This window comes from Sminthopsis crassicaudata, chromosome 2 (assembly GCF_048593235.1).
Source record: "Sminthopsis crassicaudata isolate SCR6 chromosome 2, ASM4859323v1, whole genome shotgun sequence".
Lineage (NCBI taxonomy): Eukaryota > Metazoa > Chordata > Mammalia > Dasyuromorphia > Dasyuridae > Sminthopsis > Sminthopsis crassicaudata.
In genome coordinates, this window is record NC_133618.1 from 136,113,225 (window position 1) to 136,185,313 (window position 72,089).

At 36.5% G+C, this 72,089-nt stretch overlaps 2 protein-coding genes across 5 annotated transcripts; both read left to right on the forward strand.

Annotated features, from left to right (window-relative positions):
- Positions 1-9,320: 9,320 nt before the first annotated feature.
- GOLGA7 (golgin A7) lies at positions 9,321-27,704 on the forward strand. 3 transcript variants are annotated; one of them, XM_074287331.1, is made up of 6 exons: positions 9,321-9,516; positions 9,763-9,903; positions 16,773-16,925; positions 22,380-22,481; positions 23,832-23,894; positions 26,244-27,704. In XM_074287331.1, the coding sequence occupies exons 2-5, from the start codon at positions 9,793-9,795 to the stop codon at positions 23,877-23,879; spliced, it is 414 nt and encodes a 137-aa protein (XP_074143432.1). In that variant the 5' UTR covers positions 9,321-9,516; positions 9,763-9,792; the 3' UTR covers positions 23,880-23,894; positions 26,244-27,704. The 3 variants fall into 3 exon arrangements, with proteins under 3 accessions (XP_074143432.1, XP_074143434.1, XP_074143433.1); XM_074287333.1 differs by lacking the exon at positions 26,244-27,704 and adding an exon at positions 24,153-24,226 and having other exon boundaries at positions 9,428-9,516; XM_074287332.1 differs by lacking the exon at positions 9,321-9,516 and having other exon boundaries at positions 9,675-9,903.
- A 23,533-nt stretch (positions 27,705-51,237) lies between these two features.
- On the forward strand, positions 51,238-60,637 carry GINS4 (GINS complex subunit 4). Of its 2 annotated transcripts, none has more exons than XM_074287334.1 (8): positions 51,238-51,368; positions 52,723-52,828; positions 54,990-55,076; positions 55,620-55,733; positions 56,382-56,479; positions 57,242-57,330; positions 58,470-58,560; positions 58,659-60,637. In XM_074287334.1, exons 2-8 carry the CDS (start codon positions 52,733-52,735, stop codon positions 58,753-58,755), a joined length of 672 nt encoding a protein of 223 aa, XP_074143435.1. In that variant the 5' UTR covers positions 51,238-51,368; positions 52,723-52,732; the 3' UTR covers positions 58,756-60,637. The 2 variants fall into 2 exon arrangements, with proteins under 2 accessions (XP_074143435.1, XP_074143436.1); XM_074287335.1 differs by lacking the exon at positions 51,238-51,368 and adding an exon at positions 51,663-51,787.
- Positions 60,638-72,089: the final 11,452 nt, after the last annotated feature.

The following is a 72,089-nucleotide window of genomic DNA, read 5'->3' on the forward strand; positions in this document are numbered from 1 at the left end:
GACTTAATCCAGACATAAAATAAATGACACTTCATCCCTTCGGTGTACTCCTAGAACCTTAAGGGAAAGATGTAAAAACCTAACTGGTATTGTAAACCTGGACTGTCTTTGTATACATCTGACAATATGTCATATTTGAAAGATTATACATGGTTCTCCTAACTTTGCAATTTTAACTTTGAAAAGTGAGTAAAACAAATTTCTTAACAACTAGGATCTACTGGTGGTCAATCAACGAGAATCAGATTCGTTTTGGTTTAAGGCATACTTCTTAAGAAATAAATCTAGCCAGTAAACCCCAAGAAATCTTGAGAGGGTTCAGAGATACAAAAGAAAAGAAAAAAATATTTTAAGAGCATCTGAAAGTATGATACGTATGTGATCAGAGGGAGGAAGGAGAAGGGAAGAAAGGAAGGATGGAAGAAGAAAGGAAAGAAAGAAGGAAAGAAGAAAGGAAGGAAGGGACGGAGGGAGGGATGGAAGGAGGGAGGGGGGAGGGAAGAGCAATTCCAGTCTGTGGGCCAGCTTTATTCACAGAGGTTATTATTTGTCCTTCCTTCTTGAAAAGGTTCATGACATCAGGGAGACCCATACCTTAAACCAAAACTAATCTGATTCTAATTGATTGGCCATCAATAAGTCCTAGGCCAGTTTTGTTTTGTCCAAAAACCCTGAGAGTCTTCCTCTCCTAGATTTATTATGTATTTAGGGTATTTGTGATTGGGGGGGGGGGTTTGGACTATATAAAAGAGGATATTCTTTGCCTCAATTTCTACTTCCCCTTAATCACTGAATGGGTGCAGCCTCAGTCAAATTGAGACCTGTTGAAGACCTTAGCTTAAAAAGGCCAAGGTCTCCCATTGCATCCAGGGCCATCTCTAGTCATCTTGATCTATATCTTGCCACTGGACCCAGATGGCTCTGGAGGGGGAAGTGAAGCAAGTGACCTTGCACAGCCCTCCCTCACTTAAATTCAATTCACAACTCTCATAGAGTTATTGTGAAGATCAAATGAAATAATGCTTACAAAGTGCTTTGTAAGTCTTTGAAATATATAAATGTCAGTTATTATTATGTGTTATTATTGGACATCATTCTTCTTACTTCAAATCTTAGAAGTCTATTTTTAACAGCCCCATATGATTCTCTTTATTTGGACAGCCAACTGGAAGAATCTGGAAAGGCCTTATGAAGGAAATGATACTTAAGCTAAGTCTTGAAGAAGGCAATAGGCTCCAAAAAGCAGAGGTTTAGAGGAAGAAAGGGGACAGAGGTGAAATATAGAATGTGGTATAGAGAATGGAAAGTAAGTGAATGGACTAGATTGTAGGGTGCATGAGGAGATTCATTTATATTAGACCTAGAAAGATAGCTTGGAGCCCAATTGTAAAGGACTTTAAATGCCAAACAAGATTTAGTATTACCCTAAAAGCAACAGGAAGTCATAGAAGTTTCTTTGGTGGAGAAGGGGGAGTGACAGGGTCAGACCTGTACTTTTGAAATATCAATTTGGCAGATAGATTAGAGAAGAAAAAGACTGGATGCAAGGAGACCAATTAGAAAGCAATTGAAAAAGTCCAGGCAAGAGGTGATAAGAGACTGGATTAGGATAGTTGTAGTGTGAATAGAAAGAAGGTGATAGATGTGAGATCTTGGGGAGGCAGAATAGACAAGACTTGGCAACTGATTAGATAGGTGGTGCAAGGGAGCCTGAAGAGTTACAGATGACTCCTAGGTCATGATGCTAGGCAACTGAAAGAATGGCAATTGCCTTAGCAGAACTCGGAAATTAGGAGGAGGGTGGATTAATAGGGGAAAAGATAAAGAATTCCTTTTGGGACATATTGACTTTGAAATGCCTATGGGACCTCCAGATGGAGATGTTAAAAAAGCAACTAAGACTAGAAATAAGTTTGGGAAAGTAATGAGGGGATAGTATCTGTAAAAATCTGATTGTCTTCTACCTAGAGATGAGAATTGAATACATACAAAATAATGAGAAAGATTGTTTTATCTTCTATATCACCAAGCTGCTCACAGGTTTAGATAGAGCATATTGCTCAGACATATATCCCTAAGAAGAGATTACCATTGTCCAGTGTCAATGATATTATAATAACAGTGATAGCTCTTGTTTGGTTCTATCAGACGTTTTGTGACCCCATTTGGGATTTTCTTGGCAAAGATACTAAAGTGATTTGCCATTTCCTTCTCCAGTTCATTTTACAGATGAGGAACCTAAGGCAAACAGCATTAAGTGACTTAACCTGGATCATTCAGCTAGTAATTGAGACCATTTTTGTGATCACAAAAATGACTTTTCCTAACTCCAGGACTAGTGCTTTATGCAGTGCACCACCTTTCTTCCCCCCAGTGAAGTTAGAAAGAAATACAAAAGCTAGGAAATTGATGCTTGTCATCCAGGTTTAGTCCCTGAGTTGAAGAGGGAGTAATCTTGGAACAAAATATTTTAAGTTGAGCAAGGAATTTCCAATCTTGCCTATAGATAGTGGTGCATATGGGCTATCCTCCAGTTAACCCATCAATCACTATATTACTGGCCCTCTTCACAATACCAATATTACTACCCTCCTAGAGTAGTTGAAAAGATCAGAAAAAATATTGTCTGTGAAATGGCTTCCTAAATCTTAAAACATTAAGAGGAAGAGCCAATAGTAATACTAACTGCAAGTTGTGCCAGGACACCCACACATACTTAGCCCCCAAATTATGCATATTTTTGGTCACAGTAGTGACTCATCTGAAATATATTTATCTGAAAATAAATAGAATTCCATGTATAAGTCAAGTGGGTAGACTGAATAGAAGCTATTTCAGCTTCAGAAGTAATAAGGGACCTACCTATCTGATGAGTAGAGAAGTTGACTTACGGCTTATATAATGCCATTTAAGAGCTATCAATTTATTCTAGTCTATGTTGTAGATTTTTAGACACAGGCATTTAGTATACCCTTCTGTTTCCTGTCTTATCAAGAAAACTGGCTTTTTTTTCATGAGTTCTTCTTTCAGCAGCATTGTCAAGACTTATTTTACTCTCAAAGATTGATCTCTGGACCCTGACTTCTGCCTACATTAACACACAAGCTTACAATCTTCCAACAGTGATTAAGGAACTCAATTTCTTCTCCTACATTCCCATTTGAGTAAGCCAAAATAAATGTAAGCATCTTCAATTATGTGACAATAAAAAAAGATGAGGAAGCATTGCATTCACTAATAAATTTTGGCATCTTGCCTTGCACACAGAAACTTGGTAATATTATTATGCTTATTATCTCCCTTGCCTGGAATTTTCTCCCTCATCATCTTGGTCTTCTGTGTTACTGGTTTCCTTCAAATACCAGCTAAAATTCTACTTTTCCAAGATGTTTTTCCCAATCCCACTTAATTCTAGTGCCTTCTACTGTTGGTTATCTTTATTTTATCCTTTCTATATTTTGTTGTACATCATTGCTTACATATTATTTCCCTCCATCAGAATATGAGCTCCTTAATAGCAGGAACTAATTTTTTTTCCATTCTTTTTATGCCCAAGGATAATTATAGTAACAGGAAACTTGAGAAGGAAAAGAATAATAACAACTAAAAGGATTACAAAGGGCTTCACAGAGGAGCTGGCTCCTGAGTTGAGCCTCATAGGAAGACAAGATTTATAAATGGTGGAAATGAGGAGTGGGTTCAATCCAGACATGGAGGATACTTTTGGTGAATATGTAAAGAGAGAGTATCAAATGAGAAAAACAGATTGACTGACATGTAGAATTTGGGAAGGGGAAGTAGCATGAAATAAATTTGGTGATTAAGATGTGGCAACTTACTTAACAAAGAAAAAGACAAAATGGTCTTGCATCTTGCTGTTTCAACAAGGACATTAGCAGATTGAAGGAGAGGGCACTAAGAATAGCCCTTTTTTAGATCATCTATTAACTTTAACTTGGCATTTGATACTATACATCTGAGGGATCCATGTCCAATGAATTGAACATACTGCTGGATTAACTGAATTGGCTTGATTTTAAAATTAATTGAATAAATAAAACAAAAAGAAAAAAGTAAGCTGGTAGACCAGCTGCTAGGGGCTTTTACTCACACATCTCAGAGATATGGCCTCTGTTTGACCAAAGAGATGTGGTCAGTGTTTTGAAAGAGACTGGAAACTATCTTCTTTATAACCAACAGAGGGAATGAATCTTCCTGATTGGTTCACAATACTCTAGGGGCTAGATAAGATTGCATATATTCTTTAGCAAGATCTCGAGAAGGAACCTACCGATAAAGCCAAAGAGGGTTTGGTTAGCTTCATGGGTGGCAGTCTTGTCCAGCAGGTCATAGACCTAATTAGCCCATAACATAACTAATGGAAGGATGACTCACAGATACTCCTTGGAGAGGGAAAGGAGTTGGCAGCTAGTTTTATTGGACGCCCAAGGGCAATAAGAAACAATATTCATGGGATATTTGGTCATCTATCACAATAGTCACAAAATTTGCACAATAGTGCAAAAAGACCACCAAGAAAATAATTTATCATATGCAATAACATTGGTTATAGAACATTCAATAGAGAAATTCTATTCCATAAGATTCTTGAAATTATATCAATATAGATTTTATAACTGGTACAAATGGTTAGAAATACACTGTACAAGATAAATCAGGAAGAAGGGATGAGAAAGACCAAAGATTTGCAGACCACAGTGCACAATGCAGCACAGAATAGGTGCTTATTAAATGTTTATTGATTGATATTCATCATTAATATTTCTTTGGTTAAAGAATTAGAGAGTACTTGGCATAGCAAGTATCAAATAACATAAAAAATTAACAACTAAAAATTATCTTTGATAAGAGTTTCATGAGGTTCACAAATCTAATGTCTTTATACTAACCATCAACTTAGAAAAAGATCAACTTTAGTAAAAAAAAAAAAAAAAACTAGAAAATTAATTTTAAAAGATCAACCAAATAAAAAAGATTAATTAAAATCAACATTAGTAAAAAACTAAAAGAAAGATGAAAAATGAAAAAAAAAGCATTCTAGATAGGAGAATGAGAGATGTATTTAGAAATGAAAGTGATTATCCCATTAAGATTTCAGCTTAGCTAAAAGGATCTTTAGAACAGAAAGGGAAAATTCCTTTCCAAGAGCTTTCCTTTAGGAAACACTCCAAGGTCTGAAGCTTTAACCTTGAATGAAGAGTCAGCAGAAACTTGCCCTAAAGGAACAGACTGCCTTTCTGCATAGAATTCAACCCAATTCTAAGAAGTGTAACTTGGGTGGTCGTGGTAAGTAAAGGTGAAGTTCTACACTGAGAGAAACCACCTCTGAATCAGGAAAATTGTTGAACAGAAGCTGGATCTCTCCCACCAACCAGCTTCCAGAGAGTCAAGCTCAAAATAGAGGACTGTTGCTGTTCAGTCATGTCTGGATCTTCATGACCCTATTTGGAGGTTTTCTTGGCAGAGATCCTAGAGTGGTTGTGTTGAAGTTCAGAAGGGAGACCCCAAAAAGTTGAGGATTGTAGACCGGAGTCACGAGATGTCTCAAAAGAATTTGCAGGCTTGAACTGTCTCCAATTCAAGGGGCAAAATTTATTGTAATTATAATGCCAATTGAAGCAGGCTAAGTTCCAAAAGAATTTAGCAAAGAACCAGGAGCAAGAAGATAAATTTATAGGAAAAAGATAGAGAGATCTGGTGCCTTATGTCACCGATATGCTCATTTCATGGCTTAGAGATAGAACTGAGGAGTGGTCTTGGAGGGGGAGTTGAAGAGTAGTTTGATATGCACCTCATTATTTAATCTTAGAAATTTTTGTTATTACTGACCAACAATTTGTTATCTGATATGCAGCATTATTTGTGGAACTACAATACTCCCAAGGCCAGGTAGCCTTAGAGTTGCTGCTATATGTCCCCTAGAAGCTGCATCCTATCAGTTGGCCAGTTCCTTCTCCAACCCATTTTACAGATGAGGAAACTGAGGCAAATAGGGTTAAGTGACTTGCCCAGGATCACCCTGAGGCTGGATTTGAACTCCCTAAATCCAGCACACTACCTACTGGGCCAAGTAGCTGCCCTATCTGACTAGAGTCCAGAGCAAGAGTGAGACAAAGGGGAGAGGTATCTGGCAATTCTAAAATAAGGGATTTTGCCCTGCTTGAATAAGCACACAGCATTCTATCTGACAAGAAAGCAACATTCCCATGAAAGAAAATTCAGTAAGAGCTAGCTGAGCCAAGGGTTAAAGAGGGAGAAACCGCAGCTTCCCACCAAAGAGCAAGTTTAGAGAGTCCAACAGATCGACCTATCCAGCCAAAACACCAGCCTGAGAAAAGTCTGGTGGGTGAATCATCTATCTACAGCAGTTACTTAACTACAGGCCTGGGTAGTCACTGCTCAGTGTCCAAGCAACCTGCTTTGCCTCCAGCCTAGCTACTGCTCAATGACCTTCCTAGTCAAGCCCTGCAGCAACTGATAAAGATAAGGAGCCCTTACAACAATCCAGTGGTATATTTATTCTTATACCCTAGACGGTCTTGACTTAAAAGGATCCAGATATCTTGGAGCTCTAGAATGGTGAGTTACACCACTGCTATTGTGCTTTAAATTCATATCATTATCATGGAAACAATCAAATGTAGTGCTCTCAAGTTAAGTATAAAGCAATTAGTTTATCAGTAAATTGAGAACACAATAACTTTCAGTTTAGAAAGTGTCTCTCAACCTCTACATCCAGGCTTGTGCTGGTAAATGTTTGATAACTGGCTCTCTTGGGAGGAAGTGGAAGTGGGGAATGGATGTATAGCATACTTATCAAGTTTAATCTACTTATCAACATTTTCTCCATCACTTTCTTAGATCTACAGTCAGTCAACTAAATGATAAAGTAAACCTGCTTTGTGGTATTCCAGATTTCCAGATTGCTTACAGTGAAAAATTTAACCATCAACTGTCACTGATCTGGTTCCAGCACACCCCACTTGTAGATATAGTCTTTCCGTAGGCTAGGATTCTACTTGTACAAGAATGTGTCTGATAAGGCTGAATTTGGAAGGTAATATTTGGGTGAAAACTAGAAGATTCCAGGGTTTCCTCTCTACTCAAAATATTTGAGCAAACATTATAAAACAAATTTGTATTAAATGTCAAGTGCTTGCTATTGTTTTAACTACTAGGGAAATACACCTTTAAATTAGACTTTATGAAGCTTCCAATCTAATGGAGGGGTAAGACACCAACAGAAATGTAAGAAACAGTTATGAAAGGAAAATAACTCTTTCCTCTACCACAGATCTGAAGTGCTTTTGGAATATGAGGGTGATAGACTTCCAGGCTGGGCAACCATAAGGGAGCAAAACTGACAGCAGAAGGATGTTTCTAGAAGAGATCCATGACATAAAGGAAAGCTGGATTTAAGTGAGGATGGGATATGCAAAGTCACTAAACTCACTTTAGCAGCTAATAAGATGCATACCAGTGAACTCCTGGGCCAAGCTATAGGATAGTGTAGGTGACAAAAAGTAGCAGTGCAGTTGGGAAATGAGGTAATTGACAACAAATGCCAGACCACAGGACCACAGTCCTCAGACAGAAATAATGAATTGGAACTGGAATGGGGCTGGGATCAGAATGCTATTTCTACAATTTCATTGTAAGTTTTGTTTAGAGTCAAATGCTCTGATTATTTGTGATTTTCTTTCTCTTTTTATTATGAACTTCAAGAACTAGTGTGATGTGATAGAAAGCCAAAGTAAGTCATGAGGAAGACATGAGTTCAAATCCTTTCTATTAGCTATACTGGTCATGTGACATAGAGCACAGCACAATCTCTCAGTGCCTGAGTCTTAAGGTTTCAAACTCAAAAACAAATGGAGTCATTAAAATGCCAGTCACACAATTGTTCCATTCATAGTGTGTCCCTTTCCCTGTCCTAATCAAGTCTTTTCGTCCGTTAAACAAAAAAGGTTCATTGATGCTGGAAGGTGGGGGTTGTCTATCACTAACCTATAAATGCAGGAGTCCATCAAAAACAAATAAGTGAAGTTTTAGGATTTGTGTTTCATTAAGATTTATTTTTTTAAAGACATTTCTTCAGTGTGCATGTATTTCAACCACTGAAGATACAAAGGTCAGACCCAAGAGCTAGAAAGGACTTAAAAATTCTATATCTGTGACAAATGTGGAAAAATGTTTGGAAGAATTGTACATGTTTAATCTATATCAGATTGCTTATTGTCTTGGAGAAAGTGGAGAGAGAAGAAAAAATGGGAATACAAGGTTTTGAAAGGTAAATATTGAAAACTCTATTTGCATTTATTTGGAAAAATAAAATACTATTTTAAAAAGAAATCAAAGCAGTTCTTGCTGACAAGTGTCATGTAATTTATAGGTACAAAATTATTCAGGCAAATAAATGCAAAATATAATTTAAAAAAAATTTCATGCCTGGAATGCTCTTGATCTTCATCGCTGCCTCCTGCCTTTCTTCTAAAATTCTGTTTTCTACCAAGTCTTTGTCAGTCCTCCTTAATGCTAATACCTTCCCTCTCTTGATTACCTATAACTTACCACTATGTAGCTTGTTTGTACCTGGCTCCTTTTCCCATTAGAATTCCCCACAGAGCGGTTTCTAGGATGATGTTGGCTGCACTTCATACATACTTATTTACAGACTATGCAGATAGATAAACGAAGGGCTCAGAGTGAAGACAGAGTCATTTTTGAAGGTGCAGGAATTGTTTTTGCATGGCTATACCTTCTTGTAAAACGGGGAGGGGGAAATTTCTCACTTCTCCGTGAAAGACTGGGAAGAATAGTATGAAAAAAGGACAGAGGAACGTCCTCATTTGAAAATAAAATTATTTGGAAAAAATTAAAATTCAGTTTATAAAATACACTCCCCCCACACATACGCACATAAAATCATTTGGAAAAACCCTCCAGTTTTACACATGAGGATACCAAGATTTAGAGTTGCTTAATTATATTTTCAATTCAATAAACACTTATTATGTGCTAAACGCTGGGGATACAAAGAGAGGAGAAAGACCATCCCTTCCTCCAAGGAGCTTTCAAGGCAGAATCCGAACTCGGAGCTTCGCAATGCGTATGCAGCGTCTCAGCCTTTGGGACTGGCGCTCAGAACATGGGAAAATACCAGGAAGTAACAAACTTCTTAACCCGCTCCAGTGACGCGAAGCCAAGTCCCTCCCACGACGGTTCAGCTCCTCCCCCTTCCCATGCCGGCACACCTCGCCCCTCTCAGGAACCTGCGCCCCAGAAGGGCGGGGCCATTCGCGGAAAGCACCGCCCAGCCGGTTCTCGCACGATCGCGGCCGTTTCACTTTACGGCCGCCTGGGGTGGGTGGGGCAGGGGACGTCAGCGAAGGGAGAAGATTTTAGGGTGGGGAGGAGAGAAGAGGCTTGTTTGCAGCAGGTCGTAAGTGAGGACGAGGCCGCGCGACAGCCGCTGGAGGGCCACGGAGGAGGCGGGTCGGTGTTTCCCTGGCCAGGGAGGGGGGTGGCGAGGGTGGGCTGGGCCGGTCCGGGGGTGGTCGGGGCGCGGGCCCGGTGGAAGAACGCTGGGCGGCCGCGTGGGGAGGGGTCGGCTGAGCTGGGCGGCATGGGGCGGGCGGGGTCTCCGGGGCCGCTGTCACGGGCCGGCTCCCCGGCCCGGCCTCTCCGGGCGCGGCCGGCGCCGGGGACCTGAGGAGAACCGTGTTGTCGTGTCCCCCGCAGCGCAGCGCGGCCCGGCCCCGCCCGCCCGCCATGAGGCCACAGCAGGCGCCCGTGTCCGGCAAGGTCTTCATCCAGCGGGACTACAGCAGCGGTACCCGGTGCCAGTTCCAGACCAAGTTCCCCGCCGAGTTGGAGAACCGGGTACGGAGCCCCGAGGGACCCGCGCCGCCCCCTGACAGCTTCCTTCCCGAGTCGAGGAAGGGGTGAGGGGATGGGGAACGACCTCTTCTCTAGGACTTGCAGATGGGGAAACTGAGGCAGAGATGGGGGAGGGGTCCCAGGGATGAATGCTGCGGGGAAACAGGCTGGTTGCTCGGGCCGCCCGAGTGCAGCAGTAGCAGCTTTCTGGGCTGTGTTGGCTGGGTGAGAGCGGAAGGGTGCCTGCTTCAAAAAGTCTTACGGGATGCATCGTAGTGGGCAAAAGTAAAATCCCCTGTTGTCCTGAGCTCTTTGCTAAACCGACGCCCCGCTGCTCTGTTTTATTAACTAACATAGGTAACAGACCTGGTGTAGCGTGTATATTACACTCAGGCACAGTGCTATCTATAATATAATGCTAAATAGTGTAACAGTGCTATATATAGTATACTACATGAAATACACATATATGCACATTAGTATAGTAGTTATAGCACATCGTGTATGTATAGTATGCAAAAGTAATACTACATATAATGTTATATAGTAGACAGTGCTATATGTAGTACACTATGCAAAGTATTTAATATGTATATTAAATATATAGCATATTGTATATGTGTACATATATGCAATTCTACATATAATGCGATATATAGTAACAATCTGTATTATAATATGCCATATAAAGTATGTATAGTAGTATATGTAGTATTACATATATAGTATGTATATCAAATGTATGTGTATTATATATACACACAAGGCTATATATAGTATACAATGTATGTATAGGATAGTAGTGTTATATACCATAGAGTATAGTATGTATATTACATATAGTATATTATGTACGTATAGCACGTATACACAATGCTATATAAAGTATAAATACTACTACAACAATATTGATATAGAAGCCATGGACAAAGTGTGGTTTAGTGACAGAGGTTGTGTGTGCACGCGTGTGCATGTGTGCTCACAGTATGTACAGAGGCAAACTATTTCTCATGCTAAGGTTAATTAGAGGTTAAATGGGAGCAGGTTTAGTTGGTTGTTTTTTGTTTTCCTCTTGACAGTTTACTCTGAGGTGATTAAGCAGGTGGTGGATGTGGGGTGAGGAATGTTGGTCATGGAATCAGTGGGTGTAGATGAGCCTGCACTTGAGAATTTCCTTTCATAGTAATATAAAGCCATCATGGAATCTGTGGAGTTGTCCTACCTGATAATGAGCTTTTCAGAATAGAAATAGCGAATCTACTGTATCCTACTGTGATATTGGCCCTTCCCTTATTTTCCTTTAAGGCAGATCAGCACTTCAGTTTTCTTATTGTGAAAATGAAGATCAAGCCACTTTATCAAGATGTTGTGTGGATTAACCCACAAATGCCAAGTAAATATTGAGGTTAGTTATTAATCCTGAAACTGTGAGTCAGCAAAATATCAGTCATCAGTGAAAAAAATAGTACCTCAGCTAGGCACAACTGGTTGGCATTTCTGTCAACCTTTCCCAAAGCACCTGCTTTGAAATCACTTCACTGGCCTTTTGGAGAAACTTATTTAAGTAAATAAAAAAGTTGGCTGTTGTCACAGGAATTTTTTTAAAATAACATAGCATATTTTAAATATTAAAATCTATATGAATTAGATGAAATTAATTAGCTTTTAAACCTCCAACAGAAGGGAATTAGAAACAATCTGATTTCCATCTTTGGTTGGAACTTTACTGAAAATGCCCTTTCTGAGGTCATCATTGCCTTTTCTCTGTTTTCATTGTCTTTGGCTTCTTTGCTGTTTTTATTATACTTTCCCTAAAATTCTCTCCTTGGCTTGTGTACTTTTGTGGTTCTTTTCCCCTTCACTGATCCTTCTCTGGGTCCTTGAGCTTCTCTCCCTCCTAAATAAAGCTATTCCTCAATTCTGTGACTGACTACCCTGGTCCTTTTTTCTTGCTGCGCTTCTCATGACTTATCCATTTGACTGCAGTTAACTCTCAGACCAGGTCCAATCCTTGACTTTTCTTCATAGTCCAGAACCCAAGTCTGGCTGACATCACATCTGGACCCTCTGCTAGCAGTTTCTCTCTAGCACACCCAAAACTATATTCATGTTTTTCACAAACTTTTTCTTCAGAGATTTCTTGAATGGAAAATTGTGTGATAGAGAGAAAAGTGCTTACTTTGAAGTCAAATGATCTGGGTTCAAATTTAGCTTTCTCTGGTTTTGGGACCCTTGATAAGTTACTTCACTTCTCTGTGCTTCAGGTCATCATCTGTAAAGTAAGGCATTTGGACCAGATGACCTCGAAGTTCCTTTTGAACTATGATCCTATAATTATGTCAATGACATCATTTAAGGCTTCCTTTCATCTAGGCTCAAAATGGGCTTAGAAGATACCATTGCCTCTTTATTTCTGCCAACTGGTCAACATTAAGTCAGTGTGGCCAGAATTTCATCAGAGATGATTTCTTCTTGGTGATACGGTACTATCACTGGATTCTTGCTTTTGTTTTTAGTTTTGATTTTAGTTACTCTTTTCAGATATCCATTGAGTTCATAAGGTCCCCGATTTACAAAAATCTTGTATAGAAGATTTCAGTTGACCTCTCATTGCCACTCATCAATACTACTATAATAATCTTATGTTTGGCTTCTTAAACTCTTAATATTTTTCCCAAGCTATACTATCTAGTGCTGCCAGATTAATCCCAAATCACAATTCCAATTTTGTTTCTTCCCCATTTAAAACATGCAGCAAATCTTTCTTTCATATAAAAATTAAGTTCAAACTCAGTTTTTCAGTGTATATTTTTAACCTACTTTTCCGTCTTTGTTTCCTCCTTCCATTTCATATACACTATCCTCTTACAAAATTGGGCTATTTTCAATTTCCCAAGTATGTTCATTTTCTTATGCTCTCATTCTTGCTAGACTGTTCTCCATATTTGGCACCTGTGGAAAATTTATTTTTTCAATGTAATCACTTAAGCAAGATCTTTCTTGAGCCCTTGTATTTGTCCTTATCTTCCAAAATGAATGCAATCTCCCCTGAACCTTCCTATGACAATTTGTACCTTTAAAATATGACAGTTTTTTATTTTAAGTATGTATACTTTTTATTATCCCTTTCTGTGAATGACTTGAGGGCATAGACTTGTTTTGCTGTATCCTCTATCCATGTCAGGACTACTATTCATTGAGTGGAAACAACTTTTGGGATTGCATATTATGTGCTTTCAGTTCATATTATCAAACCTAAATGTAATGGAGAGTTTCTCCTTTTTCACTGCCACTTCAGATATGACAAGACTTGTTTTCAGGTTTTAAAAACCAAATTCTTTGCCATAGTAGCTCTCTTGCCAAATGTACACATGCCGAGTCTAAGTCTCTGTGTGTGGCAGAACCTTCACTCCCTGATTACAGCAACAAAATTTACTAAACTCTCTGCTCATTCATAAAGGAAATTGATGTTTTAAAATTTTGAAATCCTTTGTATTAGTGAACACTCTAGGGAATACATATGATACTGTATAATGTGGCTTTGGGGGGAATAAAAACACCAGCTTATACTTTAAACAGCCATTTTTGAAAGCTTTGATTGTGGGGATTAAATTTAAATTATAGGGTTGAATTTTCCTTGCTTTGTTTGCTGACATTTTGAAAGACTTCTTAGTTGTTGGTTGTTGTTCCCTTACCCTAGAAATTTTGTTTATTGCTTTGCAGTAGGCATTGATTGTCCTTTATTAACAGCATAAAGTTGGCAAGCTAATACAGAGAAAACTGATAGTTTGTAGTACTTCTAAACATGGTATAAATTCCATTTTATAAAATATTTGCATTATTTTAGTTTTTGACTAGAATTCTATTGATATAAATTGATTTTCCCCAGTGTCTCCTTAATAAACTTAATAGTTTATTAAGTTTAATAATAGTTTAATAACTCCTTAAAACTTAATAGTTTAATTTTATTTGACTTTGTTGTTTAAAAAAAAAGATTTTTGTAATTTAGTCAAAATAAATTTTTAGACTCAATTATAAGAGAAGTATGAAGAGAATTATTTTGTATTTGAAGTAGGTAAACTACAAATTAAAAAAAATTTTTTTTTTCTTTATCTGGTCTACTTAGTTTGCCACAGTAAACTGCTTAGACTTTAGGCCTCTGCTTTTTTATCATATTTTTCATCAAAAATGTACACAACTTGTTTCCTATTTTTCTTTCCTTTCTCAGCCTAACTTTCTTCAGATATCTGTTACTTCTTCCTTGTACATTGTGATATCATCCACCTAGGTGCCAAAGTAGGACATTGATAGTTCTCTTTTTATCTTTACACATTTGGGAGAGAACTAAGATTGAAATTCCTAGGTATGTTCCCTAGAGTCCTTTCTTACTGCATATGCTATCTGCATTTGCTTCTGGTGGTCACTTTTTTATCTATTACTACTTTTTAAAAACTTAAAAACTAATTCTTTAGCACTTGCTTTAAAAAAAAAAAAATCAGTTCATTTTCTTTCATATGTCACATAGTGGCCTCCCTTTGCACACCCTGCTGTGTGTGGAATCATTTTGCTGAATGATTCTGATCATATAGGAACAAAGTGTTTTGGAGATTTTGTAGCTGAGCAGTTTTGGTTCTACAGCTGAGCAGTTTTCAGTTCAGTTATCTTTTTGGCTATATTATAACTTTGTAGACACATTTTGGAATTGACTATATTTACCTTATTATTTTATGGATTTGATAGACAAGATTCAGTAGGAAGTGATAATCATAGCTATCATTTATGTAACCAATCTAAGATTCTGTGATTTCCATGTCAGAGAAGACTTTATACAGGAAAGAAAGAGATTTCGGCTCTTCAGATGTTGCTAGTGCTTTAGGATAGGTAAGATTACAGCTCTCCAATAAGAAGAATGTGGTTTAATGCAACATCTTGAATTACAGGAAACAATTGGAAGAGAAAAGAGGTAATCATGTTGTCAGGTGACCAAGATGAGTTTTGTAGCTGGAATCTACTGATTTAAGGAAGTAATGGTATTAACCTAGATATAACTTATCAAGCCATTTGAAATTCAGTCATTTTAGTCATTCCCAAATAATCCCATTTGAGGTTTTCTTGGCAAAGATACTGAAGTGGTTTGTCATGTCCTCCTGTTCATTTTACAGATGAGGAAACTGAGGTGTGCATGGGTAACTCACCTAGGGTCACACAGTTATAAGAGTCTGAGATAGGATTTGAGCTTGGGTCTTCCTGACTCCCAGCCTAGCACCCTATCCACCTCACCACCTCATTATTCTAAGAAAAATTAGTTTGATAGAAATGTGTAGGATGGACAAGATCTATGTAAAGTGAGATGTGAAACAGGGAGATTGGTTTCGGAGCAGTTGCAATAATCTAAGCAAGAGTTAATAATGGCTTGAACTGTGCTATGGGAGAGGAGTCACATAAGAGATGCTGAAAGGTAAAAATGCCAAGATCTGACAAATGATTAAATTTGTCAGGTAAGATTGAGGGTAAGGCCAGGGTTATAAACCTGGGAGACTAGAAGCAAAGTAGTGCCTTAAACAAAAAGAAGGAAATGAGGAGTTGGGGAAAGTGGAGGGAATAATGAACTCAGTTTTAGACCCATTGAGTTTAAGATGTCATCAAGACATCCAGTTTAAAATGCCCAAAAAACAATTGGTGATGTTAGACTAAAGCTCAAAGGAAAAACTGGGACTGATCATATAGACCTAGGGGTCATCCTCACAGAGATTCTAGATGGAAGTATATAAAGTTACCAAGAGAATATGGAAAAGAGAATCCAGATCTGAATTTAAGGGGGCCTGATATAAAGAAAGAATGCAAAAAGGCTTTAAAAAATTGAAATTCATAGTTTTATATTGAATCCTTTTTTTTATGTTGTTCTGTGTATGTGGAAATATTCTCCTTTTTTGTCTTTTTGTATTTAAATTCAAAATGAATAAAAATAGGGGGAACCCAACAACAAAAAGGAGACTGAAGGGCTAGTAAGACAGGTAGAAGGTAAAATAGGAGAAAGGATCATCATGAAATTCCAAAGAGAAAAAGTATTAAGGAAGAGAAAGTCAAATGCAAGAGGAGATTAAGAAAGATTAGGACTGAGAACAGACTAACACATTTGGTAGTGAAGAGGTCTTTGGTAATTTTGTGAAGAGGATCTGCAATTGAATGAGGTCAAATGGGGTCAGAAACCAGATTACAAAAGGTTAAGGAATGAAAGAGGAAAGAGGAATTAAGTAGTAACTCCTTTATCAATGTATTTGAGAAAAGGAAGAGATATTTATATTTGTAATAAATAGTATGAAGTAATATGTACTTGACTAAGTTTTAGTCATTGAAATATAGACTAGAGTAGCAGATGTTGGTGATGAGTTGTCTGTTAGGAGCAGGAAACAGTGAAGGATTGAAAATAATTCTGAAATAGTATGCATGGAAGACAGATAAGGAAATCCTAAGAAACTCAGAAATTGATCAGGAAAAACAATTGGAAGGTTTTAGAGGTAAGAATTATACCAGTATTATTTAATTAAATCTACGTGTTCAGTTTGAGATGTTATACACTGAGATATTTTAAAAGAAATACACTAGTAGACAAAGGGAAAGCCATGGATCTATATACTCATTAACATGTTAGTAGATTAAGTCACCTAGAAATTAGGGTTTTTAAAAAAAAAAGACAAGGTAACATTGAATTTTACAAATGTTTAATGTCAGTGGGAGAAGTGGAGCTAATTGTTTAATTTTCATTAATAGTTATGACTGGCCAGCAAATAATAATTTCTTAAAATTTGAAGTAGAATATTGATTACACGTTTCTCAAAAACATGTCTTTTTCATTTTTGCTTTTCCTATAGATTGACCGGCAGCAATTTGAGGAAACAGTTCGTACTCTAAATAACCTTTATGCCGAAGCAGAAAAGCTTGGGGGCCAGTCTTACCTTGAAGGCTGTTTAGCCTGTTTGACAGCATATACTATCTTTTTGTGCATGGAAACACATTATGAGAAGGTAAAGTTGTGTGGGACTGTGTAAAACTTATGACCTTTGCCTTCTTGCCTTTGTTAAAATCTTTCTCTGGTGCCTCTTCTTAAGTGTAGTAGTAACCCTAGGTTGTTAAAAACTTATGTCTGTGGAGCACATCTTCTGAGGGACTCTCTTATGCTAAAAAGTTTTCAAGTATATGCCTAACAATGGGATTTGTCATTTAAGGATTGGTCTAAGTTGAGAGAGGCTGGTTACCAAGTGACAAATTTCTGCCTTGTTTACCTTCTAGGCAAAAAGTTTATTTTAAAATATGAAGATAATTAGATGTAGGCAATATACTTGCTTCCCAAATTCTGTTTATTTTTGACCTAAGAACTTGTTTTATTTATTAACAGAGAGATCATGGCCTTTTATTCTTATATCACATGATACCAAAAAATATTAAATGGTTCATATCTGCTTTTGGGTGTAGCATCTCCCTTTCTGATCATATATTGTATGATGTTTCCATATTCCTTTTAGTAAGTGACAGGTCATTGAATGTATTTATAGGTAATTTTGTTGGAGATTGGTTTTTAAAACCCAATTATCTAATATTTCTAAATTGAAGTAAAAGCACATTACCAAAAAATTTCTTATTTATGTTTAATGGTGTATATAAATAAGTTTTTTTCTACCTTTCAGCCTTGGTGACAAACTTTTTCAGATTGTAATAGATTTCCTTTATTATTTATATGGGTTTCTGATGAAATTCCACTGTGGAGAATATATGCTGACATCAACAATAAATATTATTGTTATTTGAAAATGAAAGACATTTAGTTAACTATGTTATAAATTGTAGTTTTAAAAGATATTAGTGATGCCAGTAGATTTTAATTTTAAAAAATCATAACATTTTCAGCTCCTTTGCAATTTATCTTAGTACATTTGAACCTCTTTTAAATTTTAGAAATAATCTTCAAGTTGAAATATTGATGCAGAGTTGAAGGCACTTCACAGAAAAGCATTATAGATTTTAATTTGTTTTTGTTATGTTTTATAAGGTGATTGGGATTAAGTGACTTGGCAGGGTCACACAACAGGGAGTGTTAAGTATCTGAGGCCAGATTTAAACTCAGGTCCTCATGAACCAGGGCCAGTGTTCTTTCCACTTCACCTTCTAGCTATATAGATTTTAATGTGAAACTTTAAAAAGTAGTTTGTGGTATTAAACACAAAGGAAATTTTGATCCTGTAGATATTTTTCTTCTTAGGCTTCTACTGGTAGTACTTATGGTTCTCCTTAAACAAGTGTCTGTGCTTATATTATTTGGTGTACTAAATAAATTTGATCCACAACAAAGACACAGCTACATGTAGAAAAAAAGATGTGGGTAACTAACCAAAGGAAAGAAACTAGATCAATTAAAATTTCATTATTGAGTGACTTTTTTAAAAAATTTTTATAAATATACATTTATTATTATATTTAGAAAAGTAAAAAATAAAACTTATCCCTTAGAATTATGTAATTTATTCATAATAACAGGGTAATAGATCACTTTAGTTTTGCATGTTCTTAAAACTGAAAATCCTAGGTTACATTTCAGTGTATAATTCAGTGGAGTTTTTGATAAGTTCCATGGAGTTTTTGAAAAATGTGAATTTTTAAGAATATTTTTCAGTCAAAAATGCTGTTGTTTTTTCCAATACATTTAACTAGAAGTGTCTTTCTGCACAATATTATTATTTAAAAATAAAGGAAAAATAAGGGCCTTATTGTCATTTCTTTGATGCTATCCCATTTTTTTAGGGAACAAGAAGAAAGCCAATAGAAAGCTATACTGTAGGCTGTCAACTTATAAAATATAAAGAAGTTATCTACTGTGGCGTATCCAAAAAAAATTGAAGAATAGAAAGGCAAGAATTTTTGTTACTTAAAAAGAAAAAGGCCAAATCTCAGGAGAAGAGGGAATAGGGGGTTGGGAGACACAGTGTTCTTCATTTGGATAAACCTGTGTTCTTTTTTCTTGAAGGTTAGTTGTTCTTGTTCCAGTTTAGTACTCTTAGGGAGAAGTTAGCCAATAATAAAGTTCAATTATCGTTAAGAATGTTTTATCTTTGTGCACATTGTACAAATTGTGGCTATTTTGAAAGTTTGAGGAAGGGGATAGTTTTTGTTGGATGTTGTGATTTGCCAAAAAATAAAAATGGTGAATAAAATGACTGAAACACCAGCAATGAAGGGTTGTTGAATTAAGCATGGTACCTAAAAAGTACCCTGAATGAATTTAAGGATATAAAAACTGTTCTGTTACTGAAGGGAACAAAAAAGTTTTGGTTTTTTTTTTGTTTTTTAACACCTTGTTTGGTATAGTGATGAATTCTATAAAATACTTTTAACAGGATTTAAAATCTCATGGACACAATTGTCTTCTTTCTGACCTGCTGTCCAAGTACACATTATTGCTATTAAAGCTTAAATTAAAACCTTACCCCACAAAAGTTGAACTTGATAGAACAAAATGGAGTGTTATTTTCCTGGTAGTAATCTCTTACTCAAGAAAAGAGGGAGGGATGCTTTTCTGAAGGCATCCTTTCTTTGAAATCAGTCATGCAGACATTTTCTGAGAGAGTATCTTTGAGTTCTAATGGATTGGAGTGAGGGGATACTGAATCTCCAATTTCCATTTTTGGCAGCTGAACCAAGAGGGAAATTGGAGAGTTTGAGAGACTTGAGCTAGCCATCTTTATAGCTTCCTTCCTTCCATTCATTATTTGAGGATGATTGACAGGGAGTGATAGAGAGATAAGATTTAAGACTTTTTGCTTCTTAAAAATTAACTGAACTTAAACTTTCCTTGATATTGAAAGTAGGAAAATATTCTGTTACTGAAGGTAAATTTGTTATTCTAAGAAGAAATGAAAGCTCCCTTTCTCTTAAGGAGACTACCACAAATTCATTGGCTTAGTGCAATAGATCTCCTTTCCAAGCCATAAGCTACTCTCTCAAGAATTTAACATTCAAGTGTTTATCATCATCTTTTTAAAAAACAAATTAATTAATAATAGTGTAGAATATTGAAATATAAACCATTTTATAATCACAAATCTAGATTGCCATCTTCAATATACTGGTTAGTTTTGCCCACCATATTACTAATTCAAATTTTAAAAATAAATTTCTAGTATTTTCACAAAATTTTTGTCCCTTTTTTCCCTGGTGTTTTTAATCTCTAAACAAAAGTGTTTAAAAATTGGAGCCTTGTATTTAAGAGCCTTTTCAAAGTTCTTTTGCAAATAAGGCCAGAAGAGGAATTGCTAAAACTGTCTCTAGTTGGAAATAATCTTTATGATTTTTCATTTCTACTTGATAATTCAGATTCTTATGATTTCATTGGTCTGGGTATCTGCAGATGGCATCTGCTTCAAGCTTTTCTCTTTTTCAGGAATTTTGCAACATCTGGTAGCCAACCATTTGATATAGTGGACCTCTCAGTTCAATTAAGCTGATCCTCAGATATAACAGTCATTAGTGAATCCATATTTAAAGATTTCTATTTTGGTAGGAATTGCTGGAGTAATTGTTTCACTCTATTAGCATAGCCATTGAGGATCTAGAATCATCTAATTCTCTGCATATTCTAATAGCCTTAAATTTCTTTCTTGTTTCCCAGACTCAATCCTTTATTGAATCTGAAGAATTAACAATTAGTAGAATTTACTTTACATTTTACCTGATTATTGCCTCCATTTTCCTTAAGTTGTATAAACTCCAGTATTTTGTTTATTAATTTAGCAGTTCACTTGTATAGTTAGAGTCAAGGACTAACATCACGTTTAATGGTGTTGAAAGTGATCACAGTATCAAGAAATTTAGTTTCTGGAAAACCAGGAAATTAAAGGTCATGTATATTACAAAGAAAATAGTCTTGCTGGTTCTGAAATAACTTTTCTCTTTGTCACAGTCATTACCTACAATAATTGTCCTATGCTATAATCAAAAGGGGAAAAAAAAGATAGCTAAAATTAGCTTAAAGGAGAGGCTAAGAACTGCCCTTAATAATAGAAGATATGTTAACATAACTGTTCATTGAAAATCATTCATATTCCTTAAGTAAAAAGTAGAAAAAATTTCTCTATATGTAGTCCATTTTACAGTGTAGTGCACAGTGCTAAGCATATATGCTTAGGATATAAAGGTGAAAAATGTCAAATCTCTGCCCTGTGGAATCTAAAGCCTAGAATATATGGGGAATTTATTGGAATTCAAACTCAAAATGGGTATCAGGATGTAGCTCCAAAACAAAAACCAGTACTGTTCTAATCTGTATTAAGAAAATCATAGCTTACACAATAAAAGAAATAATCATGTATTCCCACTGTACTGTCACCTGATTATATCATGTCTTGAGCATTATGTGCCTTTCTAGGCATTTCCTTCATAATCTGCCTTGACTTCAGTTATATCCATGTCAGAGGAGGTTGACTGAGAAAGTGAATTGACTTGAGATCATTGCCATACAAAGATCAGTTGGAGGATGAAAATTTTTAGCCTGAAGAATAGAAGATTGCAGAGGATATAGAATAGCTGTCACATAGTATTTGAATATGAGAAAGATTCTTTTTCTTCTGCCTTGGTCCTGGGAGACAAAACAAATAGCAATAGTTAGAAATTATAGTGAGTCAAGTTTTGATTCAATGTAAGGAAAAACAGCAAGGTTGTCTAAGGGAATGGAATGGGAGAGATTGAGTTCCCCCCCACTGGATGTTTGCAGATAGTGACTGAATGACCAGTGTTTAATGTTAGTATCCTATAATGGATTATTCATTAAGTATTGGCTGATCCAGTCTGCCAATTTCTTCCAGCTGTGAAATTTTGTGGTGATTCTCAAATGCTGCAAAAAAGCATCTGTCAAATACTGTGTGAGGACTGGGGATTGGATTTATTGATCATTAGTGACTTCAGGATACTGATCTAGTGAAGCAAGAGGAAAGAAAGCCAGATTACAAGAATTTGTATAGTGAGTGTCCCATGAGAAAGTAGAAGGAACAAGTATGTATTATTCTTTCTGGAAGTTATCAGTTCCTTCAATGCCTGCCTTCTATTGGTTATCTTCAGTTTGTCTCATATATATATATATACATATATATACATATATATGTATATATATATATGAGAGAGAGAGAGAGAGAGCGCTTGTTTATACATAGTTCTTTACATCTTATGTTCCCTGTTAGATTCTGAGATCCTTGAAAACAGAAACTGCTTTATTTGTATTATTCTCAGTGCATCACAACAGTGCCTGGCACATAGTAGGTGCTTAATATTTTTTGACTGATCTACCATTACCTGTGTAAAAAGCATTTATCAAAACTGTAGCAAACCATAGGAACTTTTGTATACTCTCCTTTAAAGATAGGTTTATACAGCCAGTTGATAACTTAAAAGAACTGTCACTAAAATCTAAAAGATTGGGTGTTTCTTTCTGACAGGTTCTGAAGAAAATCACCAAATATATTCAGGAACAGAATGAGAAGATTTATGCTCCACAAGGTCTCCTTCTGACAGACCCAATTGAGAGAGGACTTCGTGTTGTATCTTTTTTGTTAAAGATAAGAAAATTAAAGTGACAAGATTGGTAGAGACTGGAGACAATTGGACATTGTTTTTATCAACTGTCCTAGAAAAATTTTGTGTATGATACTTGCATTTTTTCTACAAACTATTTTCTTTGATATCTTTTGTATTTTGCAAACTGTTAGTATTCTCGATACCATCTTTCTTGATGGTTTTGCAGGCATCTTGTAGTAGTTTTGATATGAATAATGCTTTTCAGCTGCAGAGATCTGAACCAAAAGCTCTTTTGAAATGGATAAACTCAGTGTGTGGTGGAACTTGTCATCCAAATGAATTACAGTTCTTCCATAGGTTCATCTGACTAGTTGCTTAAATCAGTTACAGCTGCCAGATGTTTAATTTCATTACCCTTGACATATTGTGCATATTTTCAGAAGCTATAAACTTTGAAAAGAAATGGGTGAATTGGGTAAATAAAACTTCACTTGATAATTAAATTATTAATAAATGAATGTAATTTCAGATTACACAATCCCAGTCCTACTAGTACCAATTTAGCAATTACATTGCAATTGATAGTTTTATGTTGCTTGGAACATGGAAAGAACTTTCCTTTGGTCCCATAGCCCTTATGTCAAAAGTAGTACTTGAATACCTGCTACTAGCTAGCATTAATATGGCACATAAAAGTTTGCTAATCAGTTTATAAATATTATCTCATTTTATCCTCACAACTCTGGGAGGTAGATGGTATTAATGGGTCTAGATAAGAAAATTAAGGGAGGCAAAGATTAAGAGACTTGCTTAGCCTCAGACAGCTAAGTGTCTGAAGTTCAGTTTGAACTCGGACCTTCCTAACTCCAAGCAAGTCCAGCTTTGTCCGTTGCACCATTCAGCTGCCTCTGCCCATTATTTCCTTCTTTCTTTGGAGGAAAATAAAAAATCCAACCCTGTTTTGTTAACCATGTTAAAGACATTTCATTACACTCAAAAGTTAGGGGGAGAAGGGGAAGACCCATATTTTTGTATGTATTCCTGGTATTTTTTGTCCATAACTATAAAATTATGATATTGAACAGGTATCATACAAAAATAAAATTAATGAGAAGAAATGAACCAGAATTCCTTCTGATAAAATAATACATGTGAAACTACTTGAATGGTAGTTAGTGAGAATTTTTTCTTTTAAGTAAAAATTATCTCAAAGAATACTTAATGAATTTTAAAGACAAAATATAGCAGAGGGTATAGATCTAATGCATTTTTAAAATTTCAGCAATAGTAATGATACAAGTTAGTGAAATAAACTCATCTTTTTCTTCATTTACTATCTAGTGATGTGTTTTCTTAACAGCTATACTATATAGATTGAAATTACCATTTATGAAGACAGAGGCATGAGCAGTGGAAGATAAACCATGGAGTCTAAGGTAAATAACAAATTAGCATTCCATTTTTAAAGTATTTTCCATACATTCAGAATATGTAGAATTTTTCTTTTTACTCAAAAAGCATTTCCACTGTATAGAAAATCTTGTATGGGAGGTGGTGGATAGTTAATGTGTATAGTTAAATGGTGTTGTCTTTAAATGATTAATCCTGTTAGTATAATATGTAAAATCTGGCTTAATCAACATTTAATTTGGTTAGATAGAAATCTAAATCTAATTTTTTCTATATTATGTCAGATTATTTTTATATATTAGACTAGCCTCCTCACATGACTGCTCAGGCCCTGCCATCAATCAGTTCACATAGAAATGTGAGTACCAGTACTTAAATTAAACATTTGTTAAGGTCTTACTATATGCAGGGCATTTGGGATATAAAGAAAATTTATCCTAAGGACTTTGGGATATGTGTATGTTGGACAGAACATACACTTTTATTTTTTTTTTATCTAGTGTTTATAAGTATGTTTATAGAAATCACTTGACCTGGTCAGGTAGCAATGCATTGACGTAGAGAGGATGGCAGAGTAGATAAAGAGCTGACTCTAGTAAAGAAGACCTGGTTTCACATCTTGATTTTGCCACCTGTTAGGTGGCCATGACCCAGAGCAAACTTTTCTGTGCCCAAGGCAGCTCTCAAACCATTGTGGAGAAGGTCCTAACCTGCCTTGGGAAAGAATCAAGTTGCAGAGTTAATCCTGGGCCCAGTCTGTGCAGCTGACATATCACTGTCTCCCCTCCATGTCATGTAAATCAATGGATTAATGCTACAAAACAATCCATAGACCCAGTTGTGTTGTGGTTTTGCTAGTGTTCTTTTTTAAGTTCTCTGAAACAGTGAAATTGCTCCAGCTGACCATTGTGCAATAGTACCACCCTCGAAGCAGGAGATATTGGTATGCCCTCATTTTTGCCAGTTTCTCCAAGGTATATCAGATTTTTTTAGGAGGTTGAAGTCTCATTTCTCCTGGAGATCCACTCTTGAGGACTTTTTCAACTAATTTCTGCCACAAACTTAGTGTCTTGCACAGTGGCAGAAGGTAGCAAAGACAGACAACTTTTTCCAGATGTGGGAGGGACCACATAAAAAGCAGAAACTTTAATGGAGTAAAAATGAGGACTTTTCCTCTCCTTTGCTTTTGGATCTTTCCAGCACTTTTGAAGAACAAAGCTATTAGTGGCTTCTGTCCAGGTTATATGCAACTCTTGACAGAATTATCTTTGCTATTCTTAAGGAATATATATTCCTGTCATCCAAATTTTCCCTAAAACCCAAAGATGTAAATAATAATGCCTATGCCCTACATTTACTTCTTTTATAAAAAAGACTTAGATAACAAGAGCATTTTGGAATTTGTAGTGTTGTTTGTCTATACAGTTTCTGATTTGCAATTTTCTAACCAATATTTCTAAAAGTGAGCAATCAGAAGCCTTATGTGTGGCTTTTGTTACTGCCATTGGAATAAGTTTGTTTTATCAATTGCAGCTGCGTTGACTTGGCACAATTCATTTGTCATGACTCATTTTGCAGCTATTATTGCTAAACAGAATGTTTTTCTGAGGTAGTGTGGGGTTTTGAGCAATTATACACAAGAGGCTAATCTATCAGTGTTCAAACAACTGTGAAATTTTTGAAATGGGAAAGATTTACATTAAGAACTTCTGGATAGTTTCATGAATTGCAAATGTTTTTGTTCAGCACAATTGTGTTTTTAGAGTTGTATGTTCATCAGGAACAGAACCCAGTAAGGGCTAGGGGCTTGTCAAACAGCTGTATGAATGTGTGTGAGGGCATGTGAAAGTGCACTTAATGTTTCACCAATCTCCACACATACACTTCCCCAAACTCCCCACCTCAAATATGCAAGTTGTTTGGAGATTAAATGTATATTTTAATGAAGTAATATACAAAAGGAAGATGACCTTCATGAAAAGAACTTTCAGTAAAATAGCATTTTGTCATTTTTTTTTTCAATTTAATTTTTGTTAAACTTTCTGTAAAGCACTATGAAAAACATTTTGCAATGCTCCCTTTACCCTTCCCAGCCCTGTGAAGTACCTAATATTACCTTGGTCGGGCTTCTTATGTGAAAAAGAGAAGTGATGTGCTTAGTGTCACAAGTAATGACTTTTTTAAAATTTGAATTTACAGTACTTAAATTTTAAATTCATAGTCCTTGTTCTATATGAAATAAAAACTCTTGCAGATCCAGAAAACCCACCAGGTAGAACTCTTAACAATCTCATGTCATTGATTCAGGAAAGAGTAATAAAAGCACACTTTAGTATTTATAGCTTTCTAAGACTTCATTTTGGTTCCTTTTTCAGAGTCCGTCTCAGAATGGGACTCTCTTCTGTCCATCGGCCAACTGCAGAGTGTCCCCTACCTCCTCTCCAAGCATCATTCCTTTGTATCTGCTGCCAGAGCCATGGTGCCATTCTACTCCAAGGACTAACTTTCTAAAATTCCGCTCCTGGGGTGATATCTAGTCACTCAGCATCTATTTTGTGTCTTTAAACTGTGTAGGACTATGTAATCTTTGTAGTTATTTCTGAGAAACTATAATGAAGCATTTCACTTTTTTAATTCAAAACAGTTTAATAAAATGAGCTGTGTAAGTCAGCCCAATCCAAAATCCATTTCTCATCTGCCACCAGGACGATTGGTTCTGCTCAGTATTTATGCTGTCATCTCTACCAGGTGGTTATTTTTTTTTGTTTTTTTTTTTTTTTGTTTTTTTTTAATTTCAGCAAGTTGTATCCAGGTTTGGTTTCATTTCCCCTGAATTGAAGAATGTTTTTTTTTTTTCCTTCTGGGCATAATTTTTGATGGAGGGGTAAACTATGCCTGTGACCTGCTGACACATCTCCTAGACCTCAAGAAACTCACAGGATTACCAGAAGATCTGTTTCTACTGTTAGTTTCTCAAAGTGAAGCTCATTGGAAAGATAATGTATAATGCTATTTGTTTTTAATGTAGCACTTATTACTAAGTGAAGCAGTATTTCATGTGATTTCCAGTTACCCTAATTCTCCTTGGAGAATTTTATATCATTACTGCATTGCCATGAACGTTGGGAGGATGTAGTATGTGTTGCTTGTTTTATTAAAACTATGTAAGCACAATAAAGTGGATGCTAAACCATCAGACTTATAGACATCCTTGCTCTGTCCCTTAATGTGTAATAAGCAAGTGTAATGAACATTTTCCTTATGGCTTTATTATAAATGTAACTTATGAGGAAAATAATTTGGTAGGAATAATACTGTATGTGCTCATTTTTAACTATTTCCATTGGCAAAATTTATGAATCATAAGCCTTTCTTGAATTCAGTATTCAGGATGCACATAGATCTTGTAATTAGTTCAGGTAAAATAATATGAATGTTTCCTGAGTAAAATTCCCAAAAATCCAAGTCATTATTTTTGTTTTTCTTTTTATCTACATTTTTCATGACAGTATTTTCCAAGACTTTAAAATTAAGTTTATCATTATGGTTTGAGAGCATTGTTCTTTGGAAAGAGCTAAGGGATTTACTAGAAAAGAATTAAAGTTCTACTTCCAGTGATACTGTAGGTGCTAATACTGGATCTAATCTTCCAGATTTAATTTCTGTTATGGATTTGTTAGTCATTCACCCAAATCCCAGAGTTTGTTTAATATTTTAATTGTATAAAACCCTTTTTATTTTCTATAGCCTGTAACAGTATGTCTGTCTGCCTTTCACAGCCATTGCAATAACTTTGCCCAAATATTAATGCATTAGTAAAACTTTTCTTAAATAAATTGTCTCTGTTATGTTTGCTTGATGGTTTGATGTTAAACCTCATTTGATTAAGTTGTGTATCTTCTAGTTGTTTTTCACATATTCTGTGACTCCTGAGTTTCCTGTTTTCATTTTAAAAAATAGTAGTTCCTTAAGCTTATTTAGCACTTTATACTTTTCAGAGTTCTTTCATATATGATAGCATATCAAAGCTTTCCATCAGCCAAAAATGCCGGCAGTGAAAGCATCTTAATGAGTGGTTCCTTTCATTAGTGGTGAGCAAGTGAGTGATATCTTATAATATTTGATAGCCCCTGCTTTGAGAGGTAGGTAGGTAGTCAGTCTTATGTGCATTAATCCAAGTTTTAAGCTTTCTTCTCATGTAAAATATCAGTAATTATCATCTTTTATTTAGACACAAGAAATTGAAGTTACTGAGATATTGGGTAAATGCTCTGGATTTAAGCCCTAGTTGGAGCCATAATTTATATCAATGTTACCTCTGCCTTTTCAGGTATATGAATACAGCTTCCAATAAAGTACTGCTTTGTTACTTTATCTGGCATAAAGATATATCTAGCACCTTGAAGAGTTGTAATCTTTAGCCAGGTCCTCATTATTTGTAAAGGTTCTAAGTACAATACTAAGATGGGTTCTGTTGTCCAAGGACCAGTGTAACTGTGATTAAGTTTTAAAGTGTCTCACTAGAAAATTGGCCACAGGTAACTCATGAAGAGTTACCTGCTAAAAGGTGAAGAGGTTGCATTGGTTGGTGGTGAGCCTACATTGATGAAACTGCCATTCTTTGAAGAGTATAAATAAATGTAGAGGAAAATGCAATGGTGCTTGAAATAAACTTCAGGGGAGAAGGATGTGATATCATTGTCTGGTATTGACTAATTACTTAAGGATTGGGCCTCTAGTAGCACACAGTTTACCTTTACTAGACATAGGGTCTTCATTTAGAATTTCTGAGGTCTAGATGTTTGTGCATACCCAAAAGAAATTTCTAATGCTGAGTAACTATGAGTTAACTATTCCTTTTCAAGGATGAAATGACCTTAGACTCCAGAGCATGGAAAGCAAGAATACATTAGTTTTTATATTTGTAAAGAAATTTGCAATTAAAGAATTGAAGAAGAAGAATTGAAGGACTAAAAGGGTCATTGGTAGGCTAGTACCCCAGAGTCAGTGACAGAAGAAAAGGCAAGTACTCTGTGCACCAAAATATGTATAGTAACACTTTATCATTGCAAAGAATTAGACATTAAGATGCCTATCAACTGAAGAATGATTGTGATATGCTATGCTGGGATTACAAATAGAAAATCTACATATTGTAATTCTCCACATTGTTATAGGAGGAGAAAACAGGAGATTTCAACTTTCTTTTTCCATTCATAAAATTAATATTCAATTCTAATGTTGAATTATTTGACGAAGCAAATTGGTGGCAACATTTTGCATTTCTAAATATCTAATTACCTGGAGATAGTGCTGTTCCCAAGGTACTTGGGTTTTCAGTAGTAGATTGTTTCCAGTGAGGTCTGAGAAGAGGTAATGATTGAAGGGGTGGAGGTAATGGTTTCCTGGCACACACATGAATATGATGAATACATAGATGTATAGTGTCATATACTGTCAAAACTAATATATTGGTTTGTTTTGCCAAATTCATTTTTTACTCCTTTTGAAAAATTCTTTATTATGAAGGATGGCTCTCAGAAGAAGTAGTGGGAAATGATAGCATAAAAACAGAAACAACAAAATTGTATCTTTAAAATATGTAAAATAGTACTTTGCCTAAAAACAAATAATATACAAGTTTTTGGAACCCAGTTATGAGATTTGAGAATTCAACTGAGGTAGCAAATGGGACAGAAGGAGAGGAGATGGGTGGCATTAAGTGGTAACTTGGGCAAATAATGATCTCTACTCTCCAACTTTTTCCTTTTTAATGACACTATAAAATCCACTAACATAATTTATTGTGTTAATAGATTTTGGCTATGATTGAAAGTGGAAAATATTTTTCAAGATGTTTATTTTTTGGATTTCAAATTGCCTTTTTGTATTTAGTTTCTGATTGATAGAACATTTTTTAGAAAAAATCCACTTTTCAGAACAATTTAAGGGGCCAATAAAAGCGTGACTGATACTTTGTGCATAAGTGAAGCCTGTGCTACTTCTTTCCTCTGTACAATTGAAGTAAGGAGCAGTGTGGAAAAAAGTAGATCACGTGAACAAAACAAGTTTTTATCCTAAACTAAAACAAAAAATATCTAATCCATGAGATTTACTAGTGAATAAAATGGGGCAAGAAATAGTCCCTATTTCCAGACACATAGAAATTTTGTGCTCAAATTATTAAGAGCTCAAATACAGAAGCATGTTTTCTTTAGGGATTATTAGACCCTTTATTCTTCATGCTTATTAGAGAAAGGATGAAATGACAGCCAACTTCAGTTATTCCTGGCTTGGCCTTAGTTTGAGAAAGTGAAATGTGAAAGATTCCATTCTTCCCTTCTGAAGAGCTAGAGTGGGTGGCTCAGATGGATACAGAAAGATTTGCTGATAACTGTTTTATTTAAATATTTTGCTGGAGTGCACAGAAAGTACAACTTGCATAGGCTACCAAACATCCAACGGATATTTTATTTTCCATGAATAATAGATAGAATCTCTGAGCAGGAAGAATGAATTTTGGAAAAACTTGGGAAATCAGTATGTTTCATCATCAAAAGTAGTAGACTAAATATTGATTAAATTATAAATATATAAGTGTTACTACACTCTCCCCATGCTAACCTCATACTAACCTCTTTTACACAGGAGGTATGGACTGCATCTATGATTTCTTCATTATGGAGAGCTCCAGAAAATATCCTTCTCTAATGTAAGTTGGCACCTTCTCTGCAACTTATAATATTATCTAAAGCACTGGGAAATTAAGTGATTGCCTAGGGGCACACAGTCAATGTGCATCTGAGATAGAGCTAGAACCCAAACCTTTTGGCTTCTAAGCCTCCTCTTTATCCACTGTCCAGGCTATCTTTCTTATCCACCTCAAAAAGGACAAGATTTGAAACTAAAATTAAAGTTCTGCCCAGTGGATTCCTGATATAAATAAATCTCTCATAAACTAGGACAACCTCCCAGTCTACTCCCTCCCACTCCTTCACCCCCTGCAAAAAGCCCAGATATTTTTCAGGGGAAAAAGAATGTTGCTTTTGATACTGAAGAAGAAAATCACTACTTTAGGAAGCAATAAGGCAATTCTGTATTTATCTGTGTAGCTTTGAGTATCTACCCTGCAAATACCATGGAATAACATAAGTTCATGTTAGCACTGCTTTTGTGTTGATGAACTGTATGAATAGATTTACTTAGCCTGCAAGTGGAAACTCATTTAATTTGGGAGTCACTTTGTTACTCTGGTGATAGGGTCTTTAATGTTTAGGTTCATAAATCACTTTGTCTTTGAAGAATTTCTTTCCCTTTCTCCTTACAAAGCTTTCTTAAAGAAAAAAAAAAAATCTGAATGCCTTAAAAATCAGAAATCTGAAGCCATAGGCCCCCAGAGCTAACTTCCTTGATCTTAATGTTTCTGTTCATGTATGTGCTGACTTACTTTGTATTTTCACAGACCAGTTTATTGCCAGGAAATGAATGTAATAATTTGTACTGAAAATGTTTTTGCAATTACACTTCTGAGGGCAACCAATTGCTGAACAACATGACTGTATAGCCTGAGATCCTATGGTATATAGGGGGCTCTAAAACATGGATGTCATTTGGCATTTTCTTTCCAATTAAAGAAATGATATGTATAGCCTTTGCACATCTGTGTGTGTCTCATACAATGTGCAAGTGTTTCATTTATTCTAATGCCTGTGTTCTCAAATACTTAAAGGATTTGTGTTAGAAAAAGAAGCCTTGTTGGAAAGAGGTATATGTCTACGTAAGAAAAAGAAGTTATTGAATTACACAGGTAGCAAAAGAAGAAAAGACCAGACTTGGTATATTTTAAAAATTACTATAAAAAGAATTTTATTTTATATTCAGCTTATAAATGTAAATGAAAGGTAAGTCAATAATTAAAGCAAATTTCAATTTATCATGAATATTATTTACCTATACTATACTGCATGTTCTCATTATTTGAATATATAGAACTCATAGTTTGCATAATAGAAAATTAGCAACATTCTTCCTGTTTCAGGGAGGAAAATAAGAGTATTTTATCTAAATTTACCGCAGTTATTGACTTATCCATGGAATATAGTGAAATAACAAATAAAATTTCACTTTTGCAAATCTTGGCTAAGGAGGGAAATAGAAACCACTTGCCATAGGACCTTTTAACAAACCTAGACTAGAAAGATTGTAGAGATGCAAATGAAAAAGACCTATGATCACTATCATTTTCTGAGGGAAAGTTTCTATCAGAACAAAGTAAAAAGCTTACTAGTGTAGGATAGGCTCTGAGGTAATTATCCCAGAGCATGGCAAAAGCATCCACTATATCCTTTCAAGGCTCAAAGGTTAGACCCAAGTGATCATTGTTTTTTTTTAATTCTATATGGTTCTCATATACTTTAACATATTTAACATGTGTTAGACTACCTGCCATCTAGGGGTGGGGAGAAGGAGGGGAAAACAGAAGGTTTTCCAAGGGGTCAAGTGCATAAGGAAAGTGGGCCCAAGCAAAGAGCTTGTTTGGCAGAGGTCCTGGAAGTCTTTTCTTCTGACATTGTAGCTTTTTGGCTGGACTCTGTAGGATGGATCTGTCCATGGGGACTCAGGAAAGCCTCTGTTTCTGTGATTGCCACTAGGTGTCCAACAGGAAAATTTCAAATCTTCCCTCCTTCTGAATCATCTTGGAGACCAAGGGAAGGCCAAGACTAAAAAATTCGTTTTCAGGGGTGGATCCTCACCTCTCTATTGCCATGTGTTCAATCAAATTCCCTGTTCCAACTAGCTCAGTGGCCTTTTATAAGTTTCAGGGAAATGACCCCGTTCCTCAACCAACCAAGCTTCCTGCATGTGTCCAGGCCGTGTTCACTGCAGTAAGCCAATCAGAACGTGTCCTCACCTAATAAACTTACATTAAGGTGGTATAGAGTAATTTTTCTAATTCTGATATTTATCTGAACCTTTATACTTGTATGTAACTTTGTTGATGTCCCAAGTGATCTCAAATTGACCCAAATGATTTTACTCACCAAGGGAAAAGATTGGGATCTTTGGAATCGTGCAGGGCATAACAATCTTACAAAAGCTTAAGATGTCCTTAAAACTGCAGAGATTTCAACGTACAGTGTGGGAATTTGCTTAGAACTTCAATGAATCATTTGTGCAAATGACCAGAATCCAAGTTCTGTGAGTGAAACTTCAATAACCTACTATGCACAGAATTACCAAATTAGGCAATAAGAAATGATTAATCACCTAATATACTATTTCCTACTGAAATGAGATTTCCATTTATTTCTCCATCATCATTATTTGATCATGGTGGTGAGCCCAAAGAGAAAATACTTGTAGGCTTTTACAAGTTTGTTATTAATTACAGGGAAATAATTTGTGAACTCAAACAGGAACCAGAAAAGAAGGACAAATGATAATTCCTTGTTGAGAAGATGGTGGGATGATCTTCAGATTTGTAGCCTCCAAAGCAGACTCTAAGGGCAAAGTTGAAAATCAAGCTACCCTTTTGACAAAAGTAAATATGCTTAACAGCTAATATGAATCCAAAGAAAGAATGACTAGGACATCTTATTTTATTGTCTCTCCAAGCATAAGGAAATACAATTTAATTTCAATTCTTATTGAGTTCCATAGTTTCTGTGCAAATTTTGTAGACTGGAGCTGGTTTGCAGCTCAAAAATGGCCACTGCACCTAGAAAGACCACAACAGACCAAGTGACTCAGTGCTCTCATTCTTGTTTGAAAAAATACCAACTTCAGGGGACAATTGACACAATTTCATGATCACAGTATAAAAGTATTTTCAGCTGAAAAACTAATCAAAAACAGGCTAAAAAGCTCACAGTTTCCATCTCTTTGGGATACCTCTGAGGTAGAATTGTAAGATCTGCTTATACTAACTTGAAGCTGACACAATAATCAGATACCCATGTGTGACAGAGATTGTAATTAATCATTCCATCCTTTCATATGCCTTCCGATCAGAAGAAGGAAGAATTTCAGACTATATTAATTAACTAAGATCTTTAGTTTCACTGATAGAAAAGTTGTAACTGTTCCAAGGAATTTGCTGGATAACTATTCAATTGTATAAAACTTAACCGAGTGCCAGAAAGTTTTCAAGATTTCATTCATGCTTGAAATGGAAAAACTATCCCATGTCAAGTCAGGTCATCCATATCTCATTAGAGTTTTTTTATATTTGAGGAGATATATATTCCCTAGAAATTTCCCATATGAAAGAAAATGTTCATGATTGTAGATTATAGTACAGGTTATCTTCCCATAGCACTGACTCTAATTAGAAATCTTGGAGCAACAGCATTTTTAGATTGAAACTTATTATGTCTTGTGAAGTTACACTATTGGATGCTAGACAAGAAAACCAGTGATTAAGCCTAAATGTGCCTAAACTCAATTCAAAGTATTTCTTCTAAAGGGAAAAGAATTTATGATCTCCAGCAAAAAGGGAGAAACTTTGTACCTGCCTACCTGATTCAGCAAACTTATTAGGGCATATAAGTTGCCATCTCAGCTACTGGGAGAGCTGGGAGAACAAAGATAAAAAATAATACAATTTCTGCCTTTGTCAAACTTACATGCAATTTATCTTATGTATAGCTTATTTTACATAATTGTTTGTACGTTGTCTTCCCCCATTAGAATATGAGCTCCTTCAGAGCAGGAACTGTCTTTTACCTTTCTTTGTATCAAGTGTTTAGCACAATACCTTAATAAATGTTTATTGACTAACTTGTATGCTGAAATAAAAGATAATCAGAAGAGGAAGAAAGCCTTAACATCTGGGGGATCAGAAGTTTCATATAGGAGGAAGCCCCTTAGCTAAATCTTGAAGAAATATGGAGTGCATGAGAGATAGTTTTGATATGTGCATGAAGGTGGAAAATAGAAAATTCAGATAATAGTAGTTCACTTCATCTGAAGCATAGAGTATAGAGAAATAATATGAAATGAGACTGAAAAGGTAAATTGAAGCTAGATTGTGGAGGGCCTTAAAAGTCATTTTGAGTTTACTTTTTAGAAGCAATAGGGAGCCACTGGAGCTTTGTTTGGTTTTGGTTTTATTTTGTTTTAGCAAGAGAATGACACAGATCTGTGATTGAGGAAAACTATTTTGATAGTTGCATGAAGGAAAGAAGTCAGAAAAAAATGGAAGTAAGGAAATCAATTGGGAGCTTATTACAGCATTGCACGTGAAAAGTGGTAAGACCCCGAACTAAGATTGGGAACTATAAAATCTAATGTAACTCTGCCATTGTGCAGATGAGGAAACAGACTTAGAAAAATGTTAATTAAATTGTCCAGCTTATACAAGAAATTAGTTGTCACTGTAAATAGGATTCATACCGGGAGCCTCTGACTTCAGAACTGGGAAGGGAGTGGGGGAGGTTGTGTTGGTGATAAGAGAGAATCAGATGCAAGAAATGTAGTAATAAAATTAACAAGACTTGGTAATGTAGTAGATGAAAGGAAAGACCAAAGGACCTAGGATGGACCTAAGCTTATGAGTTTGGATGACTAGGAAAATGGTATCAACAGAAATAGAGAAGCTCAGTAAAAGTGGTTGAGTTTGGGAAAGACGTTCCATTTTAGAAATGTTAAGTATATGATGCAAAGCAAAATGAATAGAACCAGGAGAAGACTGTACACAGTAACAATGACATCATGTGATTACCATGTATATTTGACTTAGCTCCTCTGAGCAATGCAGTGATCTAAGATGGTTCCAAAAGATTCATGTTAGAAAATGCTGTTGCATCCAGAGAAAGAACTGATGTAGTCTGAATGCAGACTGAAGCATACTATTTTCACTTTATTTTTTATGTTTTTTTTCCTGTTTACAAACTTTAATTGTTTTGCCAACTATTTCTTTTTCCAAAATATAACTGATGGAATCAATTTTACATGATTGCACACATATAAGCTTTATATCAAATTGTTTTCTGTTTTAAGAAGGGGGAAGGTAGAGAGAAGGAGAAACTTTGGAACTCAACATTTAATAAAAAATGAATGTTAATTTTCTGTACATGTAATTGGAAAAAGTGAAATATTATAAAAAGAAATGCTAAGTTTAAAATGCCAAAGGGACATCTAGGTCTAAATGTCCTTCAGGCAGTTGAAAAGGCAAGATTGAATTCAAGTGAGAATGTGGCTGGATGTAGAATGACTAAAGGACAAGAAGGAAATGATTCAATGGTGAAGGATGTTGTTATTGTTCTCAAAGAGGACCATTACATCAGAAAGATGGTACCATGACTTGCAAGTGAGTTGGATTTGAGTGTGGATGGGCTTGTCACCAGTATCACTGTGTCCTTTAGAACCATCTGGGTCCAGTGACAAAATACTGATGAGGACAACTAGAGATGGCTCTGGATGCAATGGTGAAAAATAACATTTAGATGAAGTGATGAATTATAGGGTTAAGAATATGAAGTAAGCAAAAGTGCAAAGATCATAGATTTAGGAAATAGGGAAAGATTAAAGGTCATAGTGAGTATGAGAGACAGAGACAAAAAGAAAGAGAGAGAGAGATTGGTTGATCATTTATTAGACCCTTAATCTATATCAAAAGAGGGCAGTTGGGTGGCACAATGAATAGAACCCCAAGCCTCACGTCAGGAAAACTTAAGTTCAAATCCAGCCTCAGACATTTACTAGCTCTATGACCCTGGACAAGTCACTATAACCTATTTGCCTGCATTTCCTCATTTGTAAAATTAGCCGGAAAAGAAAATGGAAACCTACTTTGGTGTCTTTGCCAAGAAAATCTGAAATGGGGCCATGAACAGGCAAACAACTGAGCAACAGAAATATGCCATATACTGTGCTGAGGGGATACAAATATAAAGAAGCAAGACAGTCCCCCAAGAAGCTTGAATTGTAATGGGAGAAGACAATTGCAATGGAGAGGTAGGGAAGGAAGTTAACAAAGAAAGAAAAAATATAACAGGTCCTAGGAGAAAGAGGAATATTCCAAAGAGAGATCAGTTATGAGTGAGTTAATGCATAACTGGGATACTTCCTAAAATTGGGATTCCAAGGAGGGATTTCACAGTGAATATCAAAAGGTTTATCATGTGGCAGTGTGGCAGGTGAAAAGGAGCTAGAGATTATGTACATATATGTACACACACACACATAAATATATAACCACATGTGTAATGTATACACATACATAAACATATATATGAGAATAAATATGAGAGCTTCTGAGACAAAATGCTCCCTAAGACATCCCCAAGAGTCAAAGAGTATTTAGTAATTTAATGATGAAATCACAGATCTTTTCTGCATTATTTTAATATTTACCCATTCTTGAATGCCCATCAATTGGAGAATGGCTGGGTAAATTGTGGTATATGAATGTTATGGGATATTATTGTTCTGTAAGAAATGACCAACAGGAGGAATACAGAGAGGCTTGGAGAGACTTAGATGAATTAATGCTAAGTAAAATGAAGAGAACCAGGAGATCATTATACACTTCAACAACAATACTACATGATGATCAATTCTGATGGACGTGGATATCCTCAATAATGAGAAGATCCAATTCAGTTCCAATAATGATGGACAGAACCAGCTATAACCAGAGAAAGAACACTGGGAAATGAATGTTAACTACTTGCATTTTTGTTTTTCTTCCCAGGTTATTTTTACCTTTCTGAATCCGATTTTTCTTGTGCAACAAGAGAACTGTACAGATGTGTACATATATATTGTATTTAAGATATACTTTAACATGTTTAACGTGTATGAGACTGCCTGCCATCTAGGGCAGGGGGTGGAGAGAGGGAAGGGAAAAGTTGAAACAGAAGTGATTTCAAGGGACAATGTTGAAAAATTTACCCATGCATATGTTCTGTCAATAAAAAGCTATAATAAAAATTGTATTTACCTATTCTTTTTTTGGTATTATTATTATTAACCTATACTTTTTTATAGCTTTTTATTAACAAGATATATGCATGGGTAATTTTTCAGCATTGACAATTGCAAAACCTTTTGTTCCAATTTTTCCCCTTTTTCCCCCTACCCTCTCCCCCAGATGGCAGGTAGACCAATACATGTTAAATATGTTAAAGTATATCTTAAATACAATATATGTATACATGTCCATAGTTATTTTGCTGCACAAGAATAATCAGACTTTGAAATAATGTACAATTAACCTGTGAAGGAAATCAAAAATGCAGGCAGACAAAAACAGAGGAATTGGGAATGCTATGTAGTTAATCTATACTTTTCTATAAGGAATTTAGAAGTCACAGCCCATTAAGAAGGCAGGTTTGAACTGCATCTGATGAATATCCTCATCAAAAAAACACAATTATAGAAAGGAAGTGACTTCCCAAGGATATACAGAAAGTGAATCAAGAGTTCAGAAGTAAAGCCAACTTTTCTAGTTGTTAGTAATCATTGTTCTAGCTAGAAGATACTGAACACTCTCTAGAATATAGAAGGGTTTTCTCAGGTTAATACTGGACTCAAAAAAAATGCCACTTTTATGCTAACTATGAAGTGGTGTCTAAAAAAAACTCAGCTGTTAAAAGAGGGATTTATAGTGCAGATATCAGAGATTATGTGTAACAAAGTTTAAGTGAATGTCCTGGAGAACCTTAAGTGCTTTCCACAATGGGGGGGAGGGGGGAAGGGACTTAAAACTGAGCTAGGATTTGTTCTTTATTTAAATAATGTAATACCAAGTTGAGGCTATATCATTATCAATAAGATAAAAATCCTCATAGGAATATTGACAGAGTAAGGATTTGTTCCTCTTTGCCTGCTAAAAAATACTGAGCTCTAAAACAATTAGAAGTTTGAAAAATGTATGCACCTGATGGGAAAGTCCGTGACTCAAACTAGTAGGTGGTCAAGTTCAAGAAGAGAGGATTAAGGGATAAAGAGGAAACATTAAAGGGGAAACTAATTAAGGGACTGAGAATACCACAAACTAACCGGGTTTGACAGTTATCAAGGAGGATTGGGGTCTGCCCCAATGTGTGCCCCATAACCCTTAACCCTATGAACTCTCCAAGCATCTCTGTAGATCTGATGAAGCAAAAATGTTTAATGTTTGGCAGAGGAATGTTGAGATACCTCACTTTTGAATAGAATTCTGTAGGGGAAATGAAATGTTATAAAGAACAAGTTTTTTCCCTCCCTTTTCATGTAGTTCCCCTCCCATAAGTTTTCATTCACTCAGAAATATCGGGGAATTCACTTAATTCAGATTCTCACCAGCACCTAGGCTAGAATGCCATGTGAAACTTGACTGTAACTCACAATAAATTAAACTAAGTGTGTAGTGGTGCCTTTCAGAAGAAGTCGATGAGAAACAGCTGCTGACCACAGTGATTATATGAGAATAATAGTATGAGACTGTATTTATATAGCACCTTTCACTCATGGGGCTTTATAAGTAACAGGTCTTTTATCCTCCCAGATATAAAACTAGTCAGAGTTAATTATGCAGGTAGATTTCCTCTTTGCAATAGTTAATATTAATTTCCTTAGATGTCCACAAAAATTTGACTCTTTCAACTTACTATTTCTGCTAATTTATTCATTTATTTTCAAGGTTTTAATTTTAATTAAATGATATCTGGAAACTGCATTAAGTCAATGGCTTGCCTTAACTCTAGGGAGGTTTGTTTTACTTTCAACCTTTCCTCTGTACAGTAGCTTCCTGGTTTTTTCTTTGCTATGTTTGTGACTTCATATTTTATTTGCTTTGAAAAGAATTTTGGCATGTTTATCTTATTCTTACAATCTTTATTGCTCTGGTTATCTCTTTTAAAATCTGCTTTGGCTTTGAAAATTACATGTTGTATTTGTTATATGCTTAAAAGGAAAAGCAAACTGCACAGAATAGAAATTCTCAATTTCATGTACAGTCATCTTTTTTCTATTCTGCTTTGCATATGGAAATGCTTTTTTAGTTACTTGGTGTTTGTTTGAAATATGTAAGTGCTTCATTGTACTTATGAATCTCAAACTTTATTGTCTTGTGCACAGGCTCTGTCTAGTTTTTCATATGACAAGTTTTTGATGAATGTCATTTCCATTTCTGACTGTAATTGTTTTGTTTCTAAGAGTTTCTTACTAATGGTCTCTCATCAACCAGATGTTCCTGATTTTCTCTCTATTCCCTATAAATTGACCTCAACATGGCTTTTCTCCCACCTTTCTAAAGTTCTCATCACTCTATCACTACCAATTACCCATTCTGGGCTGCCAAATCTTTGTCTCTACATCTCCCAGGTGTAGAAGTCATTGTAATGTAATAGTAGTTAATAATTTAATGTCGTTTTAATTGCTTGCTATTTCCTTCATCTTTTTTTTTTTCCCTTCACATCTTACAGCTCCTAATTGTGAGCTAACTTTCTCTTCAAACTATCTTTATATGGTGACTTTTGAAGAATCTTAGACCTGGAGAGGACTTGTAAAATAGCTCCAGCTATCTCCCTGCTGACCTTATTATCCTTGTTTTATAGATAAGAGTTGAGGCTAAGGAAAGGTACATGATTTACAGCATACAATTTAATTAACTGCTTGTTAGTAATCTGAGGTATTCATTTAGCCACAGCCTTCCTAATATTTCCCTCTATTGAGATTAAATAGAAAAAAATACATATAAGTCCATGGAAAGCATGAAACTAAAAGTCTGTTTAAATGTTCCCCAAGCACTGCTTCCTGACATGATCACACTCCTTTGCTAGAGTATCCAAAGGACTGTGATCATGTTTCAACTGAAAGGTCCTGATCTGAGGAATAGTGGCAAAAACTATGATCTGGGCAATATTTTTAGTCCTGATTCTCCCATTAATTTTTCATATGTGACTTTTAATATTCCTTTGGGTCTTAATTTTTTCCTCTGTAAATTTAGATAGACTAGAAAAACTTTAGGTTTTTAAATCAGCTCTAACATTTTATAGTTTTTTATTCCTTCTTATTTCCTTTACAGTAAATTGTATTTGTGTGTATGTGTGCATGCACATACCCTAAGGCAATTGGGGTTAAGTGACTTGCCCAGGGTCACACAGCTAGGAAGTGTTAAGTGTCTGAGACCAGATTTGAACTCGGGTCCTCCTGACTTTCAGGGCCGGTGCTCTATCCATTATTCCATCTAGCTACCTAGTAAATTGTATTTTGTAACAGTAGCTTTGTTATGCCAAACTATAATGAAGAATCATTTCTATAAGAATTTGAATTCTGTTGGTTATAATGCTACTTAACAAGGGGGGGGGGGAAGGATAGAAAGCAAAAAAGCTGCCATCTCTTATGGGATGAAACCCAGACCTTACATATTTCCATTTCTTTTCTTATGCTTTCTTAAGAGAGAGTGTTGTAGGTAGATATAGCTCTGAACCTGGAATCAAGATCAGGACACAAATCCTATCTCAGACATTTACTGTATGAAACTGGCCATGTCAATTATCTTCCCCAAGTCTCCATTTTTTCATCTATAAAAGGGGATAATAATAGTTTATATCTCACAGATTGGCTATGAATCAAATGTATGCCATATGTGTATTGTCATTATTTTAACCTTCTAACTTACTTTCCATATTTATTCTATTCATTTTTTTCCCTTAGAATCTTCCCAGAAACTTCTTCAGTACTACTGTTTTAATTATTACCATTTGGGTAAAGGATTTTGAATCTCTGAAGGAACTTAACGACCACAGGACTCTATGGTTTTATGATCAATTTTTCATTCAACAAGACTTTATTAAGTGCTTAGTTCATCCATCTATCCACTTCTTTTTTTTTTTTTTTTTTTTTTTTTTTTTAGGCTGGGGTTAAGTGACTTGCCCAGGGTCACACAGCTAGGAAGTGTTAAGTGTCTGAGACCAGATTTGAACTTGGGTCCTCCTGAATTCAGGGCTGGTGCTCTATCCACTTTGCCACCTAGCTGCCCCTATCTATCCACTTCTAATAGCAAGGAAGTGCAGTGGATGAATTGATGAATATTGAATTATGAAGACCTAAATTCAAATTTCAATTTGGACACTTATGAGATAATTATGTGACTTTGAGCAAGTCATTCAACCCTCTTTGCCTGGGTTTCTCCTTCTGTAAAATAAGCTGGAGAAAGAAATGGCCAACCACTCCCATTATAGTATCTTTGTCAAGAAAACCCCAAATGGGGTCACCGGCAAATAGGACTGAAACCATTGAAAAACAACATTATTCAATTAGCTATTATTATTCCTATTCAGCTATTCAAATACTTGAATACCTATAGTGTGCAATGCATTATAAAACAATGATAAGGAAGATCTTATTTTGTTTTTAAGAAAACGATGAGCTAATAAGAGAGATGAGGCAAATAAATTTAAGGCAGTCTATAAAACCTATAAAATGGTATAGAGGTCCAGGAGAGAACTGGGTGACCAAGAAAGACTTCATTTGTTCCTTCAAAAATCATAATTGAGGATGGCTTTATGCATTTCATAATATCTGTCACTATGTAGGAAATAGAAAGGTAAATAGCACATGGGCTCTGTTCCCATGGAGCTTAAAATCTTGTAAATGTCACAACTTTTGAGAGAATTCTTGAAAGATGGCCAGGATTTTGATGAAAAGAGAAATAACAATATGATTAAAGAAATGGGTATGAACATGAAAAAAATGTTTTGAGGGAACCAAACACAGGGGTGCCTTTATTTCACTAAAGAAAATGCTCAAAGAAATTATGGGAGATATACTGTACCATAAAGGTACAGTTGAGAGTTGGAGCTCTACCAGGTGCTAAAGGGATTGCAAGAATTCAAATCTATAATTTAGCTCCTTTTTTGGCTTTTTGTTTTTTAACAAGTACATTGTGATGAGATAGGACCTTGCATTAAAGAGCTTTCATAATCTGGTTACAATTGCCTTTCTGAGTTTATTGCATCATTTTCCACTTTAGAAACCAAGATCTTGCCACAAAGGACTATTAATCATTTTTTTACTCTTGTTCTCTTCTCTCCTACCTCTCTGCATTTGGGTTTCCTTAAATGCATTCCTAATTCTTAAATTTAATTAAATTTTTTTAATGTTTGCTAAATGATTGATTTTATGGGAGACATCCAGTGCAAAGGCATAGAGATGGGACCTAGAATTTTGCATGTGAGAAAAAGCAAGGCCAATTTGGCCTTCCTATCCTAGTGTGTGGGAAGTGAAGTATAACAAAGCTAGGGCTGGGGCCAGTTTGTGAACTATTGTAAATGCCAGAGGAGTTTATACTTTAACTTAGAGACAACAGGGACTGGAGCTTATTGAAAAGTGAAGTGACATGAACTACAGAAAAATTACTTTGGCACTTTTCTAAAGGTCGAATTATAGAGGGGAGAAATCTGAGCTAGGAAACCAATTAGAAAGCTATTATAAGAGCCCAAGCAAGAGATGATATAGGTCTCAAACTAGAATAATGGCCATGTAAGTAGAGAGAAGAGGTCAGATGAGAGGTGGTGGGGTATCAGAAACTTCAAGGTTTAGCAACTAGTATTTATCATTTTTCAGAACTGGACCTTTCCTACCTATCCAAATAGCCTGTGATTTAGCCATATTGAGACTTGGTGTTTCTTGCATACAATATTGTCAATCTCCCACCTTGGTGGCTTTATACTGACCATTCCCCCAAGCTTGAAATGTTTTTCTTCCCAATTTTAAACTCTTAAAATGCCTGGTTTCCTTTACCAGTCACCTCAAGAGCCATTTCCTCCAGGAAACTTTTACTAGTGCTCCTTCCCCCAGTGCTAGTCTAGTTCCTTATAAAGTTACCTTCCATCTACTTTGTCACACACAAGTCGACATCACGCTGATGCTGTCATTGGTTCTCTTCAAGAATGAAAGGCATACTATAGTGATAATTTGTGTTGTAATGGTTTACACGTTTTCTACTGCCAGCAATTACAGTGGATAAAGTGCTAGATTTAGAGTCAGGAAGACCTGAGTTCAAATATGGCTTCAGAAATGTAATAACTCTGTGACCCTGGGGAAATCCCTTAACCCAAGGCTGCCTCAGTTTCCTCAAGTGTAAAACAGGGATAACAGTAGCACTTGTGCCCCAGAGTTGTGTGAGGATCAAATAAGATAAAATACTGTAAAGAGCTTAGCACAGTGCCTAGCAAATAGTATTATATAAATGTTAATTATTATTACAGTCAACTTCTATTCATCATGTACTTCTCTATTGTACTATTTCTCCTATTCTCCAATTTTTAGTCCTAATTCAGAATATTATCTCAGGATCCTTGTTTTCCTTTGAAGCTTTCCTTCAGATGCCACGTCCCCTTCTGGTTGCTGCTGCTCTTAGATTCTTCAAATAAGGAATAACTAATAATAACAAACACAAATAAGTCAGGTGGCAAAGTCCCATGGTCCTTAGGGTGCAACTGCAAAATAGATCTTAATCTATACTACCTATAAATGCAGCTTTCAGGTTGCACCTCCACAAGGGCTAATGGCTGATGGCTTTGGGGCCTGGGTCTGCAGACTCTGTGAGAACAAGGCAACAGTGATCAAGAAGGAACTCTGAGCTATGAGCCAAGAGATCTGGATTCTCTTCTCTATGGCTTTACCTGAGGCTATCAACTTGCTGGTTATCAGCTTCTGAATTTCATGTGGAAAAAAATGAACGGGATATAATTCAATTCAATTCCACAAATATTTATTCAGCACCTACTCTATGTAAAGCACTAGCGGTAAGCTAATGACAAAAAAAAAAAAAAAAAAAAAGGACTAAGAAGTCCACTTCTCCAAGAGCCTACACTCTTACCATATTATACGGAGCCATCACAGAGAATACCAGCAGTTTCCCTTCCTGCTTCTAGCTGGCCACCTGCAGTAGTGCAGAGCTTGGGCAGTTGGGAGGTGATGAAACCCCTGATTGGGGGTTGCCATGTGCGTGTTCCATATATGATTTATATCATAGGTTGAATAGCTTTCTACTTCCCCCTTTGGGGGAAGATTTTAAACTTGAGACAAAAATCTAAGCTTTAAGTAAATTGTCTCCAGGGCACTGGGGTGGAAGCATAATGAGCCAAAGAATGTGAGAAAAGAGAGCCTAATCCCTCTCATTAGAGGCCAAGATCCCCCAGGACTGAACCTGGTCAGGATCATGTGCCTAGGTCCAGCACAAAGAGGCCCCTTAGTGGAACTGGGAAACAAAAACTGCATTAGCTTCTGAGGGCTTGATAGGAGGCTTTGTTTTTAGAATCATGAGGTGCCTTTAAGATCTAACATTCCATGAATTAAGGAAGTAAATTTTGCAAAGTGATCAAGGAAGGGTTCATGAAGTAGGTGACTGGAACTGGCAAAGATGATGAAATTAGAGCAACTAGTACAACCCTGCTCTCTCATATAACCACTCCAGAAAATATCAAGGAAGAGCACTAAACTTTTTATCCACCAAGGTCAGCTCAGAGAAATAGCCAAAAGCCAAGGGACCTGGGAAGGGGGTCTGGCCAGGAAAGCTCATGAAGAAGCTTTCCCGCTGTAGACTGAGACTGGGGCCTGCACTTGTGTATCTAAAATGGAGAGCACAGGTTAGAAGTTATTCTGCAGGTACCTCATAACTGTGTCATTAGGAACCAGAACAGAAAGGAGGGTCAGCACTTGTCTACTTTATAGTCAGCCTGGGTCTGCCTGTAGCTGTGCTGCCTAGGCGCTGAACTGGGGCCAGAAGCCTAGAAAGCTAAGACTAAGAGGTCAGAAATCAGACTAACCTTCATAGGATCACTTCAGGTATTGAACCACCCCTGAGGCCTTTGAAAAACACAGGACTCAATATGTAGGGGAATTAAAGAAAGAATTCCCGATGATATAGAACAGATCAAAACTAAATAAGACCTCAACATTCCCTCCAGAAGTATGCTAAGCCTGGCCCTAACACAGTGCCAATATAGGATATAAGGCTAGACAAATGACAAAAGATATGGATCTAGGCACACAAACCTAGGAGAAAATTTCAACCCCATGGCATTACAAGCAAAGTATCAAATAAAAACTATGCTTGGATACATAGTAAACTAGAATTGCTAGAAGTGAGGTGTGTATGTTTTTTTAAATTATATTAAATAAGTGAGAGTTCTAGAAAAAATAATTGGAAAAGAAATGAGACTTCTAGTGAAAAGATTTGAAAGGAACATTGTAATAAAGGAAGTGTAAAATCTTATCTAAGTAAGATTCCCTAAAAATTAGAATTGACTACATAAAAATCAATGGTGCCACTAGAAAAAAAATTAAAACAAAGTCCAAAAATGAAAAAAAAAAATTGTTATTCGGTTGTCTGACTGTGACCCATATGGGCTTTCTTGGCAATGATACTGGAGTGGTTTACAATTTCCTTCTCAATCTCTTTTTACAGATGAGGAAATTGAGGCAAATAGGGTTAAGTGATTTACTTACTTACTTACCAGGCTCACACAACTAGTGTCTGAGGCCAGATTTGAGTTCACAAAGATGAGTTTTCCTGATTCCAGATCTGGCACACTATCCACTGTGCCATCCAGCAGCCCACTAAAATAGTTATCAAAATGTACATATTTTTAAGTTCACTGGGAAAAGGGGGACAAGAGACAAAAAGAGGGGAAAGTATAAAAAGACATGATGGAGAGAAATTTACACAAATAAAAGTCATAACCACAAAGGAGATGGCTTTGAAGAATGCCTAAAAAGGCAAAAATAAAGGAAAAAGGGAAAATTAGACATCTTAAACATAGGAAATGAAATAGAGCTATAGATGTAGGGATGTGAGAGAACAATGAGTAATTTGTTTTGGCTAGAATGCAGAATACATGGCAGGAAGTAAGGTGAGATCAAGCTAGACATGTATAATATAGTCTGATTACAGAGGACCTTAAATGCAAAACTAAGAAATTTAGCTTGTTATAGGGAACAATGGGGAACTTCTGAAGGTTTTTGAACAAGTTTGATGCCATCAGACATATATCATGAAGATTAAACTAACAAGAGTGGAAGGAGATATAAATGAATACAAGGACACCATCCTTGGAACATAATTTTGATAGTTCTTGTAAGCTATAACCAGGGACTGAGATAAGACTAGTAGAAGAAATCAAAAGGGGGAATTTACTAACAAAGCATTTGGAAGACTTGATAAGTGATTGGATCTGTTGAGGAGTGAGGAAGAAAAAAAAATCACTTTTAGAGAGTCCAATGGGAGGATAAGAAAAATTAGAGTAGGGAACTGGAGACAGGAAGGGGCATAAGTGGGACTCTATAAAGAGGGATGGTTGGGAAAGGGAGCATTTGCCTAGGCAGCTTAGATCAAAGAGATTTTGAAGCTAGGGGTAGTGGATTGCCCCACCTTTCACAAAAAAGAGTAATAATGTTAATTTGATTATCAGTTTCTGAGAAAGAGGTTTCTGATGTGCTGTGAATGCACAGGGGTGTGGAGTGCTGAGGTGAACAAGATCAAGGATCACAGTCCAATCCTTAATTTTGCTTAATAATAGCTAATACTAACAGCTGACATGTATTTAATGCCCATTGTGTGCCAGGCACTGTGTTAAGCACTTTATAAGCATTATCTCATTCAATTCTGGGAGAATTTGGGAGCATGAAGTTAAGAGAAAGAACAGTTTTGGAGGAAAGTTGATGTTTTAAACATACTGTGTTTGATGTATGGGAAGTAGGCATTTGCAAATTTGAGACTGGAGCTAGGAAGAGAAGTAAGGAATGGAGAATCAATCATCTACACAGATGGGGCCATTGAGGTCATGGGAGTGGGAAAGGTTACCTTAGGAGAGAATATAAAGAGAAGAAAAAAAGCCAGAGAAAGTGACAGAAAAGAACTGATCGGCAAAGCAAGAAGAAAAACAAGACAGTGTGCTGTCATGAGAGCCAAAGAAAATATGAGTATCAAGAAGAAGGGATCATTAATCAATAGTGTCCCATGCTGCAGAGAAAACTAAAGAGGATGAGGACTGAAAATAAACCTTTGGATTTTTGAGTACGTCACTAGTGACTTAAAAGAACAATTTTTATAGAGTGGTTGGAATAGAAACCAGATTGTGAAGGATTAAAAAAATTAGTAGAGAGATGAGGTATGGTAGAAATGGCACTGGATTTGGGCTCAAGTCCCAGTCTTGTCATTTGTTACCCATGTTACCCGTCATATACTTTCTTGGGGCCTGTTTCCTCATCTATAAAATGGATTGTTATAACTAAAGCAATTCATAAACCTTAAAGTTCTATATAAAAATGATTGTTGGGGAAGTGGATTGTAATGAGACCGGCGCATGTGCAGACCCCATCAGTTTCCTCAACTGTTATGACCTCTCTGCATAGAGATGACCTCAGAGAGGAAAGGTCCATGACTCACACTTCCATTAAAGAAATATAAATTCCTTTTACTAGGAATTTGGTAGTGAAAGGAAGAGATGGAATTGTAACTTGAAGAGTGTGCAGGTGGAAGGAAACGTTATTTATAGGTTTGAGGAGACCTAAATATAGGATTATGGCTAGAGGTAGCTAAATGATAAAGTGGATAGAGAACTGGACATGGTCAGGAAAATCTGAGTTCAAATACTGTCTTAAACACTTGCTGTATGACTTGGAACAAGTCACTTCTCTCAGCCTCAGTTTCTCCATCCATAGAATGAGAATAATAATAGCATATACCTCCCAGGTGAGATATCCTAAATGAGATAACATTTGTAAAGCATTTTTCAAACCTTAAAATGCTATATAAATGCTGTTGTAATATTCCAATCATATATAAGAAAATAGAGACCTAGAAAGATTATGTGGTTTATCCAGCATCACAGAGGCAGGTAGCATTAGAGATAGAATTGGAACTCATGCTCTTGGAGCCCAGAGCCAGCATCTTTTCCATTACATCATGTGTTTGTGAGCAGAGAGGGAAAGTGTCAATAAGCAGAGAAAGACTGAAAATGTAGGGAGATTGTAATGAATCAGAGGATCCTGGATAACAAGATGAAAAATAAAGGCAAAGCATCACATTCTGAACTCCTCTCTGTGACGGAAACGTGTGGTCACTCTGCTCTGAAGAAGGATTCTATTCCCATTCATGGCAACACAAGAGAAAAGTCAGTCTTGGTAGATCACATGAAGACATGGATGGCACGTGGGAAAAGTCAGAAGCCCACCTCACATGCTTGTTTACCTCAGGAGGAACAAGTTGCTTTACCTCTATGGTCTCAGTTGTTCCATCAGCGAAATGAGAATAATGATGATACTTGCATGACCACTTCACAACATTTTTCTGAGAAGACTTCTTGGCAAACCTTAAAGGATTACAGAAACAGGAATGGCTATGACCTAAAAATAAAAATCAATTACTATTTTTATGTCTGTTGTAATGAAGTAATGAAGTAAGCTAGGTGACGGATTTTTTTTTCTTTAATTGGATCCTTGAAGTATTGCAGCTTCTCTAAAGTCCAGCTCTCCAGGGTCCTGCCAAAATAAAAAGGACAAAGCAGAAGGTAATGAACTTGTATCATCTGAAGGCCATCTTATCTAAGCGAGGGACTTAATCTACTATATTACCTAGCTCCATTGTAAGGAAAGGCTCATTACCAGAATAACCAGCTTGTAAGCTACTGGAGGGCAATAACATCTTTTTTCATCTTAGTATTTCCCGATGCCCAGGGCACTCGCATTGGGCATTATTTATGTCTCAGGGTACTTGTGAGGATCCAAGGAGATACTTGTAAAGTGCTTAGTATAGTACTTGGCACATAGTAGGCACTAAACTTGTTAGCTCACATTATTAGCTATTATTATCAGGCAAAACCAAGGACTCCTCCCCTTGGTCCTGTCCACTTCAGTACCCCCTCCCTTCACACACGCCCCCTTCACATCCCACCACTACACACCTTTCTCTCTTTCTCAGAGACTCAGAAATCAGCATTACCTTTCCTATTGTGGGACAATCTTCTGTCCCGTGACTACAAAAATCCCTTTGATTGTGAGCTATGGACTAATATCTGTCTAGGCAAACGCTCCCTCCCGACTACTCCTCTGGGCAGACTCCCTGGATGCCCATTCTTCAGGATCATTTCTCCAGGGTCCTTCTCCTACTTTTTCTTACCTTCCATTCTGGAGGTCTCTTAGTAACAAAAAGTCCTTCCTATTAGACCTGCACAGTACCTTTTCAAATATATATCTGTGTATACAACTTGTTAACCATATTTGTGAAATGACATCACGGCAACCCCTTGGTGCCATGATGAATTGCCAGTCGTCTTGATTTCTTTTAGAAATGTTTTAACAAAAAATTTAATCTTTGTGAATCTTTATTGAGAAAGGCGCTGGTGCAATGGGTTGGCCACTGACTCCAAAATATTCTGATGCAAAATTACGTTAGTATGCATTTTTAATATGTCTCGATGTAATAGCTTTATTACATATATTAATTTCCCCTCTAATTGCGATAAAAGTTAATGATAGTAAATTAACAAAAACAAATCTCCCCCCTTCATATATGCTCCTTGGAGGGAATAATTGTTTCCTCTGTTTTTGAATCCACAGCTTTGCTGGGCAGTTAGTAGGACTTAATGTTTGCACTGCGTCGCTAGGGGTTGCCATAGAGATGGCTTGTTGGCTAGTATATTAATTTTGTGCACAGATCCTGAGTGATCATCTTGAATGGAGGCCCTTTCCTCCATCCACACTCCATGAGAACAGGAACCCTAAGTAACTATTGTTCAGTGTGTGGGTGACTCCATTGGGGGAGGGGGAGTTCCTTTGGCAAAGATACTTGAGTGGCTGGCCGGCTCCTTCTCCAGCCCATTTTACAGATGAGAAAACTGAGACAGTGACGTGACTTGTCCGAAGTCACAGTATCTGAGGTCACATTTGAACTGAGGAAGATGTCTTCCTACTATCCATTGCACCTGGTAACTGACACGCTGTCCTACCCGAGGCAGAAGCTTGCAAATTGTGAAATGCTGCTTAATAAGAACGGGAATGAGAGGCGTTTTATAAACCTTAATTAAAGTGCTACAAAAATGACAAGAAGTCCGTTTCCTGAGGGGAATTTACGTGCTATAGTTCTCCACGGATTCCAAAGGTGCCTGTCCTAACAGGGTACGGTCCCGTAGACAAAGCCCAGACCCTTCCCTTCACAGACGCGGTGCCGTGGCACCCCCTCCAGGCCAGCCGAAAGAGTGCCTGCCCCGGTCCCACCTCCGGCGCGGACCGCTCATTGGCCGAGAAGGAGAGGGGGAGGAGAAAGTGGGACGCGAGGGGGCGGGGCTAGCGTCAATTCACTGTACCGAACGCGCGGCGCAGCGCTCGTGGCTGCTCCCTTCCTTCGCGAGCCAAAGAACGCCAAGGGGAGCGGCCCGAGTGAAGTCTGTATTCGAACTGTGATTGGCCCAAGCCCCGCCTTCACGTTGGCGTGGTGACGTCAGCTCCTAATTGGGAAGTTTTGGAGGAAAAGGCGGGAAACGGAGCTGTTGGGAGGAGAGCAGGTAATGTAAGCGCTGCCGTGCCGCCCTTTCTTCCTATTTTCCTACTACCTCCCTGCTCCCCCCAACCCCACTTTCGATCTCCCCGCCGCTTTGTCTTCTACCCAGGTGTAGGAATCGGGACCTAGGCCGTGAGTGAAGGCCAGGGTCGGGGTCGGATGGGGCAGGGGCGGGGCCCTGCAGGCGGAGGGAGGAGCGACCAGGGTTTCCCCACTTCCACTCTACTCTTCCCCCCCTCCATATTTGCTTCGCTCCTAGGCTGAGCTGTAGGGACCCAGCCCTGGACTGTGCTCCTGATCCTGTTGCTCCTCCGCCGGGCCTCTCGCTAGAAAATAAGAGCAGCTGTAGCCTTCTTGGCGCTTTCAGACTAGGAAAGCGCTTCAGCCTTAGGATCTCCTTGGAGCTTTCTCGCGATCCAGGAGGTGGGCAGCGTTTCACTCGGATAGGCTGAAAGTGACCCCGTGACCCCAGAGCTAGCGAGGGTCCGAGCCGGTGACCTCTCCCCACAAATGTGATGTACCCGTGGGGGGAGAGGGGGAACCGTCTAAGCGGGGGAGCTTGAGCTGGAGTCTGTGGCTAGATTTCAGGATCTGACATGTGTGATGGATGCCTTGAAGATAGATCGGAGGGGGAGAATGACCTCATTTAAACTATGATTGTTTTCATTGCAAGCATCTGCTTTTTATTTTATGCATTTAAAACCTTCACAAAAGCCCCCAAGAGAACGTCCTTTTGGTTTAGAGGAAAGACCAGGAACCTGAGTGTCCCGATTGTTGGTTAGGGGCCTGGCTCTGACTGTCCTAGGGCAGCTGTGCCTTACTAGTGGGAAGGACAACGTCCCGCCCACCCGACCCCGCAGAGCTCCTTCTCAGCTCCTGCTCTTCAGGAAGTCCATGAATCTCTCTGGGCCCGAGTTTCCTCCTTTGTAAGGGATTTAATAACATCGGAACTACTTCCTATTCATTGTGAACATCAAATGAAATTGTTTATGTAAAGAGTAGCATAAATGCAAGCCATCAGATTACACATCACAGCCATCAGACTGACAGGGACTTTTAAACGTAATTGGGGGGAAGCATTGGATTTAAATTTGTGTTGAATAATTGTTATTTAATAAGAAATTTTTACCTGTAAACCTCAGCTTGCTTATCTTAAAATAAAGGAGTTGGTTGAAATGATCTCTGAAGTCTTTTTTTATCTCCAGATCCAATCTTGCTAAGTCATTTTATCTCCCTGATGTTCAGTTTTCTTCTCTGGGCTGAGATCTCAGGGAGTCGTGAGGAGAGCGCCACATAAATGTGAGCCATCATTCTTATTCCATATTGGAAGGCACGCTTTAATCGTTACTGGGTTTCAGATTTCAGAAAATGACAGAAGAGACAGATTTCACTGAGCAAGACTCTGATGGAGGTAGTGAGGAGGTGGTACTCACTCCTGCAGAGCTTATTGCAAGACTGGAGCAGGTAAGCATCCCAAAGATGACCCTGCACTAAACCATCGTTTTATTATAAATTCTTCTATTTGTAAAACCTAGAGACAACAGGAACAGAATAAAGGCTAATCCTAAAAGCACAGGGAGTTCTATGATAGCTAACAAAATCTCTCACCTCCCTATTGTCCCACTAAGAAAGTCTTCTTACTGATGATGAAGACCACTTTTGGACATATTTGATAAAAATAGTTAAAGAGAAGCAAAGACCCAGTGGGTTTTGTTATCTGGTAAGTGCAGAGACAGAATTGTAAAGACCTTAAGAGCTCCCATATAGAACCTTTAGCCATCCATTTTGCCAATCCATGTGCTAAATTTATTCAGCTCACCTAAATTTTTTAATAAAAACTTTTACCAGAATAATAGGCATGTATTAATAGGCCAATAGGGTCTAACCAATCTGTTAATATTTGCTATCAAGCATCAAATTACCAGGCTTGTATTGATGCCATTGGCAGAAACACAAATCTTACTTGGCCTTGTTTCTCCCTCTCTGTATAGGATATTGCCTTGATATTCAGTTGTCTGATTTTTATCTTTTTTTTTTTTTTCCTGAGGCTGGGGTTATGTGACTTGCCCAGGGTCACACAGCTAGGAAGTGTTAAGTGTCTGAGACCAGATTTGAACTCAGGTCCTCCTGAATTCAGGGCTGGTGCTCTATCCACTGCGCCACCCAGCTGCCCCGAAGACTTTACTTTCTTTTCTTTTCTTTTTTTTTTCTTCTCTCTTTTTTTTTTTTCCTGATGTTTATCAATGTCAGTTCTACCTCTGCTAAATGAGAGTCTAACTTTTTCCTTCTTACAAGGTATAGCAGCCCAAATACTGATTCATCATTATCTGTTTTCTGGTAATGAGTCTCAGTCACCCACACATTAGCCCTGTCATTAAAATTTATGAAGCTTGATCCAAGACCTTCCAGATTTTAATGCTTAGTGGCATAATTTTTAAGAACCCAAGGTCATTTCTAGCCTTAATGAAGCAGAGAAGTGGGACTTTAGCTGTGGTTGCATATAGTAGAACCTTCAGTAAATGTTCATTTGAATTTAAATTGGGGGTGGGGAGAGACAATTTTTAACATTATTTTTAAAAATCACTTTCTATTCTATCTTTAAGTTTATTTTCTTAGATTGTAAGGTATTTGTGGATAAATTTCATTTTTTTGCTTAATTTGATAAATTTGTTGTACTTAAGACTACCACAAATAATAAATGCTTGGGACATGTTGATAAGCATTTATATATTTAATGTTTGTTAATGGTATTGATTGGAAGATTAGGAATTCAGTCAAGAAAAAAGGAAAGAAATTGGGTCTATTCTCCATTAAGTCTGCAAGCTAAAATAAAATTTTAGTCATTTCTATGTAGATATTCATAGTCAACTGTGGATGGTCAGATATATAAATGTAGATCAACGATTGTTAAATGTGTCTTAGGACAGAATCAAGACTTCTATCTTAATCAGTGAAGAAGACCAATTTCCAATGTGGTCCCTGTAACATTCTTAGACTTTTAAATAATTATTTAACCTTTCATTCTGTTTTCTTAACAGTAAAACCTGCTAATAATAGCCATTTCCTATTCACATCATAAGTATATTTAGGAAGATGATTGAAAAGGTGTTTTAAAATTCTTTAAGCATTATGGATGAAAAGATATATCAACTATTATTTCAACTATGATAACAAAAGTAGTACCACCACTTCGTGATAGGAAATGGCAGCTTATGGGGAAATGTCACCGATACATAAATATCTAGAGATAGAAGTTTTGTTGCTATTACTTGGTGAGAGGTACTATTTGAACATCAGGTAGTATTCCAACATAGTAAAGGTTTCACCCTCATGTATTTTTTGAAGTAAGTTGTCATTTTTGTGTATGCCAAATGTGAGATATATGAACAGTTGTCAAACCAAAACCAGGAGAAAAAAGGAAAATCCATCTTTAAATACAGTTTTGTCTTCATAGTATATCCAATATGTTTAACTGCGAGGGAAATGATAGTTTTCTTAGGTAAGGATTCTATGGTTTTCATGGTGTGGGGGTTGACACAATTTCAGAGTTCCTTCTAGGGATCTTTGTGACTGTCACAGTGACTTTCTCTTATGAATACTCAAGCTATTGTGCTTTCTTCCATAGGCCTGGCTAAATGAAAAATTTTCCCCTGAGCTACTGGAGAACAAATCTGAAATTGTAGAATGTGTCATAGAACAGTTGGATCATATGGTAAGAGCTTCCAGTTTCAGAATGCAGAAGAAAAAGCAAAATGGGTTTGGTTAGTATAGGTGATCTAGTATAGTGTGTAGATCAAGTAATCTGGACTGGGGTTACTTTCAGAATATCATTAGCAAAAGGGCACAATAACAGCAAAGATCTATTATTTAGCTATTTCTAAACTAATGTTTATATCCTTCCAGTATTGTCCCAATGTTCCTATATCATCATCTTTAAGATTATTTATTTGGTATCTCTGGCTAGTGATTGTTAATTATTAGAAGTATGACTTCAGTTTCTTTCTGATGTTGCTTGGGTATAATTTGTATATTTTGTTCATAATTTCATAATTTGTACAAATAAATTCAATCTCAAAGCAAAGGCAAATTTAGCAGTATTTGCAGTTTTCTTATTCTCTACCTGAAAACAGCTTCCTGTATTCTAGAATGCTGACGTGTTTCAAATTCACTACTGTATCTCTTCATAAACTAGTAGTCAACAATATCTTGACACTTAATAGTCAGGATGTTTTAATTAAAATGTGTTCTTCAATAGGAAAAGAATCTCAAGCGAGCAAAGAAAGGTGATTTGAAGGTTAGCATCCACCATATGGAGGTAGAAAGAATCCGCTACGTCTTGAGCAGCTACTTGAGGTGTCGACTGATGAAGGTTAGATAATAAAATATCTTCACTTTGTGTATAGTAAAGGTCCCTAAGAAGAGCTTTCTAGTCTATAGAAGTCCTCAGGAGTAGAAAGTATTGTTGATGGGGGGAAGGGGGAAAAGACAACAAAAAAACCCACAGGTTTTCTAAGAAAAAAGGAATCCTTGGTGAAGATTTTTATGAAGAAAGTATGATAGAATGTTATAGTTATTTGTAATAAAAGAAAGGGAAAAGGATTTGATTTATTTGAGTAAAGGAAAAGAAGGTTTGAAAAATTAATTGGGATTCATTACATATTAGAGATCAAATAAACCATGAGACAAGAGTATTTCTTTTGACTAGAGAATTAGACATTTCACATAGAATAAGGTATATGTAATATGGTTAATCTTCTGGGAGCCCTGTGGTCATTAAGATTATATTGATGCCAATAAAAAGAAATAAATATTTTAAGAAGATTCTAATAGTATTTGTTTTCTACTCGATGATCAAAAAAGGTTTGTTATAACTATGTGTATAGTTTAGGAAAGATTAATGTTAGGCATTTTTTTTTTTTTTTTCTGATAAACATGACAAATTGAGATGTCTGTCTTTGAAAAGAAGTTATATGATAACAAAAGCTTGGTGAATAATAACTTTTCTTTTCTATGACAGATAGAGAAATTTTTCCCTCATGTCCTTGAAAAGGAAAAGACACGGTCTAAAGGAGAACCTTCCATTCTTTCCCCAGAAGAGTTTGCCTTTGCCAAAGAGTGAGTGACCAGTAAGTCATATAGTCTCAGAGGTGGAAGGAATTTTTATCCAATATGCGTCCTGACTAAAATATTATGGACAGATAGATGGTCTTCCAGATTCCACTTGAAGAAACACTTTCACTGATTAGAAAATACATAGTAGGGGCATACTGATCAATAGTAATCACTAGTGCTGGAATTTTACCAGATACGAATTCTGGCCCATAGTTCTATAGTTTGAAGTAGTCATTTTTCATCTTTTTCAACATTTTCTAGAAGTCATAAGAATTTAGCAATTATATCTGCAAGTCTTTTTTTTTCATATTCTGAGATATATTACAGTTTATTTTGGCCAAATGACTTGAACTTACTAAAGGTAGGAATTTTTATCTTTCTCAGTCTTATGATTAATCCTTCCTGTTCTAAAAATCATTCTCATTACTAAAAATAAACACAATGTTTAGTTGTACCTTATCTCCATTCCCAATCATCATCTTATCAACCCTATGGTGTAGTCCATTTCCCTTTACCTTTTTGTTCTCTATATAAAGCCATCTCCCCTTTTTTCTCTCTCCCTAAAACTGTCTTTTTAGAATGATGTCACTCTATTATATTCTTCCTCAGTTACCTGACCTTCCAACCCTAATACTAGATGGGTCAAAAGATAACTTACCTAATCAAACACAGGTTTTTTGGAATTCTGTAGCCCTATTAAGTTCCCTGGAGTATCTTTGCTTATGTATTTGGTAAATGGCAGTCATTTCTTGTTGAATATTTCAGGTACATGGCCAACACGGAAACCTATCTGAAATCTGTGGCCTTAAGGCACATGCCTCCTAACCTGCAAAAGGTGGATCTCCTAAGGTTAGGTAAGTGAACTCTCCCTTTCCAAGAATAAACAGTAAAATACTTGCTTCTCCTTGTCATGCAATCTTTTTCTTTTTTTTTTCTTTTTTCTTTTTTCTTTTTTTTTCTTTTTTTTTTTTTTTTTTTTTTTGTCTTTTTTCTTTTTTTTAAGCAAAAAAAAAAATCAGAAAATTATGAGAAACTTTTTTCTAACTATAGATCAATAAAACTGGAAACTTAAATAGATGCAGTAAGAAAATATATATATAATGTCCAGAATTGTAAAAACTAAATGTCACACATGAACTTCCAAATAAAAAAAATCCTCTCCCCTTTCTCTATTTCCCTATTCAGTTTGATTTATGTATATATCAAATTCTGAGTGTTCTATTCTTCTTTGACTGATTCAGATAGGAGTGACGTTCAAGTGATTATCCCTTCCCCCATTCTTCATTAGAGATCCTTTGTTTTTCTCCTACTTTTCCCTGGACATATTCTTACTTAAAATCCTTCTCTTTTGCCTTTTGTAATGTTGCATTCTAATTTGACTCCTCTATAATGATAACTGCCAGATCTTATGTGATCCTGACTATGGTATTGTATTTGAACTCTTGTTTTTTGGTAGTGTTTTATTTTGTTTTGTTTTTCTTTAATCAGAATTTGATTGATTTTTCTGGGATTTTTCTTTTTTGAGTTCCTTTCAGGAGGTGATCAGTGAATGGATTCTTTTTATTTTAATTTAGCTCTCTGGTTTTAATAGATCTATTCAGTTATTTCTTGAAATATGGTATCCATATTCTTTTTTTCTTGTGATTCTTAGAGTATGTCCTTGGGTGCATATTGTTGGCCAATTTTCCAGGTTGTTTAGTAGATGAGGAAGGGGAAGGGGAAGGCCACAAGCCTTTGTTAAGCACTGATAGTATGCTAAGCATTTCATAAATATCTTAATTGATACAGCAGCCCTGGGAGGTAGGTATTCAAATAGTAAATTCTTATCCTAGAAAGTGAGATCTTTGGTTATTATAATCATTTGCTTCAGTAAATACTTGTCAAATGAGTGTGTGTTGTACATGGAATTTGAGAAGGTAATTTTTTCATATTGTCTTCCTTAGACTTTGTCTCTTCTTTTCATACCATTAATCATTCATTGTTTTTCTGGCAGTTCCCAAACCTGACTTAGATTCATATGTGTTTCTGAGAGTGAAGGAAAGACAAGAAAACATTTTGGTAGAGCCAGAGACAGATGAACAAAGGTAGGTGACTTAGTTATCACAGTAGCAAAAAGTCATGTTCTTAAGAAAAAATGCCATGTTCTGTTCTTCCTACAAATCTGTATTGTTTTTTCTTTCAGAGACTATGTGATTGACTTGGAGGAAGGTTCTCAACACTTGATCAGATACAAAACCATTGCACCTCTAGTGGCTTCTGGAGCTGTACAATTGATTTAAAACTTTTAAAAGCTTATGAGGTCATTGAAGAAATTAGTGGAATATCTTGGAGAACTGTGATCTTGCTTTTGCTAATGAAAATTATGACATTTTGCAGAGATCTCAAAACTTTTTCATTAGAACAAATGGACTATATGGGACTAAAAAGGGAGACAGAAATTCTAATATTGTAAATCTACGCTTCTGCTATTTTATCCCTTTGTCAGCAGGTGGGGCCATCGTTCTCTTTATTTTGAATGTAAGACATTAGCTCTTTCAGATGGACTATCAAGAACTGTTTACCAAATGTATGTTAAAGTAGAAGGGTTTATAGAATATGAATGGGAGAATGAGTATATTGTGAGACTGGTAGGATTGTTTTGTTTCATTTTACTTTCTGGAACAGTACAATATAACTAGATGTATGTAGACACTGATGTGCTTATTTTAGCACATAGCACCATTATGGGAAGAAGCCCATTCTGTTATGAAGCTATTTAAGAAGCCCCAATTCATAGCTTAGAGAATTAATGGCTTATTTTGTTGTGAGACTAAAGCTCTCAGTCTTGAGCAACTTTGTATATACTCTAATTTAAAGAATCTGGCTGCATTTTATTGATGCAAGTAGCAGCTTTCTAAGTCAGTTCTGCTCTTTATTCTCATGGGAAATAACGCAATATGAACCTAATATTGGATGGAAAAAAATTGAGAGTGTCTCATCACCAACTTCATATAAATGTATGGCATTTTTAAAAGGAAATTAACTAACATTGAAATTCTTAGAGAAGCATATATTTTCCAAAGTGCTATGTTATTTAATTTGTCCCTCTGAGGTAACCAGGATAGGCAACTCCACATTAGAGATGAGTTAACAAAACAAAGAGGTTGACATAGTTAGTAATAGACTTGTCTGTACTCTTGTGTCTCCACTTTTACTGGTTATAGGCTCTGTTAACTAACCAAGTAAGCATTTTTCTCATCAGTTTATCTGTTTGTGACAGGCTGCATGCAGCTATGATTTTCACTAAAGCTGATTACATACTTCCTGAAGTAATTCTGAAGTTGATATAGAAATACAAATTTAAAAAGGAAACTGCATTTCAAAAGGAAGTTGGATAGGAAATGTGTCATAGTTGAGTTGGTGCTTCTGAAATAGATGGAAGGGAAGAAGAGTTGGCGTAGATTTTTCAATCAGTATGTTATAATCAATGGAGATACAATAATGCATCATTTTCTCAATAGTTATTGACCACAAATTTTTTTTCTGGAAAGAGAGCTTTTGATATTCAGAACCACATAGCATCATTTCCTAGATACTAGGCATAACCTTATAATGAAACTCAGTCTGCTTTTTACCTGCCACTGTCTTGGCTGCCAGCAGTGACTTAATGTTGAATCTTTATACAATTCTGTAATGAGTGATTTTTTTTTTTAAAGAAATATATCAATTCTTACACATCTACATGAATGTTCTCCTTCCATGTAGTTGCTATGAACAATGTTGTTCAATCATTTCAGTCACTTTTTGTGACCCCATATAGAGTTTCTTTGGAAAAAGACACTGAAGTGGTTTGCTATTTCCTCCAGCTCGTTTTACAGAAGAGGAAACTGGGGCAAGTAACTTGCCTAAGATTATACAGGTGGTAAGTGGTTAAATCCATATTTAAACATAAGAAGAGTTTTTCCTGATTCCTAGCTGCCCCCTTAATGTTACTATCATTGGGCAAAAACATTTTTGGAAGTGTCTTCATTGACAGTTTATAAACTACATTTAAGTGTCCCATTTTAGGAATTTCTTATAAACTTTAGAGATCGAATCTTTGAAATCTTCTAATCAAGTTCATTTTACTAAGACCAAATAAATTGTATGCTCAAAATAATAACAGATAATTTGAAACTTAAGTTGTCTGACTTAAATCCAGTGTTTTTTCTAATATCCACATTTCCACCCCTCCATCATGTAATTTATCAGAAACTTGTATTGTCCAACTAAGTCATCATTCAATTAGCATTTTTCTAAACTTAACAGTGATCTCTCAAATTTAATGGCTTTTTTTCAATATCTTGATCCTCCTAATCCTCTTGACAATATTTGACACTATCATTCACCTTCCTCTAGATTCTTCTGTGAGTTTTTTGACACTACTTTCTTCTGATTTTGTCTGGCTCACCACTCTTCAATTTCCATTATTAGTTCAAGGCTACTATTTATGGGTGTCCACAAAAGTCCTATCCTATGCCCTCTTTTCCTTTTCCTTTATGTTAGTGGTTTTTTAATCTGTAGTTCAGGGATCCCTCCAGGTATACAAAATAGATTTCAGGGGATTCATGAATTTGGGTGGGGGAATAATTATATCCGTATTGTTATCAGCCTCTAAATGAAGCATTTCCTTCATTTATTTAAAAACATTCAAAGAATGATCCATCAAACACACACATACAAAGATAAGAACCCCTCCCCCCCTGCTTTATAGAATTCTTACTGATCTCATCAGCTCTGATGGGCTCAATGATCATTTCTGTGCAGATTAGCAGCTACTTTATTTTGCTCTCTATGCCAGGGTATAGTCATATGTCTCTAAATACCTCTTGGATATCTTGGAACTGAATATCCCATAAGCACCTCAAAACTGGCCAGTATAGAACTAAATTTTTCCTGAAAACCCTCCATTCCTTCTGAACTTCCCTATTTCAAAGGCCCCATCTCTCATTCAGCCATGACCTCGAAGTCATCCTTGACTTACTATTAGCCCCACATAGCCACTCCATTGCCAAATCTCGAAGATTCTACCTTTACAACATTTCCTATTTGTTCCCCATCCACTCACAAAGCTGTCATCCTGGTACATGTCATCCTCATGTGGAGATTATTGAAATGGCTCAATTTTCTAAGTAATATTTCAAAAGTATAGGTCTAATCATTCCATTCCCTTCCTCTTACCCCTGTCTCTTATTGACTTCCAGGGGCTCCCTCATCATCTAAATCATAAATGAAGTCCCTTGACATTTAGAGTTCTTTATAATTTTCCTGCCTTTCCAGTTTTCTTGCACTCCTTCAATCCAGCTACACTGGCCTTTTTGGAATTCCTCAAATTTGACACGACTGTGGAGACTGAGTGTGGACCACATGATATATATATATATTTTTATGTTTATTAAATTGGTTTATAATTTTCCTTCTTTGCTTTAATCTTTGGTTTAGGTCTTAGGAATATCTTTATCTTTTTTATTGCTTGCTTCTCAGATTTAAAAAAAAATTTATTGAACCTTTTTATTTTCAAAACAAACAAGGGTAATTTTTTAGTATTGACCCTTGAAAAACCTTGTGTTCCAATTTTTCTTCCTTTCTCCCACTCTCTCCCCTAGATAGCAAATAATCTAATATATGTTAAATATGGTAAAAAAAAAAAAAAAAAAAAAAAAAGAAAGAAAGTATATATGTAAATCTAGTATAGGTAATTTATACAATTATCTTGTTGCACAAGAAAAATCTGATCAAAAAGGAAGAAAATAAAATTCAAGCAAACAATAATGTGGAAATGCTATGTTGTGACCCACATTCAATTCCCACACCTCTTTCTGGGGTCTGGATCACAAGATCATTGGATCTGGCCTGAATTATCTCATTGTTGAGAAGAGCCCCAATCCATAAGAATTGATCATCATACAATCATTTTTCCTGTTACTGTGTACAATGATCTCCTAGTTTGGCTCATTTCACTTAGCATCAGTTCATGTAAGTCTCTCCAGGCCTTTCTGAAATCATTCTGCTGGGATGAATACAGAGAGGCTTGGAGAGACTTATATGAACTGATGCTGAGTGAAATCAGCAGAACCACGAGATCATTCAATAACAATACTGTATGAGGATGTTTTCTGATGGAAGTGGATATCTTCAACATAGAGAAGAGCTAATCCAATTCCCATTGATCAATGATGGACAGAATCAGCTACACCCAGAAAAGGAACACTAGGAAATGAGTGTAAACTGTTAGCATTTTTTGTTTTTCTCCCCAGATTATTTTTACCTTCTGAATCCAATTCTTCCTTTGCAACAACTGCAACAACAAAATTTGGTTCTGCACATATATATTGTACCTAGGATATACTATAACATATTTAGTATGTATGGGAATGCCTGCCATCTAGGGGAGGGGGTGGAGGAAAGGAGGGGATAAATTCGGAAAAGAAGGGAGTACAAAGGATAATGTAAAAAATTACCTATGCATATGTACTGTCAAAAAATGTTATAATTATAAAATTAATATAAATAAATAAAAGGGAAAAAAAAAAAGAATTCCAATAGGAGATCTGGGTTCTCACAACCCCCACCCAGATCTGAGCCAATTTGGGACAGCACCCACAGGCCCCTTTGACTAAATCTCTCATTATAAAAGAACCAAACTGGAGCTCTCTCTTTGCAGAGGTTCCTAATATGGCAGCCTTATACCTGGCATGCCAATGATCTCTGTCTACTGGAATCTTATTCCGGTGCCTTTTTATCTCTACCTTCACTACCTTTTACTAACTAGACTTTAACTTTATTTCCAAACCCCATAATAAACCTCCTTTATCAATCTAGGTTTTTGGGTCTATAAATTCCTTTATAGGAGACTCTGCTGCCACTAGACCTCATTTAACTCTGTATCCTTGCACCAAATCCAAAGGGGTTGCAGGGGAGCTCTATTTGACTCCCTGTACCCAGAACCTGCCACTAGACCTCAGTTAAACCTAATTTCATTCTAAACCTCATCAAACCAATATTATCTAACCCATTTTGAGGCTATTTCTTTAGATGATCCCCCAGAGAGTAATAGGAGAGTTTTTCCTTAGATCTATATTATACATTAGTAAAAACTAAATAGTAATCCTGACTTCAGGGAACAACTGATAAATCTGAAGAAGCTTCCTCTGTCTTCACTTCATGCTTCACCACTTGCATAATTGTGTTTCTTCAAAGAGGAACAATTTTTTGTAGAGCTATCCCACTGGGGCCCAAATGGACTGGGTAATTAGACAACACAGCTCTTTATTTCCCTTCCTTTTTTCCTTTATAGGGTGTCACACCTTTACCTACTAGGGTTCTACCCAAATCACTCTGATTTTCATTGATTGGCCAACAATAGGTCCCAGGCCACGCCCCAGTTGGTCATCATCATTTGGGCCCTGGTTGACTCAGTAAATGTAAATAGCAATTGTTTCTGTTGTCCAGAAACTCTAAGGGTCTTCCCTTCTAAGACTGGGTTTTTTGGGTTTTTTGGTGAGTTGGTAAAAGAGGACATTTTTTTGCCTCAATTCTTCACTAGCCTTAATTGATCCATGTTGCATCTTAGCTTTGGAGACTGCATTGAGTGCATAAAATACGCCTCCACACTTCCTCCACTTTAGTTTTGGCTTGTAGCCTTTTCAAGTTAAGAATTTACCATCAGTGTGGTAGTTGACTTTGGTGCCATTTTTGTCCTCAATGAATGAAGCATGAAGAAATGTCCACATCTAACATGGCTTAAAAAAAAAAAAAAAAAAAAAAAAAAAAAAAAAGCTAAAAAGCATGGGAACAAGCACCCACTGGTGACTGGAAAAGCTCAAGAGCATCGTCCAGAATCCAGGCATGCTATCATGAAATTCATCATGTACTATACTGATGAGCTTCTCTTAGGCAACCAAATTTGGCCATAATTTTCCATAAGCCTTCATAAACAATAGTATCAAAGGTCTTGGTCAGATCTACAGATGTTGTATACAGATCTCTGAGCTTCTGCAGTGGTCAGGCAGCAAATACCTTATCACCTGTTCCTTTACCCCCTCTGAAGCCATACTGCTCTCAAGTGGATGACCTTCCTTCAGGTGAATGAATGCCATATGCACACTTGCCAAAAAGACTTAAGGAGAACTCGCACAGGACAAGCTCAAAAGATGGCCAGAAAAAGTGATAGAAGGGCACTCTCAAGTTCTCTCAAGAACTCTGGAAATGACCATGACTTGGAACACACTGGTCCAGGACGGCCCAGCACGGCCTGCCCTCATCTGAGAAGAGGCTGTGCTCTGTAAGCAGAGCAGAAGGGAAGAAGCTCAGGAGAAATGTGAGGTGTACAAAGTGAGAGAGCCCATCCCAAATGTGCATAGGACTATTTGTGTCTGACCTGTAGCAGAGCTTCCAAGCTCATTCAGGTCTAAACCCATGGGACACACTAACAATTCTAATATAGTGATGTCATTCTGTTCTTCCAGAAGGAAGGACAACACCTAACCAACCATTCCATTCTCCATCACTGAATGGGTTGCCTCAATCAAACTGAGATTTGTCAAAGACCTTAAAAGAGGTCTCCTACTGATTGCACTGGGGCCATCTCCTACCTTCTCCATCTGTATCTTGGCACTGGACCCAAAGGCTCTGGAGGGGAAAGTAAGGCAGGTGACCTTGCCCAGCTCTCCCTCACTTAAATCCAACTGACTTGCAGGTCAATGTGGCACCTCCCAAGGTCTTGGTCCTCTTGGAGAAGGACAAACAACAATAAGCTTCTCATTCAATAAATTTGCCATTAGAAACCTCCTGACTTTGCTTTTGATCATGCTAATCAAGTGATTATTAAGAACCTACTATGTGTCACAACATAGAGAATTAAATATAAAACCATAAATTTCCATTTCAGATTAATTTCTTTTTGAAAAACCAATATTTTCAAAGCTATCCGACTTTTCTGTGCTTCTAAGTTTTATTTTCTGCTATGCCTTTTTTTCCCCCTTCTCTACCCACTGTGCCTTAGAGAAGGCAACAATTAAGCATCAATACTCACACATACCCTACACTCATATATCTAAGAACATACTATACATATTTTCATTTATCAGTTATTTTTTCTGGATTAGATAGCATCTCCTTTCATAGGTTCAAATGTTTCCATGTTTTTCTAAAATCATTAAACACATCATTTCTCATAGCACAGTATAGTATTCCATCACAATCACACACCACAAATTGCTTAGCCATTCCCTAGCTGAAGGGCATCTATCATTTTAGCCAAACTGATAAGTATAAGATGATATCTCAAAGTTGATTTAATTTGGGTTATCAATAATGATTTAGAGCATTTTTTCATATGACTATGTAGTTTTGAGTCCTTCATCAAAAACCAGGCTGTCATATCTTTTGGCCATTTATCAATTGAGGAATGACATGCAGTCTTATAAATTTGACAAAGATCTTTATATATTCGAGAAATGAGACTTTTATCTATGAAAATTTCCCTTCAATTTTCTGCATTCCTTCTAATCTTTGCTACATTGGTTTTATTAATACATGAACTTTTTTTAAAATAGTTTTTATTTACCATGCATGGGTAATTTTACAACATTGACAATTGCCAAACCTTTTGTTCTAATTTTTCCCCTCCCCCCCTCCCCCAGATGATAAGTTGACCAATACTTATTCAATATGTTAAAGTATAAATTAAATATAATATATGTATACATGTCCAAACAGTTTTGCTTTACAAAAAGAATCGGACTTTGAAATAATATACAATTAGCCTGTGAAGGAAATCCAAAATGCAGGCGGACAAAATTAGAGGGATTGGGAATTCTATGTAGTGGTTTAAAGTCATCTCCCAGGGGCAGCTAGGTGGCGCAGTGGATAGAGCACCAGCCCTGAATTCAGGAGGACCAGAGTTCAAATCTGGTCTCAGACACTTAACACTTCCTAGCTGTGTGATCCTGGGCAAGTCACTTAACCTCAGCCTCAAAAAATAAATAAATAAATAAAGTCAGCTCCCAGAGTTCTTTCACTGGGTGTAGCTGGGTTCAATTCATTACTGCTCTACTGGAACTAATTTGGTTCATCTCATTGTTGAAGATATCCACATCCATCAGAATTGATCATCATATAGTATTGCTGTTGAAGTATACAACAATCTCCTGGTCCTAATCATTTCACTCAGCATCAGTTCATGTAAGTCTCTCCAGGCCTTGGAAATGTTGGTCATTTCTTACAGAACAATAATATTCTATAATATTCATATATCACAATTTATTGAGCCATTCTCCACTTGATGGGCAACCACGTAGTTTCCAGTTTCTGGCCACTATAAAAAGGGCTGCCACAAACATTTTGGCACATACAGATCCCTTTCCCTTCTTTAGTATTTTTTTGGGATATAAGCCCAGTAGTAACACTGCTGGGTCAAAGGGTATGCACAGTTTGATGACTTTTTGAGCATAGTTCAAAATTGCTCTCCAGAATGCCTCCAGAATTCCACCAACAATAATACATGAACTTTTTAATGTAATATGATTGAAATGATCCATTTTATACCTCACAATGCCTCCATCTCTTATTTGCTCATAAATTGTTCTCCTATCCCCAAAATGTTCCATATTATTTTAATTTTCTAGTGATATCTCCTTTTATATCTAGATCATGTATCCATTTTTTACTTCATCTTTTGGTACACAGTTTAAGATATTGGTCTATGCCCAATTTCTGCCCAACAATTTTTACCAAAAATGAATTCTTATTCCCAAAATTTAAATCTTTACATTTGTCAAATACAAGGTTATTTTAATCTTTTACTGCTGTGTATTGTATGTCTACTCTGTTCCACTGAATTACTTTCTTATTCCAGTACTGTTTTGATACTTGCTGTCTTAGAATATAGTTTGAAATCTGATTCTGTTGAACCTCCTTTACATTTTATTTTATTAGTTTCTTCCAAATTCTTGACCTTTTGTTCTTCCAAATTAATTTTTTCATTTTTTTCTCAATAAAATCTTTTTAGTAAAATGGCATTGAATAGATTAAATTGACATTTTTATTATATCTACTTTGCCTACCCATAAAAATGAATATTTCCCCAATAATTTAAATGTGACTTTATATAAAGGATGTTTTATAATTATGTTCATATAATTCCTGAGTCAGATTTGGGAAATATACTCTCAAGTGTTTTGTACTGTCTACAGCTATTTTTAAATGGAGTATCTTTTGCTGTCTCTTCTGGCATAGTTTTAGTGGTGATATTTTAAAATATCCTACTATATCCTGAGTCTACAGTTTCTGCTCGTACTTGAACTGGTCATGGCTAGTGCTGTGGTCTCTGGCTGCTACAGGCATCTGTGAATTTAGCTAGAGTTTAATTGCCTAAGATCACTCATATGCCACACCACTCTGAGCCTCAGAAATCCTTCCAATTGGCTAGTTGTTGTGTGAACTCCACTGTCCTATTCCTTTGTGAAAAAGGAGTTTCTAACTTATAGTAAAGTCATTAAAGAGCCCATTATAACAATCTCTTAGTTAAATCTGTTTTAGCGTTAACTTTGAGATCACGATTGCTACCCCTTCTCTTTTTTTATATCAGCTGAAGAACAATAAATTCTAGTCTAGTCATTTATTTTAACTTTGTATCTCTCATTTTTAGTTGTGTTTCTTGTTAAAAAAAAAAAAAATTCTTGACTTTTAACTCATCCTTCTGTTTCCTTTTATTTATTTATGGATTATTATGCTCAACTCTGCTAGCTAATTCATTACATTCATATTCAAAGTTGTAATTACAAGATATATATATTTCCTTCCATCATATTTTCCCTCACTATCTTTCTCACCCTGTTTATCCTTTTCTTCTTCAATCTAATTTACTTTTAACCACTACCTTGCCCTCCTCATCCTTAATCCACTCACCTCTCTAAAAGTTACTCCCTTGCTCTCTCCCTCCTGCCCTCCTAATTCTAATTCTAATATAACCTTTTAAAAGTATTCCCCTTATCCTATCCCCTCACCCTCTTATTTCTTCATTAATTTAGAGATTTTGTCTTTTAGATGTGTTTTTTACCTCTTTAATCCAGTTCCAATGAGAGCAAGGTTCCAGCACTATCAGCTCTCTATCTGCATTTGGTTCTTCCATATCAACCCTTCCTTTGTCTCATTTGTATAAATATAATAATTATAATATATTTATAATATATAATATATTTCTTTTTACCTCTCCCTATCCAGTTTTAATTTTTAGAACCAAGCATTCTTACTCAGCTCAGCATGAATCTCACCTCATGAGTGAATGAGAGGGACAGAGTAAGCAATCTTCCTAGGAAACTTGTTAGGGCAAGTTGCTTTTGTTGCAACTTCATTGGAAGTGAACCTATTGGTTTTAGTCAGAGAAATAAAACCCTTGCAGCTTATTGGTCATTACTATAACTTTCACTCCCCCAAGAACTGCAAATAATTGCATTCATCAAGCATTTAACTTCAAGCAACTATAGAACAAGTTAAGTAATCAGACAAGGTATGAGAAAATAATTTTTATTACAGCTCTTACATCATTAAACTTGGAAAGATTTTTCTAGAGTTCACTAGGCCAAGATTTTTTTACAAGAATTACAGTGGAATCAATTACATTGATATAGTACATGAATTGCCACTCTAGAATAAATTATTTTTTAAAAGAACAAATATGTATTTTTCATTTTATTTTTTGAGGCTGGGGTTAAGTGACTTGCCCAGGGTCACACAGCTAGGAAGTATTAAGTGTCTGAGACCAGATTTGAACTCCGGTCCTCCTGAATTCAGGGCTGGTGCTCTATCCACTGTGCCACCTAGCTGCCCCTTATTTTTCATTTTAAATAACATTTTCATGGAGAGAAAGACAAAGTTGAGATGTGAAGGTAAGAGTCAGATTCAAATTATCCTTTCACAAAAAGCTGAATTTAAGTAAATGAAATAAATAAATCCTCTTTTAGGTACAATAGTTAGGGACAAGAAAAAACATCTCAAATTACCATAAAAGTAATGGTACAAGAAAGAGAAGGGCACTTAGAATGCTAACATTCTCTGCCTTTCCTATCATTAGTATGAAGATCAAAAAGCACTCTTTTCCCCATAGGTATTTTGAGTATGTTCTTCAGATATGTCCAACTTTTCCTGATTGTACACCACTTCATGACATTGAAGTTTTTCTTTGCTATGTGACTTATGAAATTTGAGATTCCGTATTTAGGGAATTAATAAAAGGGTTGATAATTTGGCCATCTCTCATGAACAAAAGGCGCATCTTGGCCGCTCCTTGACACTCATGCCTTTGGAACAGTGTGTATACTTGACCTGTGACATAATGTCTCACTCCCAATCGTATTAGTTTTGGTCAGTCTAGACTAAGGGTCTACTCACCACCACCATTGCTACTCTCATCCAACACACCTGAGTAGAACTTAATGGGCTTCCCATTTGGTGTGGTCTGAATAAGACTGAGGAGAAAGTTAATCCAAACTTTTTATGGGCAATGTCCTTCAGATATTGGCTTGACCTAGTAGAGAATGAGGCAATAAGGAAGGAAAAAACCCTGAATCTCCAGTAATTGGTTATTTAATAGTCATTTCTCTCAGTAAAGAAACTGGAGTGGTTTGTCATTTTCTTCTCCATGGATTAAGGCAAACAGGTGAAGTCATTTACCAATAGTCACACAGCTAATATGCTGTCTCAGGTCACATTTAAACTCAGCACTTCTGACTCCAGGTCCCATCCTCTTATCCACTGAGCCACCTAGCTGCCTCTATTATAAAATTAATTAAATAAATAATTTTTTTAAAATTTAAACATTACCTAAAACTCACATATACATTAATTTTTTTTAATATAGCTTTTTATTTACAAGATATATGCATGGGTAATTTTACAGCACTGACAATTGCCAAGTCTTTTGTTCCAATTTTTCCCCTCCTTCCCCTCACCTCCTGTCCTAGATGTATTAAATACTATATATATATATATATATCCATGTCCAAAGTTATTTAGCTGTACAAAAAGAATCAGACTTTGAAAACATATTGATGTGGATTAAAGATTCCTTTCTAATTCCCAGCCCCCACCATATCTGAGCTAACTTGGGCTGTCCCAGCCCCAACCATATCTGAGCCCTCTGTCCCAGCCCTCACTCTAATGATCTGCTCAGGTTTCTCCAACCCTCATCCCCAGCACAAACAGTTCCTTATCTAAAAACCCATTGAATTCTATTCAAATTCTAACCCTAGCTGAAACCAGCCAACATGGGACTCCACCCACGGGCCCCTTCACCAAAAGCCCCCCATTCTAAAAGAGGGAAACTCTTTGTAGGAGCCCCAAACATAGCATACACTGGCTATGCCAAGGGTTCCTGTCAGCCTGGTGCCAGCCCTGGCCCTGTTGACTTTCTACCTTTAACCTTAATTCCAAAACCCCAAAATAAACTTCTTTTATTAATCTAGATTTTCAGGTTTGTAAATTCCTTTACAGGGGACTCTTGCACTTCTACTAGACCTCATTTAACTCTGTATCCTTGCACTGAATCCAAAGGGGTTGCAGGAGAGCTCTATTTGACTCCCTGTACTCCAAACCTGCCACTAGACCTCAATTAACCCTAATTTCATTTAGATACCCCTTACCTAACTCTCATCATGTGGTTCCCTGACCAGGAAACCCCCGAAAACTGGAACCCTGAAAACAACATAATTTGGCTATCAACTGAACCTTCACCTTTTCAGGTCTCTCAGAACCAATCTGGGTTCTCAGCTGTTCGAGCAATATTCTTCCAGGAAATCTGTGTTCCTACCAGGGAATCCGGAACTCTGGATAAAGTAAAAGACTTTTTTCTTTACCTGTCTTGCAGTGGACATCCAAGCCACTTCAGACTTGGGTCGTTGTTAGAGCTCTACCTTGCTCGCACACAATTCCTTACAAATTGCTTGGGATTGACAAAAGGCCTCCTTTTGTCTCACTCTCTGTCTCTAGAGATATGAGAGAAGCTGCAAGAATTTGGAAAACTAAAAGCTTTTACCTGTCCACAATCTAGACACACCTCTGTCTCTTAAAAAAAAACCTTTCTTAGCAGATGCTTGCTTTGAAGAAACTCCCTCCAGAAGACAAAATACCTTCTTTTGCAAGGCATTTCTAATCCCTTTTCTCTCACCAGAAAGCCAGCTCAGAATTTTGAGACATATGGAACGAAGTATCTCTTCTTCACCCCTCCCCCCGACCAAATGGCTGTTCTGAGGACCCCACACTTCTCAGGGGTCCCAGGCCAACATTCTCTTTGATCTATCCTGGGGGAGAAATCTGTGTTTGAGCTCTATTCCCACTCCACTGCAATGGTCAGACTGTACTCACGAGGAGAAAGGTCGCTGGCTTTGGGTGAGAGCTTGGAGATATGTCTCTACCCAGCTGCTGCTCCCTGAACAAAGTTATGAGCTACCCCGTCCTCAAGTTCCACCGTAAGCCTTGCTATCCAGGAAGCACTGGGTAAGATAACATCTCTTTCTCCCCCCATTCTCTCTTCTCTCAAACCTCTCCCATGTGGCTTGGCAATCTGCCATTTAAACACTCCCATCTTGTCCCCTTG

Coding starts and splice junctions, on each gene's coding strand:
- GINS4 (XM_074287334.1), top strand. CDS start 52,733: ATGACAGAAGAGACAGATTTCACTGAGCAAGACTCTGATGGAGGTAGT. Junction 56,480..57,241: donor GAGTTTGCCTTTGCCAAAGA/GTGAGTGACCAG, acceptor TGAATATTTCAG/GTACATGGCCAACACGGAAA. Junction 57,331..58,469: donor GGTGGATCTCCTAAGGTTAG/GTAAGTGAACTC, acceptor TTTTTCTGGCAG/TTCCCAAACCTGACTTAGAT.
- GOLGA7 (XM_074287331.1), top strand. CDS start 9,793: ATGAGGCCACAGCAGGCGCCCGTGTCCGGCAAGGTCTTCATCCAGCGG. Junction 9,904..16,772: donor CCGCCGAGTTGGAGAACCGG/GTACGGAGCCCC, acceptor CTTTTCCTATAG/ATTGACCGGCAGCAATTTGA. Junction 16,926..22,379: donor TGGAAACACATTATGAGAAG/GTAAAGTTGTGT, acceptor TCTTTCTGACAG/GTTCTGAAGAAAATCACCAA.